Consider the following 68,925-nt stretch of genomic DNA (forward strand, 5'->3'; position numbering starts at 1 on the left):
TTTAAGGATAGTGTTAGGGTTAGAGTTAGGTTTAGGGTTAGCTTTCTTAGAATCGAGGGTTAGGCTTCGGGTTAAGGTTAGTGTTAGGGTTAGGGTTAGAATGCGGCGCAATTTTAGTGTTATGGTTGGGGTTAGGGTATGGCTTAGAGTGCATTTAGGGGTAGGGGTAGGAGTAGGGTTAGGATTAGGGGTAAGGTTTGTTGTTAGAATAGCTGTTTAAGGTTAGGCTAAAGGTCAGGATTGCCTTTGGGTTGTAATCGAGTGCATTTTGGGTTAGAGTTAGTGTTGAGATTGACGATTTAGTATTAGGGTTAGAATCGAGCACATTAGGGTTAGAGTTATGGTTAGAATCCAGTGCGCTTAGGTTAGGGATAGGGTTAGGATAACGGTTATGTTTAGGGTGAGGGTTAGAATCGAGTCCATTTAAGGATAGTGTTAGGGTTAGAGCTAGGTTAGCTTTCTTAGAATCGACGGTTAGGGTTAGGGTTAGGATTAGGGTTCGGGTTAGGGTTAGGGTTGGGTTTAGGGTTAGGGTTAGAAGCAAGGGCATATTTATTCTTAAGGTTAGGGTTAGGGTTAGAGGGCATTCAGGTGTAGAAGTAGGAGTCGGGTTAGGATTAGGGTTAGGGTTTTTGTTGGTAGAATTGAGGTGCAGGCTTAGGCTTAGGGTCAGGATTGCCTTTTGGGTTAGAATCGAGTGCATTTAGGGTTACAGTTAGTGTTGAGGTTGACGATTTAGTGTTAAGGTTAGAAACGAGCACATTGGCGTTAGAGTTATGGTTAGAATCTAATGCATTTAGGGTTAGGATTAGGGTTAGGGTTATTAGGGTCAGGGTTTGAATCGAGAGTATTTAAGGATCGTGTTAGTGTTAGAGTTAGGTTTAAGGTTAGCTTTCGTAGAATCGAGGGTTAGGGTTAGGGTTAGGGTTCGGGTTCGGTTTAGAATCGAGCGCCTTTTTAGTATTAGGGTTGGGGTAAGCTTACGATTAGAGTGCATTTAGGGCTAGGGGTAGGAGTAGGGTTAGGATTAGGGTTACGGTTTGTGGTGGTAGAATCGAGGTTTAGAGTTAGGCTTAGGGTCAGGATTGCCTTTTGGGTTAGAATCGAGTGCATTCCGGGTTAGAGTTAGTGATGAGATTGATGATTTAGTGTTAGGGTTAGAATCGAGCACATTTAGGGTTAGAGTTATGGTTAGAATTCGTTAGAGTTAGGGTTAGGGGTAGGGGTAGGGTAGGGGTTAGAATCACGTGCATTTTTAGTGTTAGGGTTAGGGTTAGTGTTAAGGTTAGAGTGCATTTAGAGGTAGGGGTAGCAGCAGAATTAGGATTTGGGTTAGGGTTAGTGATGGTAGAATCGAGGTTGAGGTTTAGGCTTAGGGTCAGGATTGCATTTTGGATCAGAATCGAGTGTATTTAGGCTTTGGGTTAGTGTTCAAAGTGACGATTTAGTGTTAGGGTTTGAATCGAGCACATTTAGGGTTAGAGTAATGGTTAGAATTCAGTGCATTTAGGGTTAGGGTTAGGCTTAGGGTTAGGGTCAGGGTTAAAATCGAGAGCATTTCAGGATAGTGCTAGGGTCGGAGTTAGGTTTAACGTTCGCTTTCGTAGAATCCAGGGTTAGGCTTAAGGTTAGGCTTAGGGTGAGGGTTAGGGTTAGAATCAGGCGCATTTTTAGTGTTCTGGTTTTCGTCAGGGTATGGCTTAGAGTGCATTTAGGGGTAGGGGTAGGAGTAGGGTTAGGACTAGGGTTAAGGTTTGTGTTGGTAAAATCGAGGTTTAGGGTTAGGCTTAGGGTCAGGAATGGCTTTTGGGTTAGAATGCAGTGCATTTAGGCTTAGGGATAGTGTTGAAATTGACGATTTAGTTTTAGCGTTAGAATCAAGCACATTTCGGGATAGAGTTATGGTTAGAATTCGTTAGGGTTACGGTTGGTGTTAGGGTTAAGGGTATGGTTAGAGTGCATTTAGCGGTAGGGGTTGGGGCACGGTTAGAATTAAGGTTAGGGTTAGTGTTGGTAAAATCGAGGTTTAGGGTTAGGCTCAGGGTCAGGATTGCCCTTTGGGTTAGAATCGAGTGCATTTAGGCTTAAGGTTACTGTCGAGATTGACGAATTAGTGTTAGGGTTAGAATCAAGAACATTACAGTTAGAGTTATGGTTAGAATCCAGTGCATTTAGGGTTAGGCTTAGGCTTAGGGTTACGGTTATGTTTAGGGTGAGGGTTAGAATCGAGTGCATTTAAGGATAGTGTTAGGGTTAGAGTTAGGTTTAGGGTTAGCTTTCTTAGAATCGAGGGTTAGGCTTCGGGTTAAGGTTAGTGTTAGGGTTAGGGTTAGAATGCGGCGCAATTTTAGTGTTATGGTTGGGGTTAGGGTATGGCTTAGAGTGCATTTAGGGGTAGGGGTAGGAGTAGGGTTAGGATTAGGGGTAAGGTTTGTTGTTAGAATAGATGTTTAAGGTTAGGCTAAAGGTCAGGATTGCCTTTGGGTTGTAATCGAGTGCATTTTGGGTTAGAGTTAGTGTTGAGATTGACGATTTAGTATTAGGGTTAGAATCGAGCACATTAGGGTTAGAGTTATGGTTAGAATCCAGTGCGCTTAGGTTAGGGATAGGGTTAGGATAACGGTTATGTTTAGGGTGAGGGTTAGAATCGAGTCCATTTAAGGATAGTGTTAGGGTTAGAGCTAGGTTAGCTTTCTTAGAATCGACGGTTAGGGTTAGGGTTAGGATTAGGGTTCGGGTTAGGGTTAGGGTTGGGTTTAGGGTTAGGGTTAGAAGCAAGGGCATATTTATTCTTAAGGTTAGGGTTAGGGTTAGGGTTAGAGGGCATTCAGGTGTAGAAGTAGGAGTCGGGTTAGGATTAGGGTTAGGGTTTTTGTTTGTAGAATTGAGGTTCAGGCTTAGGCTTAGGGTCAGGATTGCCTTTTGGGTTAGAATCGAGTGCATTTAGGGTTACAGTTAGTGTTGAGGTTGACGATTTAGTGTTAAGGTTAGAAACGAGCACATTGGCGTTAGAGTTATGGTTAGAATCTAATGCATTTAGGGTTAGGATTAGGGTTAGGGTTATTAGGGTCAGGGTTTGAATCGAGAGTATTTAAGGATCGTGTTAGTGTTAGAGTTAGGTTTAAGGTTAGCTTTCGTAGAATCGAGGGTTAGGGTTAGGGTTAGGGTTCGGGTTCGGTTTAGAATCGAGCGCATTTTTAGTATTAGGGTTGGGGTAAGCTTACGATTAGAGTACATTTAGGGCTAGGGGTAGGAGTAGGGTTAGGATTAGGGTTACGGTTTGTGGTGGTAGAATCGAGGTTTAGAGTTAGGCTTAGGGTCAGGATTGCCTTTTGGGTTAGAATCGAGTGCATTCCGGGTTAGAGTTAGTGATGAGATTGATGATTTAGTGTTAGGGTTAGAATCGAGCACATTTAGGGTTAGAGTTATGGTTAGAATTCGTTAGAGTTAGGGTTAGGGGTAGGGGTAGGGTAGGGGTTAGAATCACGCGCATTTTTAGTGTTAGGGTTAGGGTTAGTGTTAAGGTTAGAGTGCATTTAGAGGTAGGGGTAGCAGCAGAATTAGGATTTGGGTTAGGGTTAGTGATGGTAGAATCGAGGTTGAGGTTTAGGCTTAGGGTCAGGATTGCATTTTGGATCAGAATCGAGTGTATTTAGGCTTTGGGTTAGTGTTCAAAGTGACGATTTAGTGTTAGGGTTTGAATCGAGCACATTTAGGGTTAGAGTAATGGTTAGAATTCAGTGCATTTAGGGTTAGGGTTAGGCTTAGGGTTAGGGTCAGGGTTAAAATCGAGAGCATTTCAGGATAGTGCTAGGGTCGGAGTTAGGTTTAACGTTCGCTTTCGTAGAATCCAGGGTTAGGCTTAAGGTGAGGCTTAGGGTGAGGGTTAGGGTTAGAATCAGGCGCATTTTTAGTGTTCTGGTTTTCGTCAGGGTATGGCTTAGAGTGCATTTAGGGGTAGGGGTAGGAGTAGGGTTAGGACTAGGGTTAAGGTTTGTGTTGGTAAAATCGAGGTTTAGGGTTAGGCTTAGGGTCAGGAATGGCTTTTGGGTTAGAATGCAGTGCATTTAGGCTTAGGGATAGTGTTGAAATTGACGATTTAGTTTTAGCGTTAGAATCAAGCACATTTCGGGATAGAGTTATGGTTAGAATTCGTTAGGGTTACGGTTAGTGTTAGGGTTCGGGGTATGGTTAGAGTGCATTTAGCGGTAGGGGTTGGGGCACGGTTAGAATTAAGGTTAGGGTTAGTGTTGGTAAAATCGAGGTTTAGGGTTAGGCTCAGGGTCAGGATTGCCCTTTGGGTTAGAATCGAGTGCATTTAGGCTTAAGGTTACTGTCGAGATTGACGAATTAGTGTTAGGGTTAGAATCAAGAACATTACAGTTACAGTTATGGTTAGAATCCAGTGCATTTAGGGTTAGGCTTAGGCTTAGGGTTACGGTGATGTTTAGGGTGAGGGTTAGAATCGAGTGCATTTAAGGATAGTGTTAGGGTTAGAGTTAGGTGTAGGGTTAGCTTTCTTAGAATCGAGGGTTAGGCTTCGGGTTAAGGTTAGTGTTAGGGTTAGGGTTAGAATGCGGCGCAATTTTAGTGTTATGGTTGGGGTTAGGGTATGGCTTAGAGTGCATTTAGGGGTAGGGGTAGGAGTAGGGTTAGGATTAGGGGTAAGGTTTGTTGTTAGAATAGCTGTTTAAGGTTAGGCTAAAGGTCAGGATTGCCTTTGGGTTGTAATCGAGTGCATTTTGGGTTAGAGTTAGTGTTGAGATTGACGATTTAGTATTAGGGTTAGAATCGAGCACATTAGGGTTAGAGTTATGGTTAGAATCCAGTGCGCTTAGGTTAGGGATAGGGTTAGGATAACGGTTATGTTTAGGGTGAGGGTTAGAATCGAGTCCATTTAAGGATAGTGTTAGGGTTAGAGCTAGGTTAGCTTTCTTAGAATCGACGGTTAGGGTTAGGGTTAGGATTAGGGTTCGGGTTAGGGTTAGGGTTGGGTTTAGGGTTAGGGTTAGAAGCAAGGGCATATTTATTCTTAAGGTTAGGGTTAGGGTTAGGGTTAGAGGGCATTCAGGTGTAGAAGTAGGAGTCGGGTTAGGATTAGGGTTAGGGTTTTTGTTGGTAGAATTGAGGTGCAGGCTTAGGCTTAGGGTCAGGATTGCCTTTTGGGTTAGAATCGAGTGCATTTAGGGTTACAGTTAGTGTTGAGGTTGACGATTTAGTGTTAAGGTTAGAAACGAGCACATTGGCGTTAGAGTTATGGTTAGAATCTAATGCATTTAGGGTTAGGATTAGGGTTAGGGTTATTAGGGTCAGGGTTTGAATCGAGAGTATTTAAGGATCGTGTTAGTGTTAGAGTTAGGTTTAAGGTTAGCTTTCGTAGAATCGAGGGTTAGGGTTAGGGTTAGGGTTCGGGTTCGGTTTAGAATCGAGCGCATTTTTAGTATTAGGGTTGGGGTAAGCTTACGATTAGAGTGCATTTAGGGCTAGGGGTAGGAGTAGGGTTAGGATTAGGGTTACGGTTTGTGGTGGTAGAATCGAGGTTTAGAGTTAGGCTTAGGGTCAGGATTGCCTTTTGGGTTAGAATCGAGTGCATTCCGGGTTAGAGTTAGTGATGAGATTGATGATTTAGTGTTAGGGTTAGAATCGAGCACATTTAGGGTTAGAGTTATGGTTAGAATTCGTTAGAGTTAGGGTTAGGGGTAGGGGTAGGGTAGGGGTTAGAATCACGTGCATTTTTAGTGTTAGGGTTAGGGTTAGTGTTAAGGTTAGAGTGCATTTAGAGGTAGGGGTAGCAGCAGAATTAGGATTTGGGTTAGGGTTAGTGATGGTAGAATCGAGGTTGAGGTTTAGGCTTAGGGTCAGGATTGCATTTTGGATCAGAATCGAGTGTATTTAGGCTTTGGGTTAGTGTTCAAAGTGACGATTTAGTGTTAGGGTTTGAATCGAGCACATTTAGGGTTAGAGTAATGGTTAGAATTCAGTGCATTTAGGGTTAGGGTTAGGCTTAGGGTTAGGGTCAGGGTTAAAATCGAGAGCATTTCAGGATAGTGCTAGGGTCGGAGTTAGGTTTAACGTTCGCTTTCGTAGAATCCAGGGTTAGGCTTAAGGTGAGGCTTAGGGTGAGGGTTAGGGTTAGAATCAGGCGCATTTTTAGTGTTCTGGTTTTCGTCAGGGTATGGCTTAGAGTGCATTTAGGGGTAGGGGTAGGAGTAGGGTTAGGACTAGGGTTAAGGTTTGTGTTGGTAAAATCGAGGTTTAGGGTTAGGCTTAGGGTCAGGAATGGCTTTTGGGTTAGAATGCAGTGCATTTAGGCTTAGGGATAGTGTTGAAATTGACGATTTAGTTTTAGCGTTAGAATCAAGCACATTTCGGGATAGAGTTATGGTTAGAATTCGTTAGGGTTACGGTTGGTGTTAGGGTTAAGGGTATGGTTAGAGTGCATTTAGCGGTAGGGGTTGGGGCACGGTTAGAATTAAGGTTAGGGTTAGTGTTGGTAAAATCGAGGTTTAGGGTTAGGCTCAGGGTCAGGATTGCCCTTTGGGTTAGAATCGAGTGCATTTAGGCTTAAGGTTACTGTCGAGATTGACGAATTAGTGTTAGGGTTAGAATCAAGAACATTACAGTTAGAGTTATGGTTAGAATCCAGTGCATTTAGGGTTAGGCTTAGGCTTAGGGTTACGGTTATGTTTAGGGTGAGGGTTAGAATCGAGTGCATTTAAGGATAGTGTTAGGGTTAGAGTTAGGTTTAGGGTTAGCTTTCTTAGAATCGAGGGTTAGGCTTCGGGTTAAGGTTAGTGTTATGGTTAGGGTTAGAATGAGGCGCAATTTTAGTGTTATGGTTGGGGTTAGGGTATGGCTTAGAGTGCATTTAGGGGTAGGGGTAGGAGTAGGGTTAGGATTAGGGGTAAGGTTTGTTGTTAGAATAGCTGTTTAAGGTTAGGCTAAAGGTCAGGATTGCCTTTGGGTTGTAATCGAGTGCATTTTGGGTTAGAGTTAGTGTTGAGATTGACGATTTAGTATTAGGGTTAGAATCGAGCACATTAGGGTTAGAGTTATGGTTAGAATCCAGTGCGCTTAGGTTAGGGATATGGTTAGGATAACGGTTATGTTTAGGGTGAGGGTTAGAATCGAGTCCATTTAAGGATAGTGTTAGGGTTAGAGCTAGGTTAGCTTTCTTAGAATCGACGGTTAGGGTTAGGGTTAGGATTAGGGTTCGGGTTAGGGTTAGGGTTGGGTTTAGGGTTAGGGTTAGAAGCAAGGGCATATTTATTCTTAAGGTTAGGGTTAGGGTTAGGGTTAGAGGGCATTCAGGTGTAGAAGTAGGAGTCGGGTTAGGATTAGGGTTAGGGTTTTTGTTGGTAGAATTGAGGTGCAGGCTTAGGCTTAGGGTCAGGATTGCCTTTTGGTTTAGAATCGAGTGCATTTAGGGTTACAGTTAGTGTTGAGGTTGACGATTTAGTGTTAAGGTTAGAAACGAGCACATTGGCGTTAGAGTTATGGTTAGAATCTAATGCATTTAGGGTTAGGATTAGGGTTAGGGTTATTAGGGTCAGGGTTTGAATCGAGAGTATTTAAGGATCGTGTTAGTGTTAGAGTTAGGTTTAAGGTTAGCTTTCGTAGAATCGAGGGTTAGGGTTAGGGTTAGGGTTCGGGTTCGGTTTAGAATCGAGCGCATTTTTAGTATTAGGGTTGGGGTAAGCTTACGATTAGAGTACATTTAGGGCTAGGGGTAGGAGTAGGGTTAGGATTAGGGTTACGGTTTGTGGTGGTAGAATCGAGGTTTAGAGTTAGGCTTAGGGTCAGGATTGCCTTTTGGGTTAGAATCGAGTGCATTCCGGGTTAGAGTTAGTGATGAGATTGATGATTTAGTGTTAGGGTTAGAATCGAGCACATTTAGGGTTAGAGTTATGGTTAGAATTCGTTAGAGTTAGGGTTAGGGGTAGGGGTAGGGTAGGGGTTAGAATCACGCGCATTTTTAGTGTTAGGGTTAGGGTTAGTGTTAAGGTTAGAGTGCATTTAGAGGTAGGGGTAGCAGCAGAATTAGGATTTGGGTTAGGGTTAGTGATGGTAGAATCGAGGTTGAGGTTTAGGCTTAGGGTCAGGATTGCATTTTGGATCAGAATCGAGTGTATTTAGGCTTTGGGTTAGTGTTCAAAGTGACGATTTAGTGTTAGGGTTTGAATCGAGCACATTTAGGGTTAGAGTAATGGTTAGAATTCAGTGCATTTAGGGTTAGGGTTAGGCTTAGGGTTAGGGTCAGGGTTAAAATCGAGAGCATTTCAGGATAGTGCTAGGGTCGGAGTTAGGTTTAACGTTCGCTTTCGTAGAATCCAGGGTTAGGCTTAAGGTGAGGCTTAGGGTGAGGGTTAGGGTTAGAATCAGGCGCATTTTTAGTGTTCTGGTTTTCGTCAGGGTATGGCTTAGAGTGCATTTAGGGGTAGGGGTAGGAGTAGGGTTAGGACTAGGGTTAAGGTTTGTGTTGGTAAAATCGAGGTTTAGGGTTAGGCTTAGGGTCAGGAATGGCTTTTGGGTTAGAATGCAGTGCATTTAGGCTTAGGGATAGTGTTGAAATTGACGATTTAGTTTTAGCGTTAGAATCAAGCACATTTCGGGATAGAGTTATGGTTAGAATTCGTTAGGGTTACGGTTAGTGTTAGGGTTAAGGGTATGGTTAGAGTGCATTTAGCGGTAGGGGTTGGGGCACGGTTAGAATTAAGGTTAGGGTTAGTGTTGGTAAAATCGAGGTTTAGGGTTAGGCTCAGGGTCAGGATTGCCCTTTGGGTTAGAATCGAGTGCATTTAGGCTTAAGGTTACTGTCGAGATTGACGAATTAGTGTTAGGGTTAGAATCAAGAACATTACAGTTAGAGTTATGGTTAGAATCCAGTGCATTTAGAGTTAGGCTTAGGCTTAGGGTTACGGTTATGTTTAGGGTGAGGGTTAGAATCGAGTGCATTTAAGGATAGTGTTAGGGTTAGAGTTAAGTTTAGGGTTAGCTTTCTTAGAATCGAGGGTTAGGCTTCGGGTTAAGGTTAGTGTTAGGGTTAGGGTTAGAATGAGGCGCAATTTTAGTGTTATGGTTGGGGTTAGGGTATGGCTTAGAGTGCATTTAGGGGTAGGGGTAGGAGTAGGGTTAGGATTAGGGGTAAGGTTTGTTGTTAGAATAGCTGTTTAAGGTTAGGCTAAAGGTCAGGATTGCCTTTGGGTTGTAATCGAGTGCATTTTGGGTTAGAGTTAGTGTTGAGATTGACGATTTAGTATTAGGGTTAGAATCGAGCACATTAGGGTTAGAGTTATGGTTAGAATCCAGTGCGCTTAGGTTAGGGATAGGGTTAGGATAACGGTTATGTTTAGGGTGAGGGTTAGAATCGAGTCCATTTAAGGATAGTGTTAGGGTTAGAGCTAGGTTAGCTTTCTTAGAATCGACGGTTAGGGTTAGGGTTAGGATTAGGGTTCGGGTTAGGGTTAGGGTTGGGTTTAGGGTTAGGGTTAGAAGCAAGGGCATATTTATTCTTAAGGTTAGGGTTAGGGTTAGGGTTAGAGGGCATTCAGGTGTAGAAGTAGGAGTCGGGTTAGGATTAGGGTTAGGGTTTTTGTTTGTAGAATTGAGGTTCAGGCTTAGGCTTAGGGTCAGGATTGCCTTTTGGGTTAGAATCGAGTGCATTTAGGGTTACAGTTAGTGTTGAGGTTGACGATTTAGTGTTAAGGTTAGAAACGAGCACATTGGCGTTAGAGTTATGGTTAGAATCTAATGCATTTAGGGTTAGGATTAGGGTTAGGGTTATTAGGGTCAGGGTTTGAATCGAGAGTATTTAAGGATCGTGTTAGTGTTAGAGTTAGGTTTAAGGTTAGCTTTCATAGAATCGAGGGTTAGGGTTAGGGTTCGGGTTCGGGTTCGGTTTAGAATCGAGCGCATTTTTAGTATTAGGGTTGGGGTAAGCTTACGATTAGAGTACATTTAGGGCTAGGGGTAGGAGTAGGGTTAGGATTAGGGTTACGGTTTGTGGTGGTAGAATCGAGGTTTAGAGTTAGGCTTAGGGTCAGGATTGCCTTTTGGGTTAGAATCGAGTGCATTCCGGGTTAGAGTTAGTGATGAGATTGATGATTTAGTGTTAGGGTTAGAATCGAGCACATTTAGGGTTAGAGTTATGGTTAGAATTCGTTAGAGTTAGGGTTAGGGGTAGGGGTAGGGTAGGGGTTAGAATCACGCGCATTTTTAGTGTTAGGGTTAGGGTTAGTGTTAAGGTTAGAGTGCATTTAGAGGTAGGGGTAGCAGCAGAATTAGGATTTGGGATAGGGTTAGTGATGGTAGAATCGAGGTTGAGGTTTAGGCTTAGGGTCAGGATTGCATTTTGGATCAGAATCGAGTGTATTTAGGCTTTGGGTTAGTGTTCAAAGTGACGATTTAGTGTTAGGGTTTGAATCGAGCACATTTAGGGTTAGAGTAATGGTTAGAATTCAGTGCATTTAGGGTTAGGGTTAGGCTTAGGGTTAGGGTCAGGGTTAAAATCGAGAGCATTTCAGGATAGTGCTAGGGTCGGAGTTAGGTTTAACGTTCGCTTTCGTAGAATCCAGGGTTAGGCTTAAGGTTAGGCTTAGGGTGAGGGTTAGGGTTAGAATCAGGCGCATTTTTAGTGTTCTGGTTTTCGTCAGGGTATGGCTTAGAGTGCATTTAGGGGTAGGGGTAGGAGTAGGGTTAGGACTAGGGTTAAGGTTTGTGTTGGTAAAATCGAGGTTTAGGGTTAGGCTTAGGGTCAGGAATGGCTTTTGGGTTAGAATGCAGTGCATTTAGGCTTAGGGATAGTGTTGAAATTGACGATTTAGTTTTAGCGTTAGAATCAAGCACATTTCGGGATAGAGTTACGGTTAGAATTCGTTAGGGTTACGGTTAGTGTTAGGGTTCGGGGTATGGTTAGAGTGCATTTAGCGGTAGGGGTTGGGGCACGGTTAGAATTAAGGTTAGGGTTAGTGTTGGTAAAATCGAGGTTTAGGGTTAGGCTCAGGGTCAGGATTGCCCTTTGGGTTAGAATCGAGTGCATTTAGGCTTAAGGTTACTGTTGAGATTGACGAATTAGTGTTAGGGTTAGAATCAAGAACATTACAGTTAGAGTTATGGTTAGAATCCAGTGCATTTAGGGTTAGGCTTAGGCTTAGGGTTACGGTGATGTTTAGGGTGAGGGTTAGAATCGAGTGCATTTAAGGATAGTGTTAGGGTTAGAGTTAGGTTTACGGTTAGCTTTCTTAGAATCGAGGGTTAGGCTTCGGGTTAAGGTTAGTGTTAGGGTTAGGGTTAGAATGAGGCGCAATTTTAGTGTTATGGTTGGGGTTAGGGTATGGCTTAGAGTGCATTTAGGGGTAGGGGTAGGAGTAGGGTTAGGATTAGGGGTAAGGTTTGTTGTTAGAATAGCTGTTTAAGGTTAGGCTAAAGGTCAGGATTGCCTTTGGGTTGTAATCGAGTGCATTTTGGGTTAGAGTTAGTGTTGAGATTGACGATTTAGTATTAGGGTTAGAATCGAGCACATTAGGGTTAGAGTTATGGTTAGAATCCAGTGCGCTTAGGTTAGGGATAGGGTTAGGATAACGGTTATGTTTAGGGTGAGGGTTAGAATCGAGTCCATTTAAGGATAGTGTTAGGGTTAGAGCTAGGTTAGCTTTCTTAGAATCGACGGTTAGGGTTAGGGTTAGGATTAGGGTTCGGGTTAGGGTTAGGGTTGGGTTTAGGGTTAGGGTTAGAAGCAAGGGCATATTTATTCTTAAGGTTAGGGTTAGGGTTAGGGTTAGAGGGCATTCAGGTGTAGAAGTAGGAGTCGGGTTAGGATTAGGGTTAGGGTTTTTGTTTGTAGAATTGAGGTTCAGGCTTAGGCTTAGGGTCAGGATTGCCTTTTGGGTTAGAATCGAGTGCATTTAGGGTTACAGTTAGTGTTGAGGTTGACGATTTAGTGTTAAGGTTAGAAACGAGCACATTGGCGTTAGAGTTATGGTTAGAATCTAATGCATTTAGGGTTAGGATTAGGGTTAGGGTTATTAGGGTCAGGGTTTGAATCGAGAGTATTTAAGGATCGTGTTAGTGTTAGAGTTAGGTTTAAGGTTAGCTTTCGTAGAATCGAGGGTTAGGGTTAGGGTTAGGGTTCGGGTTCGGTTTAGAATCGAGCGCATTTTTAGTATTAGGGTTGGGGTAAGCTTACGATTAGAGTGCATTTAGGGCTAGGGGTAGGAGTAGGGTTAGGATTAGGGTTACGGTTTGTGGTGGTAGAATCGAGGTTTAGAGTTAGGCTTAGGGTCAGGATTGCCTTTTGGGTTAGAATCGAGTGCATTCCGGGTTAGAGTTAGTGATGAGATTGATGATTTAGTGTTAGGGTTAGAATCGAGCACATTTAGGGTTAGAGTTATGGTTAGAATTCGTTAGAGTTAGGGTTAGGGGTAGGGGTAGGGTAGGGGTTAGAATCACGCGCATTTTTAGTGTTAGGGTTAGGGTTAGTGTTAAGGTTAGAGTGCATTTAGAGGTAGGGGTAGCAGCAGAATTAGGATTTGGGTTAGGGTTAGTGATGGTAGAATCGAGGTTGAGGTTTAGGCTTAGGGTCAGGATTGCATTTTGGATCAGAATCGAGTGTATTTAGGCTTTGGGTTAGTGTTCAAAGTGACGATTTAGTGTTAGGGTTTGAATCGAGCACATTTAGGGTTAGAGTAATGGTTAGAATTCAGTGCATTTAGGGTTAGGGTTAGGCTTAGGGTTAGGGTCAGGGTTAAAATCGAGAGCATTTCAGGATAGTGCTAGGGTCGGAGTTAGGTTTAACGTTCGCTTTCGTAGAATCCAGGGTTAGGCTTAAGGTGAGGCTTAGGGTGAGGGTTAGGGTTAGAATCAGGCGCATTTTTAGTGTTCTGGTTTTCGTCAGGGTATGGCTTAGAGTGCATTTAGGGGTAGGGGTAGGAGTAGGGTTAGGACTAGGGTTAAGGTTTGTGTTGGTAAAATCGAGGTTTAGGGTTAGGCTTAGGGTCAGGAATGGCTTTTGGGTTAGAATGCAGTGCATTTAGGCTTAGGGATAGTGTTGAAATTGACGATTTAGTTTTAGCGTTAGAATCAAGCACATTTCGGGATAGAGTTATGGTTAGAATTCGTTAGGGTTACGGTTAGTGTTAGGGTTAAGGGTATGGTTAGAGTGCATTTAGCGGTAGGGGTTGGGGCACGGTTAGAATTAAGGTTAGGGTTAGTGTTGGTAAAATCGAGGTTTAGGGTTAGGCTCAGGGTCAGGATTGCCCTTTGGGTTAGAATCGAGTGCATTTAGGCTTAAGGTTACTGTCGAGATTGACGAATTAGTGTTAGGGTTAGAATCAAGAACATTACAGTTAGAGTTATGGTTAGAATCCAGTGCATTTAGGGTTAGGCTTAGGCTTAGGGTTACGGTTATGTTTAGGGTGAGGGTTAGAATCGAGTGCTTTTAAGGATAGTGTTAGGGTTAGAGTTAGGTTTACGGTTAGCTTTCTTAGAATCGAGGGTTAGGCTTCGGGTTAAGGTTAGTGTTAGGGTTAGGGTTAGAATGAGGCGCAATTTTAGTGTTATGGTTGGGGTTAGGGTATGGCTTAGAGTGCATTTAGGGGTAGGGGTAGGAGTAGGGTTAGGATTAGGGGTAAGGTTTGTTGTTAGAATAGATGTTTAAGGTTAGGCTAAAGGTCAGGATTGCCTTTGGGTTGTAATCGAGTGCATTTTGGGTTAGAGTTAGTGTTGAGATTGACGATTTAGTATTAGGGTTAGAATCGAGCACATTAGGGTTAGAGTTATGGTTAGAATCCAGTGCGCTTAGGTTAGGGATAGGGTTAGGATAACGGTTATGTTTAGGGTGAGGGTTAGAATCGAGTCCATTAAAGGATAGTGTTAGGGTTAGAGCTAGGTTAGCTTTCTTAGAATCGACGGTTAGGGTTAGGGTTAGGATTAGGGTTCGGGTTAGGGTTAGGGTTGGGTTTAGGGTTAGGGTTAGAAGCAAGGGCATATTTATTCTTAAGGTTAGGGTTAGGGTTAGGGTTAGAGGGCATTCAGGTGTAGAAGTAGGAGTCGGGTTAGGATTAGGGTTAGGGTTTTTGTTTGTAGAATTGAGGTTCAGGCTTAGGCTTAGGGTCAGGATTGCCTTTTGGGTTAGAATCGAGTGCATTTAGGGTTACAGTTAGTGTTGAGGTTGACGATTTAGTGTTAAGGTTAGAAACGAGCACATTGGCGTTAGAGTTATGGTTAGAATCTAATGCATTTAGGGTTAGGATTAGGGTTAGGGTTATTAGGGTCAGGGTTTGAATCGAGAGTATTTAAGGATCGTGTTAGTGTTAGAGTTAGGTTTAAGGTTAGCTTTCGTAGAATCGAGGGTTAGGGTTAGGGTTAGGGTTCGGGTTCGGTTTAGAATCGAGCGCATTTTTAGTATTAGGGTTGGGGTAAGCTTACGATTAGAGTGCATTTAGGGCTAGGGGTAGGAGTAGGGTTAGGATTAGGGTTACGGTTTGTGGTGGTAGAATCGAGGTTTAGAGTTAGGCTTAGGGTCAGGATTGCCTTTTGGGTTAGAATCGAGTGCATTCCGGGTTAGAGTTAGTGATGAGATTGATGATTTAGTGTTAGGGTTAGAATCGAGCACATTTAGGGTTAGAGTTATGGTTAGAATTCGTTAGAGTTAGGGTTAGGGGTAGGGGTAGGGTAGGGGTTAGAATCACGCGCATTTTTAGTGTTAGGGTTAGGGTTAGTGTTTAGGTTAGAGTGCATTTAGAGGTAGGGGTAGCAGCAGAATTAGGATTTGGGTTAGGGTTAGTGATGGTAGAATCGAGGTTGAGGTTTAGGCTTAGGGTCAGGATTGCATTTTGGATCAGAATCGAGTGTATTTAGGCTTTGGGTTAGTGTTCAAAGTGACGATTTAGTGTTAGGGTTTGAATCGAGCACATTTAGGGTTAGAGTAATGGTTAGAATTCAGTGCATTTAGGGTTAGGGTTAGGCTTAGGGTTAGGGTCAGGGTTAAAATCGAGAGCATTTCAGGATAGTGCTAGGGTCGGAGTTAGGTTTAACGTTCGCTTTCGTAGAATCCAGGGTTAGGCTTAAGGTGAGGCTTAGGGTGAGGGTTAGGGTTAGAATCAGGCGCATTTTTAGTGTTCTGGTTTTCGTCAGGGTATGGCTTAGAGTGCATTTAGGGGTAGGGGTAGGAGTAGGGTTAGGACTAGGGTTAAGGTTTGTGTTGGTAAAATCGAGGTTTAGGGTTAGGCTTAGGGTCAGGAATGGCTTTTGGGTTAGAATGCAGTGCATTTAGGCTTAGGGATAGTGTTGAAATTGACGATTTAGTTTTAGCGTTAGAATCAAGCACATTTCGGGATAGAGTTATGGTTAGAATTCGTTAGGGTTACGGTTAGTGTTAGGGTTAAGGGTATGGTTAGAGTGCATTTAGCGGTAGGGGTTGGGGCACGGTTAGAATTAAGGTTAGGGTTAGTGTTGGTAAAATCGAGGTTTAGGGTTAGGCTCAGGGTCAGGATTGCCCTTTGGGTTAGAATCGAGTGCATTTAGGCTTAAGGTTACTGTCGAGATTGACGAATTAGTGTTAGGGTTAGAATCAAGAACATTACAGTTAGAGTTATGGTTAGAATCCAGTGCATTTAGGGTTAGGCTTAGGCTTAGGGTTACGGTTATGTTTAGGGTGAGGGTTAGAATCGAGTGCATTTAAGGATAGTGTTACGGTTAGAGTTAAGTTTAGGGTTAGCTTTCTTAGAATCGAGGGTTAGGCTTCGGGTTAAGGTTAGTGTTAGGGTTAGGGTTAGAATGAGGCGCAATTTTAGTGTTATGGTTGGGGTTAGGGTATGGCTTAGAGTGCATTTAGGGGTAGGGGTAGGAGTAGGGTTAGGATTAGGGGTAAGGTTTGTTGTTAGAATAGCTGTTTAAGGTTAGGCTAAAGGTCAGGATTGCCTTTGGGTTGTAATCGAGTGCATTTTGGGTTAGAGTTAGTGTTGAGATTGACGATTTAGTATTAGGGTTAGAATCGAGCACATTAGGGTTAGAGTTATGGTTAGAATCCAGTGCGCTTAGGTTAGGGATAGGGTTAGGATAACGGTTATGTTTAGGGTGAGGGTTAGAATCGAGTCCATTTAAGGATAGTGTTAGGGTTAGAGCTAGGTTAGCTTTCTTAGAATCGACGGTTAGGGTTAGGGTTAGGATTAGGGTTCGGGTTAGGGTTAGGGTTGGGTTTAGGGTTAGGGTTAGAAGCAAGGGCATATTTATTCTTAAGGTTAGGGTTAGGGTTAGAGGGCATTCAGGTGTAGAAGTAGGAGTCGGGTTAGGATTAGGGTTAGGGTTTTTGTTTGTAGAATTGAGGTTCAGGCTTAGGCTTAGGGTCAGGATTGCCTTTTGGGTTAGAATCGAGTGCATTTAGGGTTACAGTTAGTGTTGAGGTTGACGATTTAGTGTTAAGGTTAGAAACGAGCACATTGGCGTTAGAGTTATGGTTAGAATCTAATGCATTTAGGGTTAGGATTAGGGTTAGGGTTATTAGGGTCAGGGTTTGAATCGAGAGTATTTAAGGATCGTGTTAGTGTTAGAGTTAGGTTTAAGGTTAGCTTTCGTAGAATCGAGGGTTAGGGTTAGGGTTAGGGTTCGGGTTCGGTTTAGAATCGAGCGCATTTTTAGTATTAGGGTTGGGGTAAGCTTACGATTAGAGTGCATTTAGGGCTAGGGGTAGGAGTAGGGTTAGGATTAGGGTTACGGTTTGTGGTGGTAGAATCGAGGTTTAGAGTTAGGCTTAGGGTCAGGATTGCCTTTTGGGTTAGAATCGAGTGCATTCCGGGTTAGAGTTAGTGATGAGATTGATGATTTAGTGTTAGGGTTAGAATCGAGCACATTTAGGGTTAGAGTTATGGTTAGAATTCGTTAGAGTTAGGGTTAGGGGTAGGGGTAGGGTAGGGGTTAGAATCACGCGCATTTTTAGTGTTAGGGTTAGGGTTAGTGTTTAGGTTAGAGTGCATTTAGAGGTAGGGGTAGCAGCAGAATTAGGATTTGGGTTAGGGTTAGTGATGGTAGAATCGAGGTTGAGGTTTAGGCTTAGGGTCAGGATTGCATTTTGGATCAGAATCGAGTGTATTTAGGCTTTGGGTTAGTGTTCAAAGTGACGATTTAGTGATAGGGTTTGAATCGAGCACATTTAGGGTTAGAGTAATGGTTAGAATTCAGTGCATTTAGGGTTAGGGTTAGGCTTAGGGTTAGGGTCAGGGTTAAAATCGAGAGCATTTCAGGATAGTGCTAGGGTCGGAGTTAGGTTTAACGTTCGCTTTCGTAGAATCCAGGGTTAGGCTTAAGGTGAGGCTTAGGGTGAGGGTTAGGGTTAGAATCAGGCGCATTTTTAGTGTTCTGGTTTTCGTCAGGGTATGGCTTAGAGTGCATTTAGGGGTAGGGGTAGGAGTAGGGTTAGGACTAGGGTTAAGGTTTGTGTTGGTAAAATCGAGGTTTAGGGTTAGGCTTAGGGTCAGGAATGGCTTTTGGGTTAGAATGCAGTGCATTTAGGCTTAGGGATAGTGTTGAAATTGACGATTTAGTTTTAGCGTTAGAATCAAGCACATTTCGGGATAGAGTTATGGTTAGAATTCGTTAGGGTTACGGTTAGTGTTAGGGTTAAGGGTATGGTTAGAGTGCATTTAGCGGTAGGGGTTGGGGCACGGTTAGAATTAAGGTTAGGGTTAGTGTTGGTAAAATCGAGGTTTAGGGTTAGGCTCAGGGTCAGGATTGCCCTTTGGGTTAGAATCGAGTGCATTTAGGCTTAAGGTTACTGTCGAGATTGACGAATTAGTGTTAGGGTTAGAATCAAGAACATTACAGTTAGAGTTATGGTTAGAATCCAGTGCATTTAGGGTTAGGCTTAGGCTTAGGGTTACGGTTATGTTTAGGGTGAGGGTTAGAATCGAGTGCATTTAAGGATAGTGTTAGGGTTAGAGTTAAGTTTAGGGTTAGCTTTCTTAGAATCGAGGGTTAGGCTTCGGGTTAAGGTTAGTGTTAGGGTTAGGGTTAGAATGAGGCGCAATTTTAGTGTTATGGTTGGGGTTAGGGTATGGCTTAGAGTGCATTTAGGGGTAGGGGTAGGAGTAGGGTTAGGATTAGGGGTAAGGTTTGTTGTTAGAATAGCTGTTTAAGGTTAGGCTAAAGGTCAGGATTGCCTTTGGGTTGTAATCGAGTGCATTTTGGGTTAGAGTTAGTGTTGAGATTGACGATTTAGTATTAGGGTTAGAATCGAGCACATTAGGGTTAGAGTTATGGTTAGAATCCAGTGCGCTTAGGTTAGGGATAGGGTTAGGATAACGGTTATGTTTAGGGTGAGGGTTAGAATCGAGTCCATTTAAGGATAGTGTTAGGGTTAGAGCTAGGTTAGCTTTCTTAGAATCGACGGTTAGGGTTAGGGTTAGGATTAGGGTTCGGGTTAGGGTTAGGGTTGGGTTTAGGGTTAGGGTTAGAAGCAAGGGCATATTTATTCTTAAGGTTAGGGTTAGGGTTAGAGGGCATTCAGGTGTAGAAGTAGGAGTCGGGTTAGGATTAGGGTTAGGGTTTTTGTTTGTAGAATTGAGGTTCAGGCTTAGGCTTAGGGTCAGGATTGCCTTTTGGGTTAGAATCGAGTGCATTTAGGGTTACAGTTAGTGTTGAGGTTGACGATTTAGTGTTAAGGTTAGAAACGAGCACATTGGCGTTAGAGTTATGGTTAGAATCTAATGCATTTAGGGTTAGGATTAGGGTTAGGGTTATTAGGGTCAGGGTTTGAATCGAGAGTATTTAAGGATCGTGTTAGTGTTAGAGTTAGGTTTAAGGTTAGCTTTCGTAGAATCGAGGGTTAGGGTTAGGGTTAGGGTTCGGGTTCGGTTTAGAATCGAGCGCATTTTTAGTATTAGGGTTGGGGTAAGCTTACGATTAGAGTGCATTTAGGGCTAGGGGTAGGAGTAGGGTTAGGATTAGGGTTACGGTTTGTGGTGGTAGAATCGAGGTTTAGAGTTAGGCTTAGGGTCAGGATTGCCTTTTGGGTTAGAATCGAGTGCATTCCGGGTTAGAGTTAGTGATGAGATTGATGATTTAGTGTTAGGGTTAGAATCGAGCACATTTAGGGTTAGAGTTATGGTTAGAATTCGTTAGAGTTAGGGTTAGGGGTAGGGGTAGGGTAGGGGTTAGAATCACGCGCATTTTTAGTGTTAGGGTTAGGGTTAGTGTTAAGGTTAGAGTGCATTTAGAGGTAGGGGTAGCAGCAGAATTAGGATTTGGGATAGGGTTAGTGATGGTAGAATCGAGGTTGAGGTTTAGGCTTAGGGTCCGGATTGCATTTTGGATCAGAATCGAGTGTATTTAGGCTTTGGGTTAGTGTTCAAAGTGACGATTTAGTGTTAGGGTTTGAATCGAGCACATTTAGGGTTAGAGTAATGGTTAGAATTCAGTGCATTTAGGGTTAGGGTTAGGCTTAGGGTTAGGGTCAGGGTTAAAATCGAGAGCATTTCAGGATAGTGCTAGGGTCGGAGTTAGGTTTAACGTTCGCTTTCGTAGAATCCAGGGTTAGGCTTAAGGTTAGGCTTAGGGTGAGGGTTAGGGTTAGAATCAGGCGCATTTTTAGTGTTCTGGTTTTCGTCAGGGTATGGCTTAGAGTGCATTTAGGGGTAGGGGTAGGAGTAGGGTTAGGACTAGGGTTAAGGTTTGTGTTGGTAAAATCGAGGTTTAGGGTTAGGCTTAGGGTCAGGAATGGCTTTTGGGTTAGAATGCAGTGCATTTAGGCTTAGGGATAGTGTTGAAATTGACGATTTAGTTTTAGCGTTAGAATCAAACACATTTCGGGATAGAGTTATGGTTAGAATTCGTTAGGGTTACGGTTAGTGTTAGGGTTAAGGGTATGGTTAGAGTGCATTTAGCGGTAGGGGTTGGGGCACGGTTAGAATTAAGGTTAGGGTTAGTGTTGGTAAAATCGAGGTTTAGGGTTAGGCTCAGGGTCAGGATTGCCCTTTGGGTTAGAATCGAGTGCATTTAGGCTTAAGGTTACTGTCGAGATTGACGAATTAGTGTTAGGGTTAGAATCAAGAACATTACAGTTAGAGTTATGGTTAGAATCCAGTGCATTTAGGGTTAGGCTTAGGCTTAGGGTTACGGTTATGTTTAGGGTGAGGGTTAGAATCGAGTGCATTTAAGGATAGTGTTAGGGTTAGAGTTAGGTTTAGGGTTAGCTTTCTTAGAATCGAGGGTTAGGCTTCGGGTTAAGGTTAGTGTTAGGGTTAGGGTTAGAATGCGGCGCAATTTTAGTGTTATGGTTGGGGTTAGGGTATGGCTTAGAGTGCATTTAGGGGTAGGGGTAGGAGTAGGGTTAGGATTAGGGGTAAGGTTTGTTGTTAGAATAGCTGTTTAAGGTTAGGCTAAAGGTCAGGATTGCCTTTGGGTTGTAATCGAGTGCATTTTGGGTTAGAGTTAGTGTTGAGATTGACGATTTAGTATTAGGGTTAGAATCGAGCACATTAGGGTTAGAGTTATGGTTAGAATCCAGTGCGCTTAGGTTAGGGATAGGGTTAGGATAACGGTTATGTTTAGGGTGAGGGTTAGAATCGAGTCCATTTAAGGATAGTGTTAGGGTTAGAGCTAGGTTAGCTTTCTTAGAATCGACGGTTAGGGTTAGGGTTAGGATTAGGGTTCGGGTTAGGGTTAGGGTTGGGTTTAGGGTTAGGGTTAGAAGCAAGGGCATATTTATTCTTAAGGTTAGGGTTAGGGTTAGGGTTAGAGGGCATTCAGGTGTAGAAGTAGGAGTCGGGTTAGGATTAGGGTTAGGGTTTTTGTTTGTAGAATTGAGGTTCAGGCTTAGGCTTAGGGTCAGGATTGCCTTTTGGGTTAGAATCGAGTGCATTTAGGGTTACAGTTAGTGTTGAGGTTGACGATTTAGTGTTAAGGTTAGAAACGAGCACATTGGCGTTAGAGTTATGGTTAGAATCTAATGCATTTAGGGTTAGGATTAGGGTTAGGGTTATTAGGGTCAGGGTTTGAATCGAGAGTATTTAAGGATCGTGTTAGTGTTAGAGTTAGGTTTAAGGTTAGCTTTCGTAGAATCGAGGGTTAGGGTTAGGGTTAGGGTTCGGGTTCGGTTTAGAATCGAGCGCATTTTTAGTATTAGGGTTGGGGTAAGCTTACGATTAGAGTGCATTTAGGGCTAGGGGTAGGAGTAGGGTTAGGATTAGGGTTACGGTTTGTGGTGGTAGAATCGTGGTTTAGGGTTAGGCTTAGGGTCAGGATTGCCTTTTGGGTTAGAATCGAGTGCATTCCGGGTTATAGTTAGTGATGAGATTGATGATTTAGTGTTAGGGTTAGAATCGAGCACATTTAGGGTTAGAGTTATGGTTAGAATTCGTTAGAGTTAGGGTTAGGGGTAGGGGTAGGGTAGGGGTTAGAATCACGCGCATTTTTAGTGTTAGGGTTAGGGTTAGTGTTAAGGTTAGAGTGCATTTAGAGGTAGGGGTAGCAGCAGAATTAGGATTTGGGTTAGGGTTAGTGATGGTAGAATCGAGGTTGAGGTTTAGGCTTAGGGTCAGGATTGCATTTTGGATCAGAATCGAGTGTATTTAGGCTTTGGGTTAGTGTTCAAAGTGACGATTTAGTGTTAGGGTTTGAATCGAGCACATTTAGGGTTAGAGTAATGGTTAGAATTCAGTGCATTTAGGGTTAGGGTTAGGCTTAGGGTTAGGGTCAGGGTTAAAATCGAGAGCATTTCAGGATAGTGCTAGGGTCGGAGTTAGGTTTAACGTTCGCTTTCGTAGAATCCAGGGTTAGGCTTAAGGTTAGGCTTAGGGTGAGGGTTAGGGTTAGAATCAGGCGCATTTTTAGTGTTCTGGTTTTCGTCAGGGTATGGCTTAGAGTGCATTTAGGGGTAGGGGTAGGAGTAGGGTTAGGACTAGGGTTAAGGTTTGTGTTGGTAAAATCGAGGTTTAGGGTTAGGCTTAGGGTCAGGAATGGCTTTTGGGTTAGAATGCAGTGCATTTAGGCTTAGGGATAGTGTTGAAATTGACGATTTAGTTTTAGCGTTAGAATCAAGCACATTTCGGGATAGAGTTATGGTTAGAATTCGTTAGGGTTACAGTTAGTGTTAGGGTTAAGGGTATGGTTAGAGTGCATTTAGCGGTAGGGGTTGGGGCACGGTTAGAATTAAGGTTAGGGTTAGTGTTGGTAAAATCGAGGTTTAGGGTTAGGCTCAGGGTCAGGATTGCCCTTTGGGTTAGAATCGAGTGCATTTAGGCTTAAGGTTACTGTCGAGATTGACGAATTAGTGTTAGGGTTAGAATCAAGAACATTACAGTTAGAGTTATGGTTAGAATCCAGTGCATTTAGGGTTAGGCTTAGGCTTAGGGTTACGGTGATGTTTAGGGTGAGGGTTAGAATCGAGTGCATTTAAGGATAGTGTTAGGGTTAGAGTTAGGTTTACGGTTAGCTTTCTTAGAATCGAGGGTTAGGCTTCGGGTTAAGGTTAGTGTTAGGGTTAGGGTTAGAATGAGGCGCAATTTTAGTGTTATGGTTGGGGTTAGGGTATGGCTTAGAGTGCATTTAGGGGTAGGGGTAGGAGTAGGGTTAGGATTAGGGGTAAGGTTTGTTGTTAGAATAGCTGTTTAAGGTTAGGCTAAAGGTCAGGATTGCCTTTGGGTTGTAATCGAGTGCATTTTGGGTTAGAGTTAGTGTTGAGATTGACGATTTAGTATTAGGGTTAGAATCGAGCACATTAGGGTTAGAGTTATGGTTAGAATCCAGTGCGCTTAGGTTAGGGATAGGGTTAGGATAACGGTTATGTTTAGGGTGAGGGTTAGAATCGAGTCCATTTAAGGATAGTGTTAGGGTTAGAGCTAGGTTAGCTTTCTTAGAATCGACGGTTAGGGTTAGGGTTAGGATTAGGGTTCGGGTTAGGGTTAGGGTTGGGTTTAGGGTTAGGGTTAGAAGCAAGGGCATATTTATTCTTAAGGTTAGGGTTAGGGTTAGGGTTAGAGGGCATTCAGGTGTAGAAGTAGGAGTCGGGTTAGGATTAGGGTTAGGGTTTTTGTTTGTAGAATTGAGGTTCAGGCTTAGGCTTAGGGTCAGGATTGCCTTTTGGGTTAGAATCGAGTGCATTTAGGGTTACAGTTAGTGTTGAGGTTGACGATTTAGTGTTAAGGTTAGAAACGAGCACATTGGCGTTAGAGTTATGGTTAGAATCTAATGCATTTAGGGTTAGGATTAGGGTTAGGGTTATTAGGGTCAGGGTTTGAATCGAGAGTATTTAAGGATCGTGTTAGTGTTAGAGTTAGGTTTAAGGTTAGCTTTCGTAGAATCGAGGGTTAGGGTTAGGGTTAGGGTTCGGGTTCGGTTTAGAATCGAGCGCATTTTTAGTATTAGGGTTGGGGTAAGCTTACGATTAGAGTGCATTTAGGGCTAGGGGTAGGAGTAGGGTTAGGATTAGGGTTACGGTTTGTGGTGGTAGAATCGAGGTTTAGAGTTAGGCTTAGGGTCAGGATTGCCTTTTGGGTTAGAATCGAGTGCATTCCGGGTTAGAGTTAGTGATGAGATTGATGATTTAGTGTTAGGGTTAGAATCGAGCACATTTAGGGTTAGAGTTATGGTTAGAATTCGTTAGAGTTAGGGTTAGGGGTAGGGGTAGGGTAGGGGTTAGAATCACGCGCATTTTTAGTGTTAGGGTTAGGGTTAGTGTTAAGGTTAGAGTGCATTTAGAGGTAGGGGTAGCAGCAGAATTAGGATTTGGGTTAGGGTTAGTGATGGTAGAATCGAGGTTGAGGTTTAGGCTTAGGGTCCGGATTGCATTTTGGATCAGAATCGAGTGTATTTAGGCTTTGGGTTAGTGTTCAAAGTGACGATTTAGTGTTAGGGTTTGAATCGAGCACATTTAGGGTTAGAGTAATGGTTAGAATTCAGTGCATTTAGGGTTAGGGTTAGGCTTAGGGTTAGGGTCAGGGTTAAAATCGAGAGCATTTCAGGATAGTGCTAGGGTCGGAGTTAGGTTTAACGTTCGCTTTCGTAGAATCCAGGGTTAGGCTTAAGGTTAGGCTTAGGGTGAGGGTTAGGGTTAGAATCAGGCGCATTTTTAGTGTTCTGGTTTTCGTCAGGGTATGGCTTAGAGTGCATTTAGGGGTAGGGGTAGGAGTAGGGTTAGGACTAGGGTTAAGGTTTGTGTTGGTAAAATCGAGGTTTAGGGTTAGGCTTAGGGTCAGGAATGGCTTTTGGGTTAGAATGCAGTGCATTTAGGCTTAGGGATAGTGTTGAAATTGACGATTTAGTTTTAGCGTTAGAATCAAGCACATTTCGGGATAGAGTTATGGTTAGAATTCGTTAGGGTTACGGTTAGTGTTAGGGTTAAGGGTATGGTTAGAGTGCATTTAGCGGTAGGGGTTGGGGCACGGTTAGAATTAAGGTTAGGGTTAGTGTTGGTAAAATCGAGGTTTAGGGTTAGGCTCAGGGTCAGGATTGCCCTTTGGGTTAGAATCGAGTGCATTTAGGCTTAAGGTTACTGTCGAGATTGACGAATTAGTGTTAGGGTTAGAATCAAGAACATTACAGTTAGAGTTATGGTTAGAATCCAGTGCATTTAGGGTTAGGCTTAGGCTTAGGGTTACGGTGATGTTTAGGGTGAGGGTTAGAATCGAGTGCATTTAAGGATAGTGTTAGGGTTAGAGTTAGGTTTAGGGTTAGCTTTCTTAGAATCGAGGGTTAGGCTTCGGGTTAAGGTTAGTGTTAGGGTTAGGGTTAGAATGATGCGCAATTTTAGTGTTATGGTTGGGGTTAGGGTATGGCTTAGAGTGCATTTAGGGGTAGGGGTAGGAGTAGGGTTAGGATTAGGGGTAAGGTTTGTTGTTAGAATAGATGTTTAAGGTTAGGCTAAAGGTCAGGATTGCCTTTGGGTTGTAATCGAGTGCATTTTGGGTTAGAGTTAGTGTTGAGATTGACGATTTAGTATTAGGGTTAGAATCGAGCACATTAGGGTTAGAGTTATGGTTAGAATCCAGTGCGCTTAGGTTAGGGATAGGGTTAGGATAACGGTTATGTTTAGGGTGAGGGTTAGAATCGAGTCCATTTAAGGATAGTGTTAGGGTTAGAGCTAGGTTAGCTTTCTTAGAATCGACGGTTAGGGTTAGGGTTAGGATTAGGGTTCGGGTTAGGGTTAGGGTTGGGTTTAGGGTTAGGGTTAGAAGCAAGGGCATATTTATTCTTAAGGTTAGGGTTAGGGTTAGGGTTAGAGGGCATTCAGGTGTAGAAGTAGGAGTCGGGTTAGGATTAGGGTTAGGGTTTTTGTTTGTAGAATTGAGGTTCAGGCTTAGGCTTAGGGTCAGGATTGCCTTTTGGGTTAGAATCGAGTGCATTTAGGGTTACAGTTAGTGTTGAGGTTGACGATTTAGTGTTAAGGTTAGAAACGAGCACATTGGCGTTAGAGTTATGGTTAGAATCTAATGCATTTAGGGTTAGGATTAGGGTTAGGGTTATTAGGGTCAGGGTTTGAATCGAGAGTATTTAAGGATCGTGTTAGTGTTAGAGTTAGGTTTAAGGTTAGCTTTCGTAGAATCGAGGGTTAGGGTTAGGGTTAGGGTTCGGGTTCGGTTTAGAATCGAGCGCATTTTTAGTATTAGGGTTGGGGTAAGCTTACGATTAGAGTACATTTAGGGCTAGGGGTAGGAGTAGGGTTAGGATTAGGGTTACGGTTTGTGGTGGTAGAATCGAGGTTTAGAGTTAGGCTTAGGGTCAGGATTGCCTTTTGGGTTAGAATCGAGTGCATTCCGGGTTAGAGTTAGTGATGAGATTGATGATTTAGTGTTAGGGTTAGAATCGAGCACATTTAGGGTTAGAGTTATGGTTAGAATTCGTTAGAGTTAGGGTTAGGGGTAGGGGTAGGGTAGGGGTTAGAATCACGCGCATTTTTAGTGTTAGGGTTAGGGTTAGTGTTAAGGTTAGAGTGCATTTAGAGGTAGGGGTAGCAGCAGAATTAGGATTTGGGTTAGGGTTAGTGATGGTAGAATCGAGGTTGAGGTTTAGGCTTAGGGTCAGGATTGCATTTTGGATCAGAATCGAGCGTATTTAGGCTTTGGGTTAGTGTTCAAAGTGACGATTTAGTGTTAGGGTTTGAATCGAGCACATTTAGGGTTAGAGTAATGGTTAGAATTCAGTGCATTTAGGGTTAGGGTTAGGCTTAGGGTTAGGGTCAGGGTTAAAATCGAGAGCATTTCAGGATAGTGCTAGGGTCGGAGTTAGGTTTAACGTTCGCTTTCGTAGAATCCAGGGTTAGGCTTAAGGTTAGGCTTAGGGTGAGGGTTAGGGTTAGAATCAGGCGCATTTTTAGTGTTCTGGTTTTCGTCAGGGTATGGCTTAGAGTGCATTTAGGGGTAGGGGTAGGAGTAGGGTTAGGACTAGGGTTAAGGTTTGTGTTGGTAAAATCGAGGTTTAGGGTTAGGCTTAGGGTCAGGAATGGCTTTTGGGTTAGAATGCAGTGCATTTAGGCTTAGGGATAGTGTTGAAATTGACGATTTAGTTTTAGCGTTAGAATCAAGCACATTTCGGGATAGAGTTATGGTTAGAATTCGTTAGGGTTACGGTTAGTGTTAGGGTTCGGGGTATGGTTAGAGTGCATTTAGCGGTAGGGGTTGGGGCACGGTTAGAATTAAGGTTAGGGTTAGTGTTGGTAAAATCGAGGTTTAGGGTTAGGCTCAGGGTCAGGATTGCCCTTTGGGTTAGAATCGAGTGCATTTAGGCTTAAGGTTACTGTCGAGATTGACGAATTAGTGTTAGGGTTAGAATCAAGAACATTACAGTTAGAGTTATGGTTAGAATCCAGTGCATTTAGGGTTAGGCTTAGGCTTAGGGTTACGGTGATGTTTAGGGTGAGGGTTAGAATCGAGTGCATTTAAGGATAGTGTTAGGGTTAGAGTTAGGTTTACGGTTAGCTTTCTTAGAATCGAGGGTTAGGCTTCGGGTTAAGGTTAGTGTTAGGGTTAGGGTTAGAATGAGGCGCAATTTTAGTGTTATGGTTGGGGTTAGGGTATGGCTTAGAGTGCATTTAGGGGTAGGGGTAGGAGTAGGGTTAGGATTAGGGGTAAGGTTTGTTGTTAGAATAGCTGTTTAAGGTTAGGCTAAAGGTCAGGATTGCCTTTGGGTTGTAATCGAGTGCATTTTGGGTTAGAGTTAGTGTTGAGATTGACGATTTAGTATTAGGGTTAGAATCGAGCACATTAGGGTTAGAGTTATGGTTAGAATCCAGTGCGCTTAGGTTAGGGATAGGGTTAGGATAACGGTTATGTTTAGGGTGAGGGTTAGAATCGAGTCCATTTAAGGATAGTGTTAGGGTTAGAGCTAGGTTAGCTTTCTTAGAATCGACGGTTAGGGTTAGGGTTAGGATTAGGGTTCGGGTTAGGGTTAGGGTTGGGTTTAGGGTTAGGGTTAGAAGCAAGGGCATATTTATTCTTAAGGTTAGGGTTAGGGTTAGGGTTAGAGGGCATTCAGGTGTAGAAGTAGGAGTCGGGTTAGGATTAGGGTTAGGGTTTTTGTTGGTAGAATTGAGGTGCAGGCTTAGGCTTAGGGTCAGGATTGCCTTTTGGGTTAGAATCGAGTGCATTTAGGGTTACAGTTAGTGTTGAGGTTGACGATTTAGTGTTAAGGTTAGAAACGAGCACATTGGCGTTAGAGTTATGGTTAGAATCTAATGCATTTAGGGTTAGGATTAGGGTTAGGGTTATTAGGGTCAGGGTTTGAATCGAGAGTATTTAAGGATCGTGTTAGTGTTAGAGTTAGGTTTAAGGTTAGCTTTCGTAGAATCGAGGGTTAGGGTTAGGGTTAGGGTTCGGGTTCGGTTTAGAATCGAGCGCATTTTTAGTATTAGGGTTGGGGTAAGCTTACGATTAGAGTGCATTTAGGGCTAGGGGTAGGAGTAGGGTTAGGATTAGGGTTACGGTTTGTGGTGGTAGAATCGAGGTTTAGAGTTAGGCTTAGGGTCAGGATTGCCTTTTGGGTTAGAATCGAGTGCATTCCGGGTTAGAGTTAGTGATGAGATTGATGATTTAGTGTTAGGGTTAGAATCGAGCACATTTAGGGTTAGAGTTATGGTTAGAATTCGTTAGAGTTAGGGTTAGGGGTAGGGGTAGGGTAGGGGTTAGAATCACGCGCATTTTTAGTGTTAGGGTTAGGGTTAGTGTTAAGGTTAGAGTGCATTTAGAGGTAGGGGTAGCAGCAGAATTAGGATTTGGGTTAGGGTTAGTGATGGTAGAATCGAGGTTGAGGTTTAGGCTTAGGGTCCGGATTGCATTTTGGATCAGAATCGAGTGTATTTAGGCTTTGGGTTAGTGTTCAAAGTGACGATTTAGTGTTAGGGTTTGAATCGAGCACATTTAGGGTTAGAGTAATGGTTAGAATTCAGTGCATTTAGGGTTAGGGTTAGGCTTAGGGTTAGGGTCAGGGTTAAAATCGAGAGCATTTCAGGATAGTGCTAGGGTCGGAGTTAGGTTTAACGTTCGCTTTCGTAGAATCCAGGGTTAGGCTTAAGGTTAGGCTTAGGGTGAGGGTTAGGGTTAGAATCAGGCGCATTTTTAGTGTTCTGGTTTTCGTCAGGGTATGGCTTAGAGTGCATTTAGGGGTAGGGGTAGGAGTAGGGTTAGGACTAGGGTTAAGGTTTGTGTTGGTAAAATCGAGGTTTAGGGTTAGGCTTAGGGTCAGGAATGGCTTTTGGGTTAGAATGCAGTGCATTTAGGCTTAGGGATAGTGTTGAAATTGACGATTTAGTTTTAGCGTTAGAATCAAGCACATTTCGGGATAGAGTTATGGTTAGAATTCGTTAGGGTTACGGTTAGTGTTAGGGTTAAGGGTATGGTTAGAGTGCATTTAGCGGTAGGGGTTGGGGCACGGTTAGAATTAAGGTTAGGGTTAGTGTTGGTAAAATCGAGGTTTAGGGTTAGGCTCAGGGTCAGGATTGCCCTTTGGGTTAGAATCGAGTGCATTTAGGCTTAAGGTTACTGTCGAGATTGACGAATTAGTGTTAGGGTTAGAATCAAGAACATTATAGTTAGAGTTATGGTTAGAATCCAGTGCATTTAGGGTTAGGCTTAGGCTTAGGGTTACGGTGATGTTTAGGGTGAGGGTTAGAATCGAGTGCATTTAAGGATAGTGTTAGGGTTAGAGTTAGGTTTAGGGTTAGCTTTCTTAGAATCGAGGGTTAGGCTTCGGGTTAAGGTTAGTGTTAGGGTTAGGGTTAGAATGATGCGCAATTTTAGTGTTATGGTTGGGGTTAGGGTATGGCTTAGAGTGCATTTAGGGGTAGGGGTAGGAGTAGGGTTAGGATTAGGGGTAAGGTTTGTTGTTAGAATAGATGTTTAAGGTTAGGCTAAAGGTCAGGATTGCCTTTGGGTTGTAATCGAGTGCATTTTGGGTTAGAGTTAGTGTTGAGATTGACGATTTAGTATTAGGGTTAGAATCGAGCACATTAGGGTTAGAGTTATGGTTAGAATCCAGTGCGCTTAGGTTAGGGATAGGGTTAGGATAACGGTTATGTTTAGGGTGAGGGTTAGAATCGAGTCCATTTAAGGATAGTGTTAGGGTTAGAGCTAGGTTAGCTTTCTTAGAATCGACGGTTAGGGTTAGGGTTAGGATTAGGGTTCGGGTTAGGGTTAGGGTTGGGTTTAGGGTTAGGGTTAGAAGCAAGGGCATATTTATTCTTAAGGTTAGGGTTAGGGTTAGGGTTAGAGGGCATTCAGGTGTAGAAGTAGGAGTCGGGTTAGGATTAGGGTTAGGGTTTTTGTTTGTAGAATTGAGGTTCAGGCTTAGGCTTAGGGTCAGGATTGCCTTTTGGGTTAGAATCGAGTGCATTTAGGGTTACAGTTAGTGTTGAGGTTGACGATTTAGTGTTAAGGTTAGAAACGAGCACATTGGCGTTAGAGTTATGGTTAGAATCTAATGCATTTAGGGTTAGGATTAGGGTTAGGGTTATTAGGGTCAGGGTTTGAATCGAGAGTATTTAAGGATCGTGTTAGTGTTAGAGTTAGGTTTAAGGTTAGCTTTCGTAGAATCGAGGGTTAGGGTTAGGGTTAGGGTTCGGGTTCGGTTTAGAATCGAGCGCATTTTTAGTATTAGGGTTGGGGTAAGCTTACGATTAGAGTACATTTAGGGCTAGGGGTAGGAGTAGGGTTAGGATTAGGGTTACGGTTTGTGGTGGTAGAATCGAGGTTTAGAGTTAGGCTTAGGGTCAGGATTGCCTTTTGGGTTAGAATCGAGTGCATTCCGGGTTAGAGTTAGTGATGAGATTGATGATTTAGTGTTAGGGTTAGAATCGAGCACATTTAGGGTTAGAGTTATGGTTAGAATTCGTTAGAGTTAGGGTTAGGGGTAGGGGTAGGGTAGGGGTTAGAATCACGCGCATTTTTAGTGTTAGGGTTAGGGTTAGTGTTAAGGTTAGAGTGCATTTAGAGGTAGGGGTAGCAGCAGAATTAGGATTTGGGTTAGGGTTAGTGATGGTAGAATCGAGGTTGAGGTTTAGGCTTAGGGTCAGGATTGCATTTTGGATCAGAATCGAGCGTATTTAGGCTTTGGGTTAGTGTTCAAAGTGACGATTTAGTGTTAGGGTTTGAATCGAGCACATTTAGGGTTAGAGTAATGGTTAGAATTCAGTGCATTTAGGGTTAGGGTTAGGCTTAGGGTTAGGGTCAGGGTTAAAATCGAGAGCATTTCAGGATAGTGCTAGGGTCGGAGTTAGGTTTAACGTTCGCTTTCGTAGAATCCAGGGTTAGGCTTAAGGTTAGGCTTAGGGTGAGGGTTAGGGTTAGAATCAGGCGCATTTTTAGTGTTCTGGTTTTCGTCAGGGTATGGCTTAGAGTGCATTTAGGGGTAGGGGTAGGAGTAGGGTTAGGACTAGGGTTAAGGTTTGTGTTGGTAAAATCGAGGTTTAGGGTTAGGCTTAGGGTCAGGAATGGCTTTTGGGTTAGAATGCAGTGCATTTAGGCTTAGGGATAGTGTTGAAATTGACGATTTAGTTTTAGCGTTAGAATCAAGCACATTTCGGGATAGAGTTATGGTTAGAATTCGTTAGGGTTACGGTTAGTGTTAGGGTTCGGGGTATGGTTAGAGTGCATTTAGCGGTAGGGGTTGGGGCACGGTTAGAATTAAGGTTAGGGTTAGTGTTGGTAAAATCGAGGTTTAGGGTTAGGCTCAGGGTCAGGATTGCCCTTTGGGTTAGAATCGAGTGCATTTAGGCTTAAGGTTACTGTCGAGATTGACGAATTAGTGTTAGGGTTAGAATCAAGAACATTACAGTTAGAGTTATGGTTAGAATCCAGTGCATTTAGGGTTAGGCTTAGGCTTAGGGTTACGGTGATGTTTAGGGTGAGGGTTAGAATCGAGTGCATTTAAGGATAGTGTTAGGGTTAGAGTTAGGTTTACGGTTAGCTTTCTTAGAATCGAGGGTTAGGCTTCGGGTTAAGGTTAGTGTTAGGGTTAGGGTTAGAATGAGGCGCAATTTTAGTGTTATGGTTGGGGTTAGGGTATGGCTTAGAGTGCATTTAGGGGTAGGGGTAGGAGTAGGGTTAGGATTAGGGGTAAGGTTTGTTGTTAGAATAGCTGTTTAAGGTTAGGCTAAAGGTCAGGATTGCCTTTGGGTTGTAATCGAGTGCATTTTGGGTTAGAGTTAGTGTTGAGATTGACGATTTAGTATTAGGGTTAGAATCGAGCACATTAGGGTTAGAGTTATGGTTAGAATCCAGTGCGCTTAGGTTAGGGATAGGGTTAGGATAACGGTTATGTTTAGGGTGAGGGTTAGAATCGAGTCCATTTAAGGATAGTGTTAGGGTTAGAGCTAGGTTAGCTTTCTTAGAATCGACGGTTAGGGTTAGGGTTAGGATTAGGGTTCGGGTTAGGGTTAGGGTTGGGTTTAGGGTTAGGGTTAGAAGCAAGGGCATATTTATTCTTAAGGTTAGGGTTAGGGTTAGGGTTAGAGGGCATTCAGGTGTAGAAGTAGGAGTCGGGTTAGGATTAGGGTTAGGGTTTTTGTTGGTAGAATTGAGGTGCAGGCTTAGGCTTAGGGTCAGGATTGCCTTTTGGGTTAGAATCGAGTGCATTTAGGGTTACAGTTAGTGTTGAGGTTGACGATTTAGTGTTAAGGTTAGAAACGAGCACATTGGCGTTAGAGTTATGGTTAGAATCTAATGCATTTAGGGTTAGGATTAGGGTTAGGGTTATTAGGGTCAGGGTTTGAATCGAGAGTATTTAAGGATCGTGTTAGTGTTAGAGTTAGGTTTAAGGTTAGCTTTCGTAGAATCGAGGGTTAGGGTTAGGGTTAGGGTTCGGGTTCGGTTTAGAATCGAGCGCATTTTTAGTATTAGGGTTGGGGTAAGCTTACGATTAGAGTGCATTTAGGGCTAGGGGTAGGAGTAGGGTTAGGATTAGGGTTACGGTTTGTGGTGGTAGAATCGAGGTTTAGAGTTAGGCTTAGGGTCAGGATTGCCTTTTGGGTTAGAATCGAGTGCATTCCGGGTTAGAGTTAGTGATGAGATTGATGATTTAGTGTTAGGGTTAGAATCGAGCACATTTAGGGTTAGAGTTATGGTTAGAATTCGTTAGAGTTAGGGTTAGGGGTAGGGGTAGGGTAGGGGTTAGAATCACGCGCATTTTTAGTGTTAGGGTTAGGGTTAGTGTTAAGGTTAGAGTGCATTTAGAGGTAGGGGTAGCAGCAGAATTAGGATTTGGGTTAGGGTTAGTGATGGTAGAATCGAGGTTGAGGTTTAGGCTTAGGGTCAGGATTGCATTTTGGATCAGAATCGAGTGTATTTAGGCTTTGGGTTAGTGTTCAAAGTGACGATTTAGTGTTAGGGTTTGAATCGAGCACATTTAGGGTTAGAGTAATGGTTAGAATTCAGTGCATTTAGGGTTAGGGTTAGGCTTAGGGTTAGGGTCAGGGTTAAAATCGAGAGCATTTCAGGATAGTGCTAGGGTCGGAGTTAGGTTTAACGTTCGCTTTCGTAGAATCCAGGGTTAGGCTTAAGGTTAGGCTTAGGGTGAGGGTTAGGGTTAGAATCAGGCGCATTTTTAGTGTTCTGGTTTTCGTCAGGGTATGGCTTAGAGTGCATTTAGGGGTAGGGGTAGGAGTAGGGTTAGGACTAGGGTTAAGGTTTGTGTTGGTAAAATCGAGGTTTAGGGTTAGGCTTAGGGTCAGGAATGGCTTTTGGGTTAGAATGCAGTGCATTTAGGCTTAGGGATAGTGTTGAAATTGACGATTTAGTTTTAGCGTTAGAATCAAGCACATTTCGGGATAGAGTTATGGTTAGAATTCGTTAGGGTTACGGTTAGTGTTAGGGTTAAGGGTATGGTTAGAGTGCATTTAGCGGTAGGGGTTGGGGCACGGTTAGAATTAAGGTTAGGGTTAGTGTTGGTAAAATCGAGGTTTAGGGTTAGGCTCAGGGTCAGGATTGCCCTTTGGGTCAGAATCGAGTGCATTTAGGCTTAAGGTTACTGTCGAGATTGACGAATTAGTGTTAGGGTTAGAATCAAGAACATTACAGTTAGAGTTATGGTTAGAATCCAGTGCATTTAGGGTTAGGCTTAGGCTTAGGGTTACGGTTATGTTTAGGGTGAGGGTTAGAATCGAGTGCATTTAAGGATAGTGTTAGGGTTAGAGTTAGGTTTAGGGTTAGCTTTCTTAGAATCGAGGGTTAGGCTTCGGGTTAAGGTTAGTGTTAGGGTTAGGGTTAGAATGAGGCGCAATTTTAGTGTTATGGTTGGGGTTAGGGTATGGCTTAGAGTGCATTTAGGGGTAGGGGTAGGAGTAGGGTTAGGATTAGGGGTAAGGTTTGTTGTTAGAATAGATGTTTAAGGTTAGGCTAAAGGTCAGGATTGCCTTTGGGTTGTAATCGAGTGCATTTTGGGTTAGAGTTAGTGTTGAGATTGACGATTTAGTATTAGGGTTAGAATCGAGCACATTAGGGTTAGAGTTATGGTTAGAATCCAGTGCGCTTAGGTTAGGGATAGGGTTAGGATAACGGTTATGTTTAGGGTGAGGGTTAGAATCGAGTCCATTTAAGGATAGTGTTAGGGTTAGAGCTAGGTTAGCTTTCTTAGAATCGACGGTTAGGGTTAGGGTTAGGATTAGGGTTCGGGTTAGGGTTAGGGTTGGGTTTAGGGTTAGGGTTAGAAGCAAGGGCATATTTATTCTTAAGGTTAGGGTTAGGGTTAGGGTTAGAGGGCATTCAGGTGTAGAAGTAGGAGTCGGGTTAGGATTAGGGTTAGGGTTTTTGTTTGTAGAATTGAGGTTCAGGCTTAGGCTTAGGGTCAGGATTGCCTTTTGGGTTAGAATCGAGTGCATTTAGGGTTACAGTTAGTGTTGAGGTTGACGATTTAGTGTTAAGGTTAGAAACGAGCACATTGGCGTTAGAGTTATGGTTAGAATCTAATGCATTTAGGGTTAGGATTAGGGTTAGGGTTATTAGGGTCAGGGTTTGAATCGAGAGTATTTAAGGATCGTGTTAGTGTTAGAGTTAGGTTTAAGGTTAGCTTTCGTAGAATCGAGGGTTAGGGTTAGGGTTAGGGTTCGGGTTCGGTTTAGAATCGAGCGCATTTTTAGTATTAGGGTTGGGGTAAGCTTACGATTAGAGTACATTTAGGGCTAGGGGTAGGAGTAGGGTTAGGATTAGGGTTACGGTTTGTGGTGGTAGAATCGAGGTTTAGAGTTAGGCTTAGGGTCAGGATTGCCTTTTGGGTTAGAATCGAGTGCATTCCGGGTTAGAGTTAGTGATGAGATTGATGATTTAGTGTTAGGGTTAGAATCGAGCACATTTAGGGTTAGAGTTATGGTTAGAATTCGTTAGAGTTAGGGTTAGGGGTAGGGGTAGGGTAGGGGTTAGAATCACGCGCATTTTTAGTGTTAGGGTTAGGGTTAGTGTTAAGGTTAGAGTGCATTTAGAGGTAGGGGTAGCAGCAGAATTAGGATTTGGGTTAGGGTTAGTGATGGTAGAATCGAGGTTGAGGTTTAGGCTTAGGGTCAGGATTGCATTTTGGATCAGAATCGAGTGTATTTAGGCTTTGGGTTAGTGTTCAAAGTGACGATTTAGTGTTAGGGTTTGAATCGAGCACATTTAGGGTTAGAGTAATGGTTAGAATTCAGTGCATTTAGGGTTAGGGTTAGGCTTAGGGTTAGGGTCAGGGTTAAAATCGAGAGCATTTCAGGATAGTGCTAGGGTCGGAGTTAGGTTTAACGTTCGCTTTCGTAGAATCCAGGGTTAGGCTTAAGGTGAGGCTTAGGGTGAGGGTTAGGGTTAGAATCAGGCGCATTTTTAGTGTTCTGGTTTTCGTCAGGGTATGGCTTAGAGTGCATTTAGGGGTAGGGGTAGGAGTAGGGTTAGGACTAGGGTTAAGGTTTGTGTTGGTAAAATCGAGGTTTAGGGTTAGGCTTAGGGTCAGGAATGGCTTTTGGGTTAGAATGCAGTGCATTTAGGCTTAGGGATAGTGTTGAAATTGACGATTTAGTTTTAGCGTTAGAATCAAGCACATTTCGGGATAGAGTTATGGTTAGAATTCGTTAGGGTTACGGTTAGTGTTAGGGTTAAGGGTATGGTTAGAGTGCATTTAGCGGTAGGGGTTGGGGCACGGTTAGAATTAAGGTTAGGGTTAGTGTTGGTAAAATCGAGGTTTAGGGTTAGGCTCAGGGTCAGGATTGCCCTTTGGGTTAGAATCGAGTGCATTTAGGCTTAAGGTTACTGTCGAGATTGACGAATTAGTGTTAGGGTTAGAATCAAGAACATTACAGTTAGAGTTATGGTTAGAATCCAGTGCATTTAGGGTTAGGCTTAGGCTTAGGGTTACGGTTATGTTTAGGGTGAGGGTTAGAATCGAGTGCATTTAAGGATAGTGTTAGGGTTAGAGTTAAGTTTAGGGTTAGCTTTCTTAGAATCGAGGGTTAGGCTTCGGGTTAAGGTTAGTGTTAGGGTTAGGGTTAGAATGAGGCGCAATTTTAGTGTTATGGTTGGGGTTAGGGTATGGCTTAGAGTGCATTTAGGGGTAGGGGTAGGAGTAGGGTTAGGATTAGGGGTAAGGTTTGTTGTTAGAATAGCTGTTTAAGGTTAGGCTAAAGGTCAGGATTGCCTTTGGGTTGTAATCGAGTGCATTTTGGGTTAGAGTTAGTGTTGAGATTGACGATTTAGTATTAGGGTTAGAATCGAGCACATTAGGGTTAGAGTTATGGTTAGAATCCAGTGCGCTTAGGTTAGGGATAGGGTTAGGATAACGGTTATGTTTAGGGTGAGGGTTAGAATCGAGTCCATTTAAGGATAGTGTTAGGGTTAGAGCTAGGTTAGCTTTCTTAGAATCGACGGTTAGGGTTAGGGTTAGGATTAGGGTTCGGGTTAGGGTTAGGGTTGGGTTTAGGGTTAGGGTTAGAAGCAAGGGCATATTTATTCTTAAGGTTAGGGTTAGGGTTAGGGTTAGAGGGCATTCAGGTGTAGAAGTAGGAGTCGGGTTAGGATTAGGGTTAGGGTTTTTGTTTGTAGAATTGAGGTTCAGGCTTAGGCTTAGGGTCAGGATTGCCTTTTGGGTTAGAATCGAGTGCATTTAGGGTTACAGTTAGTGTTGAGGTTGACGATTTAGTGTTAAGGTTAGAAACGAGCACATTGGCGTTAGAGTTATGGTTAGAATCTAATGCATTTAGGGTTAGGATTAGGGTTAGGGTTATTAGGGTCAGGGTTTGAATCGAGAGTATTTAAGGATCGTGTTAGTGTTAGAGTTAGGTTTAAGGTTAGCTTTCGTAGAATCGAGGGTTAGGGTTAGGGTTAGGGTTCGGGTTCGGTTTAGAATCGAGCGCATTTTTAGTATTAGGGTTGGGGTAAGCTTACGATTAGAGTGCATTTAGGGCTAGGGGTAGGAGTAGGGTTAGGATTAGGGTTACGGTTTGTGGTGGTAGAATCGAGGTTTAGAGTTAGGCTTAGGGTCAGGATTGCCTTTTGGGTTAGAATCGAGTGCATTCCGGGTTAGAGTTAGTGATGAGATTGATGATTTAGTGTTAGGGTTAGAATCGAGCACATTTAGGGTTAGAGTTATGGTTAGAATTCGTTAGAGTTAGGGTTAGGGGTAGGGGTAGGGTAGGGGTTAGAATCACGCGCATTTTTAGTGTTAGGGTTAGGGTTAGTGTTAAGGTTAGAGTGCATTTAGAGATAGGGGTAGCAGCAGAATTAGGATTTGGGATAGGGTTAGTGATGGTAGAATCGAGGTTGAGGTTTAGGCTTAGGGTCAGGATTGCATTTTGGATCAGAATCGAGTGTATTTAGGCTTTGGGTTAGTGTTCAAAGTGACGATTTAGTGTTAGGGTTTGAATCGAGCACATTTAGGGTTAGAGTAATGGTTAGAATTCAGTGCATTTAGGGTTAGGGTTAGGCTTAGGGTTAGGGTCAGGGTTAAAATCGAGAGCATTTCAGGATAGTGCTAGGGTCGGAGTTAGGTTTAACGTTCGCTTTCGTAGAATCCAGGGTTAGGCTTAAGGTGAGGCTTAGGGTGAGGGTTAGGGTTAGAATCAGGCGCATTTTTAGTGTTCTGGTTTTCGTCAGGGTATGGCTTAGAGTGCATTTAGGGGTAGGGGTAGGAGTAGGGTTAGGACTAGGGTTAAGGTTTGTGTTGGTAAAATCGAGGTTTAGGGTTAGGCTTAGGGTCAGGAATGGCTTTTGGGTTAGAATGCAGTGCATTTAGGCTTAGGGATAGTGTTGAAATTGACGATTTAGTTTTAGCGTTAGAATCAAGCACATTTCGGGATAGAGTTATGGTTAGAATTCGTTAGGGTTACGGTTAGTGTTAGGGTTAAGGGTATGGTTAGAGTGCATTTAGCGGTAGGGGTTGGGGCACGGTTAGAATTAAGGTTAGGGTTAGTGTTGGTAAAATCGAGGTTTAGGGTTAGGCTCAGGGTCAGGATTGCCCTTTGGGTTAGAATCGAGTGCATTTAGGCTTAAGGTTACTGTCGAGATTGACGAATTAGTGTTAGGGTTAGAATCAAGAACATTACAGTTAGAGTTATGGTTAGAATCCAGTGCATTTAGGGTTAGGCTTAGGCTTAGGGTTACGGTTATGTTTAGGGTGAGGGTTAGAATCGAGTGCATTTAAGGATAGTGTTAGGGTTAGAGTTAGGTTTAGGGTTAGCTTTCTTAGAATCGAGGGTTAGGCTTCGGGTTAAGGTTAGTGTTAGGGTTAGGGTTAGAATGAGGCGCAATTTTAGTGTTATGGTTGGGGTTAGGGTATGGCTTAGAGTGCATTTAGGGGTAGGGGTAGGAGTAGGGTTAGGATTAGGGGTAAGGTTTGTTGTTAGAATAGATGTTTAAGGTTAGGGTAAAGGTCAGGATTGCCTTTGGGTTGTAATCGAGTGCATTTTGGGTTAGAGTTAGTGTTGAGATTGACGATTTAGTATTAGGGTTAGAATCGAGCACATTAGGGTTAGAGTTATGGTTAGAATCCAGTGCGCTTAGGTTAGGGATAGGGTTAGGATAACGGTTATGTTTAGGGTGAGGGTTAGAATCGAGTCCATTTAAGGATAGTGTTAGGGTTAGAGCTAGGTTAGCTTTCTTAGAATCGACGGTTAGGGTTAGGGTTAGGATTAGGGTTCGGGTTAGGGTTAGGGTTGGGTTTAGGGTTAGGGTTAGAAGCAAGGGCATATTTATTCTTAAGGTTAGGGTTAGGGTTAGGGTTAGAGGGCATTCAGGTGTAGAAGTAGGAGTCGGGTTAGGATTAGGGTTAGGGTTTTTGTTTGTAGAATTGAGGTTCAGGCTTAGGCTTAGGGTCAGGATTGCCTTTTGGGTTAGAATCGAGTGCATTTAGGGTTACAGTTAGTGTTGAGGTTGACGATTTAGTGTTAAGGTTAGAAACGAGCACATTGGCGTTAGAGTTATGGTTAGAATCTAATGCATTTAGGGTTAGGATTAGGGTTAGGGTTATTAGGGTCAGGGTTTGAATCGAGAGTATTTAAGGATCGTGTTAGTGTTAGAGTTAGGTTTAAGGTTAGCTTTCGTAGAATCGAGGGTTAGGGTTAGGGTTAGGGTTCGGGTTCGGTTTAGAATCGAGCGCATTTTTAGTATTAGGGTTGGGGTAAGCTTACGATTAGAGTACATTTAGGGCTAGGGGTAGGAGTAGGGTTAGGATTAGGGTTACGGTTTGTGGTGGTAGAATCGAGGTTTAGAGTTAGGCTTAGGGTCAGGATTGCCTTTTGGGTTAGAATCGAGTGCATTCCGGGTTAGAGTTAGTGATGAGATTGATGATTTAGTGTTAGGGTTAGAATCGAGCACATTTAGGGTTAGAGTTATGGTTAGAATTCGTTAGAGTTAGGGTTAGGGGTAGGGGTAGGGTAGGGGTTAGAATCACGCGCATTTTTAGTGTTAGGGTTAGGGTTAGTGTTAAGGTTAGAGTGCATTTAGAGGTAGGGGTAGCAGCAGAATTAGGATTTGGGTTAGGGTTAGTGATGGTAGAATCGAGGTTGAGGTTTAGGCTTAGGGTCAGGATTGCATTTTGGATCAGAATCGAGTGTATTTAGGCTTTGGGTTAGTGTTCAAAGTGACGATTTAGTGTTAGGGTTTGAATCGAGCACATTTAGGGTTAGAGTAATGGTTAGAATTCAGTGCATTTAGGGTTAGGGTTAGGCTTAGGGTTAGGGTCAGGGTTAAAATCGAGAGCATTTCAGGATAGTGCTAGGGTCGGAGTTAGGTTTAACGTTCGCTTTCGTAGAATCCAGGGTTAGGCTTAAGGTGAGGCTTAGGGTGAGGGTTAGGGTTAGAATCAGGCGCATTTTTAGTGTTCTGGTTTTCGTCAGGGTATGGCTTAGAGTGCATTTAGGGGTAGGGGTAGGAGTAGGGTTAGGACTAGGGTTAAGGTTTGTGTTGGTAAAATCGAGGTTTAGGGTTAGGCTTAGGGTCAGGAATGGCTTTTGGGTTAGAATGCAGTGCATTTAGGCTTAGGGATAGTGTTGAAATTGACGATTTAGTTTTAGCGTTAGAATCAAGCACATTTCGGGATAGAGTTATGGTTAGAATTCGTTAGGGTTACGGTTAGTGTTAGGGTTAAGGGTATGGTTAGAGTGCATTTAGCGGTAGGGGTTGGGGCACGGTTAGAATTAAGGTTAGGGTTAGTGTTGGTAAAATCGAGGTTTAGGGTTAGGCTCAGGGTCAGGATTGCCCTTTGGGTTAGAATCGAGTGCATTTAGGCTTAAGGTTACTGTCGAGATTGACGAATTAGTGTTAGGGTTAGAATCAAGAACATTACAGTTAGAGTTATGGTTAGAATCCAGTGCATTTAGGGTTAGGCTTAGGCTTAGGGTTACGGTTATGTTTAGGGTGAGGGTTAGAATCGAGTGCATTTAAGGATAGTGTTACGGTTAGAGTTAAGTTTAGGGTTAGCTTTCTTAGAATCGAGGGTTAGGCTTCGGGTTAAGGTTAGTGTTAGGGTTAGGGTTAGAATGAGGCGCAATTTTAGTGTTATGGTTGGGGTTAGGGTATGGCTTAGAGTGCATTTAGGGGTAGGGGTAGGAGTAGGGTTAGGATTAGGGGTAAGGTTTGTTGTTAGAATAGCTGTTTAAGGTTAGGCTAAAGGTCAGGATTGCCTTTGGGTTGTAATCGAGTGCATTTTGGGTTAGAGTTAGTGTTGAGATTGACGATTTAGTATTAGGGTTAGAATCGAGCACATTAGGGTTAGAGTTATGGTTAGAATCCAGTGCGCTTAGGTTAGGGATAGGGTTAGGATAACGGTTATGTTTAGGGTGAGGGTTAGAATCGAGTCCATTTAAGGATAGTGTTAGGGTTAGAGCTAGGTTAGCTTTCTTAGAATCGACGGTTAGGGTTAGGGTTAGGATTAGGGTTCGGGTTAGGGTTAGGGTTGGGTTTAGGGTTAGGGTTAGAAGCAAGGGCATATTTATTCTTAAGGTTAGGGTTAGGGTTAGGGTTAGAGGGCATTCAGGTGTAGAAGTAGGAGTCGGGTTAGGATTAGGGTTAGGGTTTTTGTTTGTAGAATTGAGGTTCAGGCTTAGGCTTAGGGTCAGGATTGCCTTTTGGGTTAGAATCGAGTGCATTTAGGGTTACAGTTAGTGTTGAGGTTGACGATTTAGTGTTAAGGTTAGAAACGAGCACATTGGCGTTAGAGTTATGGTTAGAATCTAATGCATTTAGGGTTAGGATTAGGGTTAGGGTTATTAGGGTCAGGGTTTGAATCGAGAGTATTTAAGGATCGTGTTAGTGTTAGAGTTAGGTTTAAGGTTAGCTTTCGTAGAATCGAGGGTTAGGGTTAGGGTTAGGGTTCGGGTTCGGTTTAGAATCGAGCGCATTTTTAGTATTAGGGTTGGGGTAAGCTTACGATTAGAGTGCATTTAGGGCTAGGGGTAGGAGTAGGGTTAGGATTAGGGTTACGGTTTGTGGTGGTAGAATCGAGGTTTAGAGTTAGGCTTAGGGTCAGGATTGCCTTTTGGGTTAGAATCGAGTGCATTCCGGGTTAGAGTTAGTGATGAGATTGATGATTTAGTGTTAGGGTTAGAATCGAGCACATTTAGGGTTAGAGTTATGGTTAGAATTCGTTAGAGTTAGGGTTAGGGGTAGGGGTAGGGTAGGGGTTAGAATCACGCGCATTTTTAGTGTTAGGGTTAGGGTTAGTGTTAAGGTTAGAGTGCATTTAGAGGTAGGGGTAGCAGCAGAATTAGGATTTGGGTTAGGGTTAGTGATGGTAGAATCGAGGTTGAGGTTTAGGCTTAGGGTCAGGATTGCATTTTGGATCAGAATCGAGTGTATTTAGGCTTTGGGTTAGTGTTCAAAGTGACGATTTAGTGTTAGGGTTTGAATCGAGCACATTTAGGGTTAGAGTAATGGTTAGAATTCAGTGCATTTAGGGTTAGGGTTAGGCTTAGGGTTAGGGTCAGGGTTAAAATCGAGAGCATTTCAGGATAGTGCTAGGGTCGGAGTTAGGTTTAACGTTCGCTTTCGTAGAATCCAGGGTTAGGCTTAAGGTGAGGCTTAGGGTGAGGGTTAGGGTTAGAATCAGGCGCATTTTTAGTGTTCTGGTTTTCGTCAGGGTATGGCTTAGAGTGCATTTAGGGGTAGGGGTAGGAGTAGGGTTAGGACTAGGGTTAAGGTTTGTGTTGGTAAAATCGAGGTTTAGGGTTAGGCTTAGGGTCAGGAATGGCTTTTGGGTTAGAATGCAGTGCATTTAGGCTTAGGGATAGTGTTGAAATTGACGATTTAGTTTTAGCGTTAGAATCAAGCACATTTCGGGATAGAGTTATGGTTAGAATTCGTTAGGGTTACGGTTAGTGTTAGGGTTAAGGGTATGGTTAGAGTGCATTTAGCGGTAGGGGTTGGGGCACGGTTAGAATTAAGGTTAGGGTTAGTGTTGGTAAAATCGAGGTTTAGGGTTAGGCTCAGGGTCAGGATTGCCCTTTGGGTTAGAATCGAGTGCATTTAGGCTTAAGGTTACTGTCGAGATTGACGAATTAGTGTTAGGGTTAGAATCAAGAACATTACAGTTAGAGTTATGGTTAGAATCCAGTGCATTTAGGGTTAGGCTTAGGCTTAGGGTTACGGTTATGTTTAGGGTGAGGGTTAGAATCGAGTGCATTTAAGGATAGTGTTACGGTTAGAGTTAAGTTTAGGGTTAGCTTTCTTAGAATCGAGGGTTAGGCTTCGGGTTAAGGTTAGTGTTAGGGTTAGGGTTAGAATGAGGCGCAATTTTAGTGTTATGGTTGGGGTTAGGGTATGGCTTAGAGTGCATTTAGGGGTAGGGGTAGGAGTAGGGTTAGGATTAGGGGTAAGGTTTGTTGTTAGAATAGATGTTTAAGGTTAGGGTAAAGGTCAGGATTGCCTTTGGGTTGTAATCGAGTGCATTTTGGGTTAGAGTTAGTGTTGAGATTGACGATTTAGTATTAGGGTTAGAATCGAGCACATTAGGGTTAGAGTTATGGTTAGAATCCAGTGCGCTTAGGTTAGGGATAGGGTTAGGATAACGGTTATGTTTAGGGTGAGGGTTAGAATCGAGTCCATTTAAGGATAGTGTTAGGGTTAGAGCTAGGTTAGCTTTCTTAGAATCGACGGTTAGGGTTAGGGTTAGGATTAGGGTTCGGGTTAGGGTTAGGGTTGGGTTTAGGGTTAGGGTTAGAAGCAAGGGCATATTTATTCTTAAGGTTAGGGTTAGGGTTAGGGTTAGAGGGCATTCAGGTGTAGAAGTAGGAGTCGGGTTAGGATTAGGGTTAGGGTTTTTGTTTGCAGAATTGAGGTTCAGGCTTAGGCTTAGGGTCAGGATTGCCTTTTGGGTTAGAATCGAGTGCATTTAGGGTTACAGTTAGTGTTGAGGTTGACGATTTAGTGTTAAGGTTAGAAACGAGCACATTGGCGTTAGAGTTATGGTTAGAATCTAATGCATTTAGGGTTAGGATTAGGGTTAGGGTTATTAGGGTCAGGGTTTGAATCGAGAGTATTTAAGGATCGTGTTAGTGTTAGAGTTAGGTTTAAGGTTAGCTTTCGTAGAATCGAGGGTTAGGGTTAGGGTTAGGGTTCGGGTTCGGTTTAGAATCGAGCGCATTTTTAGTATTAGGGTTGGGGTAAGCTTACGATTAGAGTGCATTTAGGGCTAGGGGTAGGAGTAGGGTTAGGATTAGGGTTACGGTTTGTGGTGGTAGAATCGAGGTTTAGAGTTAGGCTTAGGGTCAGGATTGCCTTTTGGGTTAGAATCGAGTGCATTCCGGGTTAGAGTTAGTGATGAGATTGATGATTTAGTGTTAGGGTTAGAATCGAGCACATTTAGGGTTAGAGTTATGGTTAGAATTCGTTAGAGTTAGGGTTAGGGGTAGGGGTAGGGTAGGGGTTAGAATCACGCGCATTTTTAGTGTTAGGGTTAGGGTTAGTGTTAAGGTTAGAGTGCATTTAGAGGTAGGGGTAGCAGCAGAATTAGGATTTGGGATAGGGTTAGTGATGGTAGAATCGAGGTTGAGGTTTAGGCTTAGGGTCCGGATTGCATTTTGGATCAGAATCGAGTGTATTTAGGCTTTGGGTTAGTGTTCAAAGTGACGATTTAGTGTTAGGGTTTGAATCGAGCACATTTAGGGTTAGAGTAATGGTTAGAATTCAGTGCATTTAGGGTTAGGGTTAGGCTTAGGGTTAGGGTCAGGGTTAAAATCGAGAGCATTTCAGGATAGTGCTAGGGTCGGAGTTAGGTTTAACGTTCGCTTTCGTAGAATCCAGGGTTAGGCTTAAGGTGAGGCTTAGGGTGAGGGTTAGGGTTAGAATCAGGCGCATTTTTAGTGTTCTGGTTTTCGTCAGGGTATGGCTTAGAGTGCATTTAGGGGTAGGGGTAGGAGTAGGGTTAGGACTAGGGTTAAGGTTTGTGTTGGTAAAATCGAGGTTTAGGGTTAGGCTTAGGGTCAGGAATGGCTTTTGGGTTAGAATGCAGTGCATTTAGGCTTAGGGATAGTGTTGAAATTGACGATTTAGTTTTAGCGTTAGAATCAAGCACATTTCGGGATAGAGTTATGGTTAGAATTCGTTAGGGTTACGGTTAGTGTTAGGGTTAAGGGTATGGTTAGAGTGCATTTAGCGGTAGGGGTTGGGGCACGGTTAGAATTAAGGTTAGGGTTAGTGTTGGTAAAATCGAGGTTTAGGGTTAGGCTCAGGGTCAGGATTGCCCTTTGGGTTAGAATCGAGTGCATTTAGGCTTAAGGTTACTGTCGAGATTGACGAATTAGTGTTAGGGTTAGAATCAAGAACATTACAGTTAGAGTTATGGTTAGAATCCAGTGCATTTAGGGTTAGGCTTAGGCTTAGGGTTACGGTTATGTTTAGGGTGAGGGTTAGAATCGAGTGCATTTAAGGATAGTGTTAGGGTTAGAGTTAGGTTTAGGGTTAGCTTTCTTAGAATCGAGGGTTAGGCTTCGGGTTAAGGTTAGTGTTAGGGTTAGGGTTAGAATGAGGCGCAATTTTAGTGTTATGGTTGGGGTTAGGGTATGGCTTAGAGTGCATTTAGGGGTAGGGGTAGGAGTAGGGTTAGGATTAGGGGTAAGGTTTGTTGTTAGAATAGATGTTTAAGGTTAGGCTAAAGGTCAGGATTGCCTTTGGGTTGTAATCGAGTGCATTTTGGGTTAGAGTTAGTGTTGAGATTGACGATTTAGTATTAGGGTTAGAATCGAGCACATTAGGGTTAGAGTTATGGTTAGAATCCAGTGCGCTTAGGTTAGGGATAGGGTTAGGATAACGGTTATGTTTAGGGTGAGGGTTAGAATCGAGTCCATTTAAGGATAGTGTTAGGGTTAGAGCTAGGTTAGCTTTCTTAGAATCGACGGTTAGGGTTAGGGTTAGGATTAGGGTTCGGGTTAGGGTTAGGGTTGGGTTTAGGGTTAGGGTTAGAAGCAAGGGCATATTTATTCTTAAGGTTAGGGTTAGGGTTAGGGTTAGAGGGCATTCAGGTGTAGAAGTAGGAGTCGGGTTAGGATTAGGGTTAGGGTTTTTGTTTGTAGAATTGAGGTTCAGGCTTAGGCTTAGGGTCAGGATTGCCTTTTGGGTTAGAATCGAGTGCATTTAGGGTTACAGTTAGTGTTGAGGTTGACGATTTAGTGTTAAGGTTAGAAACGAGCACATTGGCGTTAGAGTTATGGTTAGAATCTAATGCATTTAGGGTTAGGATTAGGGTTAGGGTTATTAGGGTCAGGGTTTGAATCGAGAGTATTTAAGGATCGTGTTAGTGTTAGAGTTAGGTTTAAGGTTAGCTTTCGTAGAATCGAGGGTTAGGGTTAGGGTTAGGGTTCGGGTTCGGTTTAGAATCGAGCGCATTTTTAGTATTAGGGTTGGGGTAAGCTTACGATTAGAGTGCATTTAGGGCTAGGGGTAGGAGTAGGGTTAGGATTAGGGTTACGGTTTGTGGTGGTAGAATCGAGGTTTAGAGTTAGGCTTAGGGTCAGGATTGCCTTTTGGGTTAGAATCGAGTGCATTCCGGGTTAGAGTTAGTGATGAGAATGATGATTTAGTGTTAGGGTTAGAATCGAGCACATTTAGGGTTAGAGTTATGGTTAGAATTCGTTAGAGTTAGGGTTAGGGGTAGGGGTAGGGTAGGGGTTAGAATCACGCGCATTTTTAGTGTTAGGGTTAGGGTTAGTGTTAAGGTTAGAGTGCATTTAGAGGTAGGGGTAGCAGCAGAATTAGGATTTGGGATAGGGTTAGTGATGGTAGAATCGAGGTTGAGGTTTAGGCTTAGGGTCCGGATTGCATTTTGGATCAGAATCGAGTGTATTTAGGCTTTGGGTTAGTGTTCAAAGTGACGATTTAGTGTTAGGGTTTGAATCGAGCACATTTAGGGTTAGAGTAATGGTTAGAATTCAGTGCATTTAGGGTTAGGGTTAGGCTTAGGGTTAGGGTCAGGGTTAAAATCGAGAGCATTTCAGGATAGTGCTAGGGTCGGAGTTAGGTTTAACGTTCGCTTTCGTAGAATCCAGGGTTAGGCTTAAGGTGAGGCTTAGGGTGAGGGTTAGGGTTAGAATCAGGCGCATTTTTAGTGTTCTGGTTTTCGTCAGGGTATGGCTTAGAGTGCATTTAGGGGTAGGGGTAGGAGTAGGGTTAGGACTAGGGTTAAGGTTTGTGTTGGTAAAATCGAGGTTTAGGGTTAGGCTTAGGGTCAGGAATGGCTTTTGGGTTAGAATGCAGTGCATTTAGGCTTAGGGATAGTGTTGAAATTGACGATTTAGTTTTAGCGTTAGAATCAAGCACATTTCGGGATAGAGTTATGGTTAGAATTCGTTAGGGTTACGGTTAGTGTTAGGGTTAAGGGTATGGTTAGAGTGCATTTAGCGGTAGGGGTTGGGGCACGGTTAGAATTAAGGTTAGGGTTAGTGTTGGTAAAATCGAGGTTTAGGGTTAGGCTCAGGGTCAGGATTGCCCTTTGGGTTAGAATCGAGTGCATTTAGGCTTAAGGTTACTGTCGAGATTGACGAATTAGTGTTAGGGTTAGAATCAAGAACATTACAGTTAGAGTTATGGTTAGAATCCAGTGCATTTAGGGTTAGGCTTAGGCTTAGGGTTACGGTTATGTTTAGGGTGAGGGTTAGAATCGAGTGCATTTAAGGATAGTGTTAGGGTTAGAGTTAGGTTTAGGGTTAGCTTTCTTAGAATCGAGGGTTAGGCTTCGGGTTAAGGTTAGTGTTAGGGTTAGGGTTAGAATGAGGCGCAATTTTAGTGTTATGGTTGGGGTTAGGGTATGGCTTAGAGTGCATTTAGGGGTAGGGGTAGGAGTAGGGTTAGGATTAGGGGTAAGGTTTGTTGTTAGAATAGATGTTTAAGGTTAGGGTAAAGGTCAGGATTGCCTTTGGGTTGTAATCGAGTGCATTTTGGGTTAGAGTTAGTGTTGAGATTGACGATTTAGTATTAGGGTTAGAATCGAGCACATTAGGGTTAGAGTTATGGTTAGAATCCAGTGCGCTTAGGTTAGGGATAGGGTTAGGATAACGGTTATGTTTAGGGTGAGGGTTAGAATCGAGTCCATTTAAGGATAGTGTTAGGGTTAGAGCTAGGTTAGCTTTCTTAGAATCGACGGTTAGGGTTAGGGTTAGGATTAGGGTTCGGGTTAGGGTTAGGGTTGGGTTTAGGGTTAGGGTTAGAAGCAAGGGCATATTTATTCTTAAGGTTAGGGTTAGGGTTAGGGTTAGAGGGCATTCAGGTGTAGAAGTAGGAGTCGGGTTAGGATTAGGGTTAGGGTTTTTGTTTGTAGAATTGAGGTTCAGGCTTAGGCTTAGGGTCAGGATTGCCTTTTGGGTTAGAATCGAGTGCATTTAGGGTTACAGTTAGTGTTGAGGTTGACGATTTAGTGTTAAGGTTAGAAACGAGCACATTGGCGTTAGAGTTATGGTTAGAATCTAATGCATTTAGGGTTAGGATTAGGGTTAGGGTTATTAGGGTCAGGGTTTGAATCGAGAGTATTTAAGGATCGTGTTAGTGTTAGAGTTAGGTTTAAGGTTAGCTTTCGTAGAATCGAGGGTTAGGGTTAGGGTTAGGGTTCGGGTTCGGTTTAGAATCGAGCGCATTTTTAGTATTAGGGTTGGGGTAAGCTTACGATTAGAGTGCATTTAGGGCTAGGGGTAGGAGTAGGGTTAGGATTAGGGTTACGGTTTGTGGTGGTGGTAGAATCGAGGTTTAGAGTTAGGCTTAGGGTCAGGATTGCCTTTTGGGTTAGAATCGAGTGCATTCCGGGTTAGAGTTAGTGATGAGATTGATGATTTAGTGTTAGGGTTAGAATCGAGCACATTTAGGGTTAGAGTTATGGTTAGAATTCGTTAGAGTTAGGGTTAGGGGTAGGGGTAGGGTAGGGGTTAGAATCACGCGCATTTTTAGTGTTAGGGTTAGGGTTAGTGTTAAGGTTAGAGTGCATTTAGAGGTAGGGGTAGCAGCAGAATTAGGATTTGGGTTAGGGTTAGTGATGGTAGAATCGAGGTTGAGGTTTAGGCTTAGGGTCAGGATTGCATTTTGGATCAGAATCGAGTGTATTTAGGCTTTGGGTTAGTGTTCAAAGTGACGATTTAGTGTTAGGGTTTGAATCGAGCACATTTAGGGTTAGAGTAATGGTTAGAATTCAGTGCATTTAGGGTTAGGGTTAGGCTTAGGGTTAGGGTCAGGGTTAAAATCGAGAGCATTTCAGGATAGTGCTAGGGTCGGAGTTAGGTTTAACGTTCGCTTTCGTAGAATCCAGGGTTAGGCTTAAGGTGAGGCTTAGGGTGAGGGTTAGGGTTAGAATCAGGCGCATTTTTAGTGTTCTGGTTTTCGTCAGGGTATGGCTTAGAGTGCATTTAGGGGTAGGGGTAGGAGTAGGGTTAGGACTAGGGTTAAGGTTTGTGTTGGTAAAATCGAGGTTTAGGGTTAGGCTTAGGGTCAGAATGGCTTTTGGGTTAGAATGCAGTGCATTTAGGCTTAGGGATAGTGTTGAAATTGACGATTTAGTTTTAGCGTTAGAATCAAGCACATTTCGGGATAGAGTTATGGTTAGAATTCGTTAGGGTTACGGTTAGTGTTAGGGTTAAGGGTATGGTTAGAGTGCATTTAGCGGTAGGGGTTGGGCACGGTTAGAATTAAGGTTAGGGTTAGTGTTGGTAAAATCGAGGTTTAGGGTTAGGCTCAGGGTCAGGATTGCCCTTTGGGTTAGAATCGAGTGCATTTAGGCTTAAGGTTACTGTCGAGATTGACGAATTAGTGTTAGGGTTAGAATCAAGAACATTACAGTTAGAGTTATGGTTAGAATCCAGTGCATTTAGGGTTAGGCTTAGGCTTAGGGTTACGGTTATGTTTAGGGTGAGGGTTAGAATCGAGTGCATTGAAGGATAGTGTTAGGGTTAGAGTTAGGTTTAGGGTTAGCTTTCTTAGAATCGAGGGTTAGGCTTCGGGTTAAGGTTAGTGTTAGGGTTAGGGTTAGAATGAGGCGCAATTTTAGTGTTATGGTTGGGGTTAGGGTATGGCTTAGAGTGCATTTAGGGGTAGGGGTAGGAGTAGGGTTAGGATTAGGGGTAAGGTTTGTTGTTAGAATAGATGTTTAAGGTTAGGCTAAAGGTCAGGATTGCCTTTGGGTTGTAATCGAGTGCATTTTGGGTTAGAGTTAGTGTTGAGATTGACGATTTAGTATTAGGGTTAGAATCGAGCACATTAGGGTTAGAGTTATGGTTAGAATCCAGTGCGCTTAGGTTAGGGATAGGGTTAGGATAACGGTTATGTTTAGGGTGAGGGTTAGAATCGAGTCCATTTAAGGATAGTGTTAGGGTTAGAGCTAGGTTAGCTTTCTTAGAATCGACGGTTAGGGTTAGGTTAGGATTAGGGTTCGGGTTAGGGTTAGGGTTGGGTTTAGGGTTAGGGTTAGAAGCAAGGGCATATTTATTCTTAAGGTTAGGGTTAGGGTTAGGGTTAGAGGGCATTCAGGTGTAGAAGTAGGAGTCGGGTTAGGATTAGGGTTAGGGTTTTTGTTTGTAGAATTGAGGTTCAGGCTTAGGCTTAGGGTCAGGATTGCCTTTTGGGTTAGAATCGAGTGCATTTAGGGTTACAGTTAGTGTTGAGGTTGACGATTTAGTGTTAAGGTTAGAAACGAGCACATTGGCGTTAGAGTTATGGTTAGAATCTAATGCATTTAGGGTTAGGATTAGGGTTAGGGTTATTAGGGTCAGGGTTTGAATCGAGAGTATTTAAGGATCGTGTTAGTGTTAGAGTTAGGTTTAAGGTTAGCTTTCGTAGAATCGAGGGTTAGGGTTAGGGTTAGGGTTCGGGTTCGGTTTAGAATCGAGCGCATTTTTAGTATTAGGGTTGGGGTAAGCTTACGATTAGAGTGCATTTAGGGCTAGGGGTAGGAGTAGGGTTAGGATTAGGGTTACGGTTTGTGGTGGTAGAATCGAGGTTTAGAGTTAGGCTTAGGGTCAGGATTGCCTTTTGGGTTAGAATCGAGTGCATTCCGGGTTAGAGTTAGTGATGAGATTGATGATTTAGTGTTAGGGTTAGAATCGAGCACATTTAGGGTTAGAGTTATGGTTAGAATTCGTTAGAGTTAGGGTTAGGGGTAGGGGTAGGGTAGGGGTTAGAATCACGCGCATTTTTAGTGTTAGGGTTAGGGTTAGTGTTAAGGTTAGAGTGCATTTAGAGGTAGGGGTAGCAGCAGAATTAGGATTTGGGTTAGGGTTAGTGATGGTAGAATCGAGGTTGAGGTTTAGGCTTAGGGTCAGGATTGCATTTTGGATCAGAATCGAGTGTATTTAGGCTTTGGGTTAGTGTTCAAAGTGACGATTTAGTGTTAGGGTTTGAATCGAGCACATTTAGGGTTAGAGTAATGGTTAGAATTCAGTGCATTTAGGGTTAGGGTTAGGCTTAGGGTTAGGGTCAGGGTTAAAATCGAGAGCATTTCAGGATAGTGCTAGGGTCGGAGTTAGGTTTAACGTTCGCTTTCGTAGAATCCAGGGTTAGGCTTAAGGTGAGGCTTAGGGTGAGGGTTAGGGTTAGAATCAGGCGCATTTTTAGTGTTCTGGTTTTCGTCAGGGTATGGCTTAGAGTGCATTTAGGGGTAGGGGTAGGAGTAGGGTTAGGACTAGGGTTAAGGTTTGTGTTGGTAAAATCGAGGTTTAGGGTTAGGCTTAGGGTCAGGAATGGCTTTTGGGTTAGAATGCAGTGCATTTAGGCTTAGGGATAGTGTTGAAATTGACGATTTAGTTTTAGCGTTAGAATCAAGCACATTTCGGGATAGAGTTATGGTTAGAATTCGTTAGGGTTACGGTTAGTGTTAGGGTTAAGGGTATGGTTAGAGTGCATTTAGCGGTAGGGGTTGGGGCACGGTTAGAATTAAGGTTAGGGTTAGTGTTGGTAAAATCGAGGTTTAGGGTTAGGCTCAGGGTCAGGATTGCCCTTTGGGTTAGAATCGAGTGCATTTAGGCTTAAGGTTACTGTCGAGATTGACGAATTAGTGTTAGGGTTAGAATCAAGAACATTACAGTTAGAGTTATGGTTAGAATCCAGTGCATTTAGGGTTAGGCTTAGGCTTAGGGTTACGGTTATGTTTAGGGTGAGGGTTAGAATCGAGTGCATTTAAGGATAGTGTTACGGTTAGAGTTAAGTTTAGGGTTAGCTTTCTTAGAATCGAGGGTTAGGCTTCGGGTTAAGGTTAGTGTTAGGGTTAGGGTTAGAATGAGGCGCAATTTTAGTGTTATGGTTGGGGTTAGGGTATGGCTTAGAGTGCATTTAGGGGTAGGGGTAGGAGTAGGGTTAGGATTAGGGGTAAGGTTTGTTGTTAGAATAGCTGTTTAAGGTTAGGCTAAAGGTCAGGATTGCCTTTGGGTTGTAATCGAGTGCATTTTGGGTTAGAGTTAGTGTTGAGATTGACGATTTAGTATTAGGGTTAGAATCGAGCACATTAGGGTTAGAGTTATGGTTAGAATCCAGTGCGCTTAGGTTAGGGATAGGGTTAGGATAACGGTTATGTTTAGGGTGAGGGTTAGAATCGAGTCCATTTAAGGATAGTGTTAGGGTTAGAGCTAGGTTAGCTTTCTTAGAATCGACGGTTAGGGTTAGGGTTAGGATTAGGGTTCGGGTTAGGGTTAGGGTTGGGTTTAGGGTTAGGGTTAGAAGCAAGGGCATATTTATTCTTAAGGTTAGGGTTAGGGTTAGGGTTAGAGGGCATTCAGGTGTAGAAGTAGGAGTCGGGTTAGGATTAGGGTTAGGGTTTTTGTTTGTAGAATTGAGGTTCAGGCTTAGGCTTAGGGTCAGGATTGCCTTTTGGGTTAGAATCGAGTGCATTTAGGGTTACAGTTAGTGTTGAGGTTGACGATTTAGTGTTAAGGTTAGAAACGAGCACATTGGCGTTAGAGTTATGGTTAGAATCTAATGCATTTAGGGTTAGGATTAGGGTTAGGGTTATTAGGGTCAGGGTTTGAATCGAGAGTATTTAAGGATCGTGTTAGTGTTAGAGTTAGGTTTAAGGTTAGCTTTCGTAGAATCGAGGGTTAGGGTTAGGGTTAGGGTTCGGGTTCGGTTTAGAATCGAGCGCATTTTTAGTATTAGGGTTGGGGTAAGCTTACGATTAGAGTGCATTTAGGGCTAGGGGTAGGAGTAGGGTTAGGATTAGGGTTACGGTTTGTGGTGGTAGAATCGAGGTTTAGAGTTAGGCTTAGGGTCAGGATTGCCTTTTGGGTTAGAATCGAGTGCATTCCGGGTTAGAGTTAGTGATGAGATTGATGATTTAGTGTTAGGGTTAGAATCGAGCACATTTAGGGTTAGAGTTATGGTTAGAATTCGTTAGAGTTAGGGTTAGGGGTAGGGGTAGGGTAGGGGTTAGAATCACGCGCATTTTTAGTGTTAGGGTTAGGGTTAGTGTTAAGGTTAGAGTGCATTTAGAGGTAGGGGTAGCAGCAGAATTAGGATTTGGGTTAGGGTTAGTGATGGTAGAATCGAGGTTGAGGTTTAGGCTTAGGGTCAGGATTGCATTTTGGATCAGAATCGAGTGTATTTAGGCTTTGGGTTAGTGTTCAAAGTGACGATTTAGTGTTAGGGTTTGAATCGAGCACATTTAGGGTTAGAGTAATGGTTAGAATTCAGTGCATTTAGGGTTAGGGTTAGGCTTAGGGTTAGGGTCAGGGTTAAAATCGAGAGCATTTCAGGATAGTGCTAGGGTCGGAGTTAGGTTTAACGTTCGCTTTCGTAGAATCCAGGGTTAGGCTTAAGGTGAGGCTTAGGGTGAGGGTTAGGGTTAGAATCAGGCGCATTTTTAGTGTTCTGGTTTTCGTCAGGGTATGGCTTAGAGTGCATTTAGGGGTAGGGGTAGGAGTAGGGTTAGGACTAGGGTTAAGGTTTGTGTTGGTAAAATCGAGGTTTAGGGTTAGGCTTAGGGTCAGGAATGGCTTTTGGGTTAGAATGCAGTGCATTTAGGCTTAGGGATAGTGTTGAAATTGACGATTTAGTTTTAGCGTTAGAATCAAGCACATTTCGGGATAGAGTTATGGTTAGAATTCGTTAGGGTTACGGTTAGTGTTAGGGTTAAGGGTATGGTTAGAGTGCATTTAGCGGTAGGGGTTGGGGCACGGTTAGAATTAAGGTTAGGGTTAGTGTTGGTAAAATCGAGGTTTAGGGTTAGGCTCAGGGTCAGGATTGCCCTTTGGGTTAGAATCGAGTGCATTTAGGCTTAAGGTTACTGTCGAGATTGACGAATTAGTGTTAGGGTTAGAATCAAGAACATTACAGTTAGAGTTATGGTTAGAATCCAGTGCATTTAGGGTTAGGCTTAGGCTTAGGGTTACGGTTATGTTTAGGGTGAGGGTTAGAATCGAGTGCATTTAAGGATAGTGTTACGGTTAGAGTTAAGTTTAGGGTTAGCTTTCTTAGAATCGAGGGTTAGGCTTCGGGTTAAGGTTAGTGTTAGGGTTAGGGTTAGAATGAGGCGCAATTTTAGTGTTATGGTTGGGGTTAGGGTATGGCTTAGAGTGCATTTAGGGGTAGGGGTAGGAGTAGGGTTAGGATTAGGGGTAAGGTTTGTTGTTAGAATAGATGTTTAAGGTTAGGGTAAAGGTCAGGATTGCCTTTGGGTTGTAATCGAGTGCATTTTGGGTTAGAGTTAGTGTTGAGATTGACGATTTAGTATTAGGGTTAGAATCGAGCACATTAGGGTTAGAGTTATGGTTAGAATCCAGTGCGCTTAGGTTAGGGATAGGGTTAGGATAACGGTTATGTTTAGGGTGAGGGTTAGAATCGAGTCCATTTAAGGATAGTGTTAGGGTTAGAGCTAGGTTAGCTTTCTTAGAATCGACGGTTAGGGTTAGGGTTAGGATTAGGGTTCGGGTTAGGGTTAGGGTTGGGTTTAGGGTTAGGGTTAGAAGCAAGGGCATATTTATTCTTAAGGTTAGGGTTAGGGTTAGGGTTAGAGGGCATTCAGGTGTAGAAGTAGGAGTCGGGTTAGGATTAGGGTTAGGGTTTTTGTTTGCAGAATTGAGGTTCAGGCTTAGGCTTAGGGTCAGGATTGCCTTTTGGGTTAGAATCGAGTGCATTTAGGGTTACAGTTAGTGTTGAGGTTGACGATTTAGTGTTAAGGTTAGAAACGAGCACATTGGCGTTAGAGTTATGGTTAGAATCTAATGCATTTAGGGTTAGGATTAGGGTTAGGGTTATTAGGGTCAGGGTTTGAATCGAGAGTATTTAAGGATCGTGTTAGTGTTAGAGTTAGGTTTAAGGTTAGCTTTCGTAGAATCGAGGGTTAGGGTTAGGGTTAGGGTTCGGGTTCGGTTTAGAATCGAGCGCATTTTTAGTATTAGGGTTGGGGTAAGCTTACGATTAGAGTGCATTTAGGGCTAGGGGTAGGAGTAGGGTTAGGATTAGGGTTACGGTTTGTGGTGGTAGAATCGAGGTTTAGAGTTAGGCTTAGGGTCAGGATTGCCTTTTGGGTTAGAATCGAGTGCATTCCGGGTTAGAGTTAGTGATGAGATTGATGATTTAGTGTTAGGGTTAGAATCGAGCACATTTAGGGTTAGAGTTATGGTTAGAATTCGTTAGAGTTAGGGTTAGGGGTAGGGGTAGGGTAGGGGTTAGAATCACGCGCATTTTTAGTGTTAGGGTTAGGGTTAGTGTTAAGGTTAGAGTGCATTTAGAGGTAGGGGTAGCAGCAGAATTAGGATTTGGGATAGGGTTAGTGATGGTAGAATCGAGGTTGAGGTTTAGGCTTAGGGTCCGGATTGCATTTTGGATCAGAATCGAGTGTATTTAGGCTTTGGGTTAGTGTTCAAAGTGACGATTTAGTGTTAGGGTTTGAATCGAGCACATTTAGGGTTAGAGTAATGGTTAGAATTCAGTGCATTTAGGGTTAGGGTTAGGCTTAGGGTTAGGGTCAGGGTTAAAATCGAGAGCATTTCAGGATAGTGCTAGGGTCGGAGTTAGGTTTAACGTTCGCTTTCGTAGAATCCAGGGTTAGGCTTAAGGTGAGGCTTAGGGTGAGGGTTAGGGTTAGAATCAGGCGCATTTTTAGTGTTCTGGTTTTCGTCAGGGTATGGCTTAGAGTGCATTTAGGGGTAGGGGTAGGAGTAGGGTTAGGACTAGGGTTAAGGTTTGTGTTGGTAAAATCGAGGTTTAGGGTTAGGCTTAGGGTCAGGAATGGCTTTTGGGTTAGAATGCAGTGCATTTAGGCTTAGGGATAGTGTTGAAATTGACGATTTAGTTTTAGCGTTAGAATCAAGCACATTTCGGGATAGAGTTATGGTTAGAATTCGTTAGGGTTACGGTTAGTGTTAGGGTTAAGGGTATGGTTAGAGTGCATTTAGCGGTAGGGGTTGGGGCACGGTTAGAATTAAGGTTAGGGTTAGTGTTGGTAAAATCGAGGTTTAGGGTTAGGCTCAGGGTCAGGATTGCCCTTTGGGTTAGAATCGAGTGCATTTAGGCTTAAGGTTACTGTCGAGATTGACGAATTAGTGTTAGGGTTAGAATCAAGAACATTACAGTTAGAGTTATGGTTAGAATCCAGTGCATTTAGGGTTAGGCTTAGGCTTAGGGTTACGGTTATGTTTAGGGTGAGGGTTAGAATCGAGTGCATTTAAGGATAGTGTTAGGGTTAGAGTTAGGTTTAGGGTTAGCTTTCTTAGAATCGAGGGTTAGGCTTCGGGTTAAGGTTAGTGTTAGGGTTAGGGTTAGAATGAGGCGCAATTTTAGTGTTATGGTTGGGGTTAGGGTATGGCTTAGAGTGCATTTAGGGGTAGGGGTAGGAGTAGGGTTAGGATTAGGGGTAAGGTTTGTTGTTAGAATAGATGTTTAAGGTTAGGCTAAAGGTCAGGATTGCCTTTGGGTTGTAATCGAGTGCATTTTGGGTTAGAGTTAGTGTTGAGATTGACGATTTAGTATTAGGGTTAGAATCGAGCACATTAGGGTTAGAGTTATGGTTAGAATCCAGTGCGCTTAGGTTAGGGATAGGGTTAGGATAACGGTTATGTTTAGGGTGAGGGTTAGAATCGAGTCCATTTAAGGATAGTGTTAGGGTTAGAGCTAGGTTAGCTTTCTTAGAATCGACGGTTAGGGTTAGGGTTAGGATTAGGGTTCGGGTTAGGGTTAGGGTTGGGTTTAGGGTTAGGGTTAGAAGCAAGGGCATATTTATTCTTAAGGTTAGGGTTAGGGTTAGGGTTAGAGGGCATTCAGGTGTAGAAGTAGGAGTCGGGTTAGGATTAGGGTTAGGGTTTTTGTTTGTAGAATTGAGGTTCAGGCTTAGGCTTAGGGTCAGGATTGCCTTTTGGGTTAGAATCGAGTGCATTTAGGGTTACAGTTAGTGTTGAGGTTGACGATTTAGTGTTAAGGTTAGAAACGAGCACATTGGCGTTAGAGTTATGGTTAGAATCTAATGCATTTAGGGTTAGGATTAGGGTTAGGGTTATTAGGGTCAGGGTTTGAATCGAGAGTATTTAAGGATCGTGTTAGTGTTAGAGTTAGGTTTAAGGTTAGCTTTCGTAGAATCGAGGGTTAGGGTTAGGGTTAGGGTTCGGGTTCGGTTTAGAATCGAGCGCATTTTTAGTATTAGGGTTGGGGTAAGCTTACGATTAGAGTGCATTTAGGGCTAGGGGTAGGAGTAGGGTTAGGATTAGGGTTACGGTTTGTGGTGGTAGAATCGAGGTTTAGAGTTAGGCTTAGGGTCAGGATTGCCTTTTGGGTTAGAATCGAGTGCATTCCGGGTTAGAGTTAGTGATGAGAATGATGATTTAGTGTTAGGGTTAGAATCGAGCACATTTAGGGTTAGAGTTATGGTTAGAATTCGTTAGAGTTAGGGTTAGGGGTAGGGGTAGGGTAGGGGTTAGAATCACGCGCATTTTTAGTGTTAGGGTTAGGGTTAGTGTTAAGGTTAGAGTGCATTTAGAGGTAGGGGTAGCAGCAGAATTAGGATTTGGGATAGGGTTAGTGATGGTAGAATCGAGGTTGAGGTTTAGGCTTAGGGTCCGGATTGCATTTTGGATCAGAATCGAGTGTATTTAGGCTTTGGGTTAGTGTTCAAAGTGACGATTTAGTGTTAGGGTTTGAATCGAGCACATTTAGGGTTAGAGTAATGGTTAGAATTCAGTGCATTTAGGGTTAGGGTTAGGCTTAGGGTTAGGGTCAGGGTTAAAATCGAGAGCATTTCAGGATAGTGCTAGGGTCGGAGTTAGGTTTAACGTTCGCTTTCGTAGAATCCAGGGTTAGGCTTAAGGTGAGGCTTAGGGTGAGGGTTAGGGTTAGAATCAGGCGCATTTTTAGTGTTCTGGTTTTCGTCAGGGTATGGCTTAGAGTGCATTTAGGGGTAGGGGTAGGAGTAGGGTTAGGACTAGGGTTAAGGTTTGTGTTGGTAAAATCGAGGTTTAGGGTTAGGCTTAGGGTCAGGAATGGCTTTTGGGTTAGAATGCAGTGCATTTAGGCTTAGGGATAGTGTTGAAATTGACGATTTAGTTTTAGCGTTAGAATCAAGCACATTTCGGGATAGAGTTATGGTTAGAATTCGTTAGGGTTACGGTTAGTGTTAGGGTTAAGGGTATGGTTAGAGTGCATTTAGCGGTAGGGGTTGGGGCACGGTTAGAATTAAGGTTAGGGTTAGTGTTGGTAAAATCGAGGTTTAGGGTTAGGCTCAGGGTCAGGATTGCCCTTTGGGTTAGAATCGAGTGCATTTAGGCTTAAGGTTACTGTCGAGATTGACGAATTAGTGTTAGGGTTAGAATCAAGAACATTACAGTTAGAGTTATGGTTAGAATCCAGTGCATTTAGGGTTAGGCTTAGGCTTAGGGTTACGGTTATGTTTAGGGTGAGGGTTAGAATCGAGTGCATTTAAGGATAGTGTTAGGGTTAGAGTTAGGTTTAGGGTTAGCTTTCTTAGAATCGAGGGTTAGGCTTCGGGTTAAGGTTAGTGTTAGGGTTAGGGTTAGAATGAGGCGCAATTTTAGTGTTATGGTTGGGGTTAGGGTATGGCTTAGAGTGCATTTAGGGGTAGGGGTAGGAGTAGGGTTAGGATTAGGGGTAAGGTTTGTTGTTAGAATAGATGTTTAAGGTTAGGGTAAAGGTCAGGATTGCCTTTGGGTTGTAATCGAGTGCATTTTGGGTTAGAGTTAGTGTTGAGATTGACGATTTAGTATTAGGGTTAGAATCGAGCACATTAGGGTTAGAGTTATGGTTAGAATCCAGTGCGCTTAGGTTAGGGATAGGGTTAGGATAACGGTTATGTTTAGGGTGAGGGTTAGAATCGAGTCCATTTAAGGATAGTGTTAGGGTTAGAGCTAGGTTAGCTTTCTTAGAATCGACGGTTAGGGTTAGGGTTAGGATTAGGGTTCGGGTTAGGGTTAGGGTTGGGTTTAGGGTTAGGGTTAGAAGCAAGGGCATATTTATTCTTAAGGTTAGGGTTAGGGTTAGGGTTAGAGGGCATTCAGGTGTAGAAGTAGGAGTCGGGTTAGGATTAGGGTTAGGGTTTTTGTTTGTAGAATTGAGGTTCAGGCTTAGGCTTAGGGTCAGGATTGCCTTTTGGGTTAGAATCGAGTGCATTTAGGGTTACAGTTAGTGTTGAGGTTGACGATTTAGTGTTAAGGTTAGAAACGAGCACATTGGCGTTAGAGTTATGGTTAGAATCTAATGCATTTAGGGTTAGGATTAGGGTTAGGGTTATTAGGGTCAGGGTTTGAATCGAGAGTATTTAAGGATCGTGTTAGTGTTAGAGTTAGGTTTAAGGTTAGCTTTCGTAGAATCGAGGGTTAGGGTTAGGGTTAGGGTTCGGGTTCGGTTTAGAATCGAGCGCATTTTTAGTATTAGGGTTGGGGTAAGCTTACGATTAGAGTGCATTTAGGGCTAGGGGTAGGAGTAGGGTTAGGATTAGGGTTACGGTTTGTGGTGGTAGAATCGAGGTTTAGAGTTAGGCTTAGGGTCAGGATTGCCTTTTGGGTTAGAATCGAGTGCATTCCGGGTTAGAGTTAGTGATGAGATTGATGATTTAGTGTTAGGGTTAGAATCGAGCACATTTAGGGTTAGAGTTATGGTTAGAATTCGTTAGAGTTAGGGTTAGGGGTAGGGGTAGGGTAGGGGTTAGAATCACGCGCATTTTTAGTGTTAGGGTTAGGGTTAGTGTTAAGGTTAGAGTGCATTTAGAGGTAGGGGTAGCAGCAGAATTAGGATTTGGGTTAGGGTTAGTGATGGTAGAATCGAGGTTGAGGTTTAGGCTTAGGGTCAGGATTGCATTTTGGATCAGAATCGAGTGTATTTAGGCTTTGGGTTAGTGTTCAAAGTGACGATTTAGTGTTAGGGTTTGAATCGAGCACATTTAGGGTTAGAGTAATGGTTAGAATTCAGTGCATTTAGGGTTAGGGTTAGGCTTAGGGTTAGGGTCAGGGTTAAAATCGAGAGCATTTCAGGATAGTGCTAGGGTCGGAGTTAGGTTTAACGTTCGCTTTCGTAGAATCCAGGGTTAGGCTTAAGGTGAGGCTTAGGGTGAGGGTTAGGGTTAGAATCAGGCGCATTTTTAGTGTTCTGGTTTTCGTCAGGGTATGGCTTAGAGTGCATTTAGGGGTAGGGGTAGGAGTAGGGTTAGGACTAGGGTTAAGGTTTGTGTTGGTAAAATCGAGGTTTAGGGTTAGGCTTAGGGTCAGGAATGGCTTTTGGGTTAGAATGCAGTGCATTTAGGCTTAGGGATAGTGTTGAAATTGACGATTTAGTTTTAGCGTTAGAATCAAGCACATTTCGGGATAGAGTTATGGTTAGAATTCGTTAGGGTTACGGTTAGTGTTAGGGTTAAGGGTATGGTTAGAGTGCATTTAGCGGTAGGGGTTGGGGCACGGTTAGAATTAAGGTTAGGGTTAGTGTTGGTAAAATCGAGGTTTAGGGTTAGGCTCAGGGTCAGGATTGCCCTTTGGGTTAGAATCGAGTGCATTTAGGCTTAAGGTTACTGTCGAGATTGACGAATTAGTGTTAGGGTTAGAATCAAGAACATTACAGTTAGAGTTATGGTTAGAATCCAGTGCATTTAGGGTTAGGCTTAGGCTTAGGGTTACGGTTATGTTTAGGGTGAGGGTTAGAATCGAGTGCATTGAAGGATAGTGTTAGGGTTAGAGTTAGGTTTAGGGTTAGCTTTCTTAGAATCGAGGGTTAGGCTTCGGGTTAAGGTTAGTGTTAGGGTTAGGGTTAGAATGAGGCGCAATTTTAGTGTTATGGTTGGGGTTAGGGTATGGCTTAGAGTGCATTTAGGGGTAGGGGTAGGAGTAGGGTTAGGATTAGGGGTAAGGTTTGTTGTTAGAATAGATGTTTAAGGTTAGGCTAAAGGTCAGGATTGCCTTTGGGTTGTAATCGAGTGCATTTTGGGTTAGAGTTAGTGTTGAGATTGACGATTTAGTATTAGGGTTAGAATCGAGCACATTAGGGTTAGAGTTATGGTTAGAATCCAGTGCGCTTAGGTTAGGGATAGGGTTAGGATAACGGTTATGTTTAGGGTGAGGGTTAGAATCGAGTCCATTTAAGGATAGTGTTAGGGTTAGAGCTAGGTTAGCTTTCTTAGAATCGACGGTTAGGGTTAGGGTTAGGATTAGGGTTCGGGTTAGGGTTAGGGTTGGGTTTAGGGTTAGGGTTAGAAGCAAGGGCATATTTATTCTTAAGGTTAGGGTTAGGGTTAGGGTTAGAGGGCATTCAGGTGTAGAAGTAGGAGTCGGGTTAGGATTAGGGTTAGGGTTTTTGTTTGTAGAATTGAGGTTCAGGCTTAGGCTTAGGGTCAGGATTGCCTTTTGGGTTAGAATCGAGTGCATTTAGGGTTACAGTTAGTGTTGAGGTTGACGATTTAGTGTTAAGGTTAGAAACGAGCACATTGGCGTTAGAGTTATGGTTAGAATCTAATGCATTTAGGGTTAGGATTAGGGTTAGGGTTATTAGGGTCAGGGTTTGAATCGAGAGTATTTAAGGATCGTGTTAGTGTTAGAGTTAGGTTTAAGGTTAGCTTTCGTAGAATCGAGGGTTAGGGTTAGGGTTAGGGTTCGGGTTCGGTTTAGAATCGAGCGCATTTTTAGTATTAGGGTTGGGGTAAGCTTACGATTAGAGTGCATTTAGGGCTAGGGGTAGGAGTAGGGTTAGGATTAGGGTTACGGTTTGTGGTGGTAGAATCGAGGTTTAGAGTTAGGCTTAGGGTCAGGATTGCCTTTTGGGTTAGAATCGAGTGCATTCCGGGTTAGAGTTAGTGATGAGATTGATGATTTAGTGTTAGGGTTAGAATCGAGCACATTTAGGGTTAGAGTTATGGTTAGAATTCGTTAGAGTTAGGGTTAGGGGTAGGGGTAGGGTAGGGGTTAGAATCACGCGCATTTTTAGTGTTAGGGTTAGGGTTAGTGTTAAGGTTAGAGTGCATTTAGAGGTAGGGGTAGCAGCAGAATTAGGATTTGGGTTAGGGTTAGTGATGGTAGAATCGAGGTTGAGGTTTAGGCTTAGGGTCAGGATTGCATTTTGGATCAGAATCGAGTGTATTTAGGCTTTGGGTTAGTGTTCAAAGTGACGATTTAGTGTTAGGGTTTGAATCGAGCACATTTAGGGTTAGAGTAATGGTTAGAATTCAGTGCATTTAGGGTTAGGGTTAGGCTTAGGGTTAGGGTCAGGGTTAAAATCGAGAGCATTTCAGGATAGTGCTAGGGTCGGAGTTAGGTTTAACGTTCGCTTTCGTAGAATCCAGGGTTAGGCTTAAGGTGAGGCTTAGGGTGAGGGTTAGGGTTAGAATCAGGCGCATTTTTAGTGTTCTGGTTTTCGTCAGGGTATGGCTTAGAGTGCATTTAGGGGTAGGGGTAGGAGTAGGGTTAGGACTAGGGTTAAGGTTTGTGTTGGTAAAATCGAGGTTTAGGGTTAGGCTTAGGGTCAGGAATGGCTTTTGGGTTAGAATGCAGTGCATTTAGGCTTAGGGATAGTGTTGAAATTGACGATTTAGTTTTAGCGTTAGAATCAAGCACATTTCGGGATAGAGTTATGGTTAGAATTCGTTAGGGTTACGGTTAGTGTTAGGGTTAAGGGTATGGTTAGAGTGCATTTAGCGGTAGGGGTTGGGGCACGGTTAGAATTAAGGTTAGGGTTAGTGTTGGTAAAATCGAGGTTTAGGGTTAGGCTCAGGGTCAGGATTGCCCTTTGGGTTAGAATCGAGTGCATTTAGGCTTAAGGTTACTGTCGAGATTGACGAATTAGTGTTAGGGTTAGAATCAAGAACATTACAGTTAGAGTTATGGTTAGAATCCAGTGCATTTAGGGTTAGGCTTAGGCTTAGGGTTACGGTTATGTTTAGGGTGAGGGTTAGAATCGAGTGCATTTAAGGATAGTGTTACGGTTAGAGTTAAGTTTAGGGTTAGCTTTCTTAGAATCGAGGGTTAGGCTTCGGGTTAAGGTTAGTGTTAGGGTTAGGGTTAGAATGAGGCGCAATTTTAGTGTTATGGTTGGGGTTAGGGTATGGCTTAGAGTGCATTTAGGGGTAGGGGTAGGAGTAGGGTTAGGATTAGGGGTAAGGTTTGTTGTTAGAATAGCTGTTTAAGGTTAGGCTAAAGGTCAGGATTGCCTTTGGGTTGTAATCGAGTGCATTTTGGGTTAGAGTTAGTGTTGAGATTGACGATTTAGTATTAGGGTTAGAATCGAGCACATTAGGGTTAGAGTTATGGTTAGAATCCAGTGCGCTTAGGTTAGGGATAGGGTTAGGATAACGGTTATGTTTAGGGTGAGGGTTAGAATCGAGTCCATTTAAGGATAGTGTTAGGGTTAGAGCTAGGTTAGCTTTCTTAGAATCGACGGTTAGGGTTAGGGTTAGGATTAGGGTTCGGGTTAGGGTTAGGGTTGGGTTTAGGGTTAGGGTTAGAAGCAAGGGCATATTTATTCTTAAGGTTAGGGTTAGGGTTAGGGTTAGAGGGCATTCAGGTGTAGAAGTAGGAGTCGGGTTAGGATTAGGGTTAGGGTTTTTGTTTGTAGAATTGAGGTTCAGGCTTAGGCTTAGGGTCAGGATTGCCTTTTGGGTTAGAATCGAGTGCATTTAGGGTTACAGTTAGTGTTGAGGTTGACGATTTAGTGTTAAGGTTAGAAACGAGCACATTGGCGTTAGAGTTATGGTTAGAATCTAATGCATTTAGGGTTAGGATTAGGGTTAGGGTTATTAGGGTCAGGGTTTGAATCGAGAGTATTTAAGGATCGTGTTAGTGTTAGAGTTAGGTTTAAGGTTAGCTTTCGTAGAATCGAGGGTTAGGGTTAGGGTTAGGGTTCGGGTTCGGTTTAGAATCGAGCGCATTTTTAGTATTAGGGTTGGGGTAAGCTTACGATTAGAGTGCATTTAGGGCTAGGGGTAGGAGTAGGGTTAGGATTAGGGTTACGGTTTGTGGTGGTAGAATCGAGGTTTAGAGTTAGGCTTAGGGTCAGGATTGCCTTTTGGGTTAGAATCGAGTGCATTCCGGGTTAGAGTTAGTGATGAGATTGATGATTTAGTGTTAGGGTTAGAATCGAGCACATTTAGGGTTAGAGTTATGGTTAGAATTCGTTAGAGTTCGGGTTAGGGGTAGGGGTAGGGTAGGGGTTAGAATCACGCGCATTTTTAGTGTTAGGGTTAGGGTTAGTGTTAAGGTTAGAGTGCATTTAGAGGTAGGGGTAGCAGCAGAATTAGGATTTGGGTTAGGGTTAGTGATGGTAGAATCGAGGTTGAGGTTTAGGCTTAGGGTCAGGATTGCATTTTGGATCAGAATCGAGTGTATTTAGGCTTTGGGTTAGTGTTCAAAGTGACGATTTAGTGTTAGGGTTTGAATCGAGCACATTTAGGGTTAGAGTAATGGTTAGAATTCAGTGCATTTAGGGTTAGGGTTAGGCTTAGGGTTAGGGTCAGGGTTAAAATCGAGAGCATTTCAGGATAGTGCTAGGGTCGGAGTTAGGTTTAACGTTCGCTTTCGTAGAATCCAGGGTTAGGCTTAAGGTGAGGCTTAGGGTGAGGGTTAGGGTTAGAATCAGGCGCATTTTTAGTGTTCTGGTTTTCGTCAGGGTATGGCTTAGAGTGCATTTAGGGGTAGGGGTAGGAGTAGGGTTAGGACTAGGGTTAAGGTTTGTGTTGGTAAAATCGAGGTTTAGGGTTAGGCTTAGGGTCAGGAATGGCTTTTGGGTTAGAATGCAGTGCATTTAGGCTTAGGGATAGTGTTGAAATTGACGATTTAGTTTTAGCGTTAGAATCAAGCACATTTCGGGATAGAGTTATGGTTAGAATTCGTTAGGGTTACGGTTAGTGTTAGGGTTAAGGGTATGGTTAGAGTGCATTTAGCGGTAGGGGTTGGGGCACGGTTAGAATTAAGGTTAGGGTTAGTGTTGGTAAAATCGAGGTTTAGGGTTAGGCTCAGGGTCAGGATTGCCCTTTGGGTTAGAATCGAGTGCATTTAGGCTTAAGGTTACTGTCGAGATTGACGAATTAGTGTTAGGGTTAGAATCAAGAACATTACAGTTAGAGTTATGGTTAGAATCCAGTGCATTTAGGGTTAGGCTTAGGCTTAGGGTTACGGTTATGTTTAGGGTGAGGGTTAGAATCGAGTGCATTGAAGGATAGTGTTAGGGTTAGAGTTAGGTTTAGGGTTAGCTTTCTTAGAATCGAGGGTTAGGCTTCGGGTTAAGGTTAGTGTTAGGGTTAGGGTTAGAATGAGGCGCAATTTTAGTGTTATGGTTGGGGTTAGGGTATGGCTTAGAGTGCATTTAGGGGTAGGGGTAGGAGTAGGGTTAGGATTAGGGGTAAGGTTTGTTGTTAGAATAGATGTTTAAGGTTAGGCTAAAGGTCAGGATTGCCTTTGGGTTGTAATCGAGTGCATTTTGGGTTAGAGTTAGTGTTGAGATTGACGATTTAGTATTAGGGTTAGAATCGAGCACATTAGGGTTAGAGTTATGGTTAGAATCCAGTGCGCTTAGGTTAGGGATAGGGTTAGGATAACGGTTATGTTTAGGGTGAGGGTTAGAATCGAGTCCATTTAAGGATAGTGTTAGGGTTAGAGCTAGGTTAGCTTTCTTAGAATCGACGGTTAGGGTTAGGGTTAGGATTAGGGTTCGGGTTAGGGTTAGGGTTGGGTTTAGGGTTAGGGTTAGAAGCAAGGGCATATTTATTCTTAAGGTTAGGGTTAGGGTTAGGGTTAGAGGGCATTCAGGTGTAGAAGTAGGAGTCGGGTTAGGATTAGGGTTAGGGTTTTTGTTTGTAGAATTGAGGTTCAGGCTTAGGCTTAGGGTCAGGATTGCCTTTTGGGTTAGAATCGAGTGCATTTAGGGTTACAGTTAGTGTTGAGGTTGACGATTTAGTGTTAAGGTTAGAAACGAGCACATTGGCGTTAGAGTTATGGTTAGAATCTAATGCATTTAGGGTTAGGATTCGGGTTAGGGTTATTAGGGTCAGGGTTTGAATCGAGAGTATTTAAGGATCGTGTTAGTGTTAGAGTTAGGTTTAAGGTTAGCTTTCGTAGAATCGAGGGTTAGGGTTAGGGTTAGGGTTCGGGTTCGGTTTAGAATCGAGCGCATTTTTAGTATTAGGGTTGGGGTAAGCTTACGATTAGAGTGCATTTAGGGCTAGGGGTAGGAGTAGGGTTAGGATTAGGGTTACGGTTTGTGGTGGTAGAATCGAGGTTTAGAGTTAGGCTTAGGGTCAGGATTGCCTTTTGGGTTAGAATCGAGTGCATTCCGGGTTAGAGTTAGTGATGAGATTGATGATTTAGTGTTAGGGTTAGAATCGAGCACATTTAGGGTTAGAGTTATGGTTAGAATTCGTTAGAGTTAGGGTTAGGGGTAGGGGTAGGGTAGGGGTTAGAATCACGCGCATTTTTAGTGTTAGGGTTAGGGTTAGTGTTAAGGTTAGAGTGCATTTAGAGGTAGGGGTAGCAGCAGAATTAGGATTTGGGATAGGGTTAGTGATGGTAGAATCGAGGTTGAGGTTTAGGCTTAGGGTCCGGATTGCATTTTGGATCAGAATCGAGTGTATTTAGCCTTTGGGTTAGTGTTCAAAGTGACGATTTAGTGTTAGGGTTTGAATCGAGCACATTTAGGGTTAGAGTAATGGTTAGAATTCAGTGCATTTAGGGTTAGGGTTAGGCTTAGGGTTAGGGTCAGGGTTAAAATCGAGAGCATTTCAGGATAGTGCTAGGGTCGGAGTTAGGTTTAACGTTAGCTTTCGTAGAATCCAGGGTTAGGCTTAAGGTGAGGCTTAGGGTGAGGGTTAGGGTTAGAATCAGGCGCATTTTTAGTGTTCTGGTTTTCGTCAGGGTATGGCTTAGAGTGCATTTAGGGGTAGGGGTAGGAGTAGGGTTAGGACTAGGGTTAAGGTTTGTGTTGGTAAAATCGAGGTTTAGGGTTAGGCTTAGGGTCAGGAATGGCTTTTGGGTTAGAATGCAGTGCATTTAGGCTTAGGGATAGTGTTGAAATTGACGATTTAGTTTTAGCGTTAGAATCAAGCACATTTCGGGATAGAGTTATGGTTAGAATTCGTTAGGGTTACGGTTAGTGTTAGGGTTAAGGGTATGGTTAGAGTGCATTTAGCGGTAGGGGTTGGGGCACGGTTAGAATTAAGGTTAGGGTTAGTGTTGGTAAAATCGAGGTTTAGGGTTAGGCTCAGGGTCAGGATTGCCCTTTGGGTTAGAATCGAGTGCATTTAGGCTTAAGGTTACTGTCGAGATTGACGAATTAGTGTTAGGGTTAGAATCAAGAACATTACAGTTAGAGTTATGGTTAGAATCCAGTGCATTTAGGGTTAGGCTTAGGCTTAGGGTTACGGTTATGTTTAGGGTGAGGGTTAGAATCGAGTGCATTGACGGATAGTGTTAGGGTTAGAGTTAGGTTTAGGGTTAGCTTTCTTAGAATCGAGGGTTAGGCTTCGGGTTAAGGTTAGTGTTAGGGTTAGGGTTAGAATGAGGCGCAATTTTAGTGTTATGGTTGGGGTTAGGGTATGGCTTAGAGTGCATTTAGGGGTAGGGGTAGGAGTAGGGTTAGGATTAGGGGTAAGGTTTGTTGTTAGAATAGATGTTTAAGGTTAGGCTAAAGGTCAGGATTGCCTTTGGGTTGTAATCGAGTGCATTTTGGGTTAGAGTTAGTGTTGAGATTGACGATTTAGTATTAGGGTTAGAATCGAGCACATTAGGGTTAGAGTTATGGTTAGAATCCAGTGCGCTTAGGTTAGGGATAGGGTTAGGATAACGGTTATGTTTAGGGTGAGGGTTAGAATCGAGTCCATTTAAGGATAGTGTTAGGGTTAGAGCTAGGTTAGCTTTCTTAGAATCGACGGTTAGGGTTAGGGTTAGGATTAGGGTTCGGGTTAGGGTTAGGGTTGGGTTTAGGGTTAGGGTTAGAAGCAAGGGCATATTTATTCTTAAGGTTAGGGTTAGGGTTAGGGTTAGAGGGCATTCAGGTGTAGAAGTAGGAGTCGGGTTAGGATTAGGGTTAGGGTTTTTGTTTGTAGAATTGAGGTTCAGGCTTAGGGTTAGGGTCAGGATTGCCTTTTGGGTTAGAATCGAGTGCATTTAGGGTTACAGTTAGTGTTGAGGTTGACGATTTAGTGTTAAGGTTAGAAACGAGCACATTGGCGTTAGAGTTATGGTTAGAATCTAATGCATTTAGGGTTAGGATTAGGGTTAGGTTTATTAGGGTCAGGGTTTGAATCGAGAGTATTTCAGGATCGTGTTAGTGTTAGAGTTAGGTTTAAGGTTAGCTTTCGTAGAATCGAGGGTTAGGGTTAGGGTTAGGGTTCGGGTTCGGTTCAGAATCGAGCGCATTTTTAGTATTAGGGTTGGGGTAAGCTTACGATTAGAGTACATTTAGGGCTAGGGGTAGGAGTAGGGTTAGGATTAGGGTTACGGTTTGTGGTGGTAGAATCGAGGTTTAGAGTTAGGCTTAGGGTCAGGATTGCCTTTTGGGTTAGAATCGAGTGCATTCCGGGTTAGAGTTAGTGATGAGATTGATGATTTAGTGTTAGGGTTAGAATCGAGCACATTTAGGGTTAGAGTTATGGTTAGAATTCGTTAGAGTTAGGGTTAGGGGTAGGGGTAGGGTAGGGGTTAGAATCACGCGCATTTTTAGTGTTAGGGTTAGGGTTAGTGTTAAGGTTAGAGTGCATTTAGAGGTAGGGGTAGCAGCAGAATTAGGATTTGGGTTAGGGTTAGTGATGGTAGAATCGAGGTTGAGGTTTAGGCTTAGGGTCAGGATTGCATTTTGGATCAGAATCGAGTGTATTTAGGCTTTGGGTTAGTGTTCAAAGTGACGATGTAGTGTGAGGGTTTGAATCGAGCACATTTAGGGTTAGAGTAATGGTTAGAATTCAGTGCATTTAGGGTTAGGGTTAGGGTTAGGGTTAGGGTCAGGGTTAAAATCGAAAGCATTTCAGGATAGTGCTAGGGTCGGAGTTAGGTTTAACGTTCGCTTTCGTAGAATCCAGGGTTAGGCTTAAGGTTAGGCTTAGGGTGAGGGTTAGGGTTAGAATCAGGCGCATTTTTAGTGTTCTGGTTTTCGTCAGGGTATGGCTTAGAGTGCATGTAGGGGTAGGGGTAGGAGTAGGGTT

Source organism: Notamacropus eugenii, chromosome 6, assembly GCF_028372415.1.
Source record: "Notamacropus eugenii isolate mMacEug1 chromosome 6, mMacEug1.pri_v2, whole genome shotgun sequence".
NCBI classification, from domain to species: Eukaryota; Metazoa; Chordata; class Mammalia; order Diprotodontia; family Macropodidae; genus Notamacropus; species Notamacropus eugenii.